The 72,089-nt window shown below is 39.9% G+C and overlaps 2 protein-coding genes across 4 annotated transcripts; both read right to left on the bottom strand.

The window, feature by feature from the left end:
- Positions 1 to 558: 558 nt before the first annotated feature.
- HNRNPR (heterogeneous nuclear ribonucleoprotein R) lies at positions 559 to 43,173 on the bottom strand. Its single transcript, XM_079946476.1, has 11 exons — positions 43,059 to 43,173; positions 39,679 to 39,844; positions 37,328 to 37,446; positions 36,674 to 36,781; positions 33,747 to 33,860; positions 21,283 to 21,459; positions 19,553 to 19,688; positions 17,901 to 18,106; positions 12,345 to 12,494; positions 9,433 to 9,554; positions 559 to 9,296 (listed from the first exon to the last, which is right to left on the bottom strand). The coding sequence occupies exons 2-11, from the start codon at positions 39,833 to 39,835 to the stop codon at positions 8,684 to 8,686; spliced, it is 1,902 nt and encodes a 633-aa protein (XP_079802602.1). The 5' UTR covers positions 39,836 to 39,844; positions 43,059 to 43,173; the 3' UTR covers positions 559 to 8,683.
- Positions 43,174 to 58,925: 15,752 nt separating this feature from the next.
- ZNF436 (zinc finger protein 436) lies at positions 58,926 to 68,098 on the bottom strand. 3 transcript variants are annotated; one of them, XM_079946491.1, is made up of 4 exons: positions 67,390 to 68,098; positions 66,041 to 66,135; positions 65,113 to 65,239; positions 58,926 to 62,694 (listed from the first exon to the last, which is right to left on the bottom strand). In XM_079946491.1, exons 2-4 carry the CDS (start codon positions 66,071 to 66,073, stop codon positions 61,442 to 61,444), a joined length of 1,413 nt encoding a protein of 470 aa, XP_079802617.1. In that variant the 5' UTR covers positions 66,074 to 66,135; positions 67,390 to 68,098; the 3' UTR covers positions 58,926 to 61,441. The 3 variants fall into 3 exon arrangements, with proteins under 3 accessions (XP_079802617.1, XP_079802616.1, XP_079802618.1); XM_079946490.1 differs by lacking the exon at positions 67,390 to 68,098 and adding an exon at positions 66,519 to 66,970; XM_079946492.1 differs by lacking the exon at positions 66,041 to 66,135.
- Positions 68,099 to 72,089: the final 3,991 nt, after the last annotated feature.

Genomic DNA, 72,089 nt, shown 5'->3' on the forward strand with positions numbered 1-72,089 from the left:
ATCTCCAACTAGATCCACCTAGACCAACCATCCTACAAACCACTGTAAACATCTGTTGTTGGTATCTTTTCTGCTAAGGTGTACTCTCTAAAAACCCCCCAAATGTGATATAATCTATGACCATGCTATTTATTCAAAGTGTAATTAGGGACATTGACATCACCTACGAGTACGTTAGAAGTGAAGATTCTTGCTCCATCTCAAATTATTGACTCAGAATCTGCATTTTTAAAAAATCCCCAGGGATTCCCATCCACATTAAAGTTTGAGAAACACTGTTGAATGGTGAACTGTGACCTAAACAGTTTAACTAAAAAGTTAAAATAATCACCAGAAGTTCTTACAAAATTATTTTGATAAATGCAACAAACGGTCTCATTTATCTTTTTCCCACCTTTGAAAAGTCAAATAAAAATGACATTACAACTAACAAGCATACTTACATTACTCTTCAGGATTTAAAAAGACATTTCAATAACAATATTTATTGTTGGTTATATTTAAATAGATCAAATTGTTTTCCACACCAACTCTACATAGATGATACTTAAATATTATTAATCTGATAAGGTTATACTTCTTAACAGGAAGCGTGGAAAGAAAGTTTCAATATGATAAACCAATGCTAAACATGTACCATCTAACCAAAATATTTAGTTATACCTAACTTGCCAGAAGTATGCCCAAGTCGTTCTGACCAAAGCAAATGAGGTACTTGAACAATAACGAAATATATAAACACATACCATTATAATCAATGGGTTCAAATAAAAACAAGATTTGTCTTGATGATATTTTTCACTTTTTTTCCCACAAAATTTCAAAATAGTGATTTAGCTGATAAACAGTAATGGCCTTTTAGAATATATTAACCTCTGCTTAATCTACTTAAAAACCTAGGCAACTGAAATTTGCAGATTTAAAGGATTCCTGGCGGAAGCTTGAAATTAACACCCTGAGAACCACCTGTATAGATGTCTCTGTCTCCAGATTCTATTAAAAAGTGCTCAATATAGTACATGAGATCTCTAATTATGCAATATTTTCATATTTAAGGAAATATCTTCCCCTTTACATGTTTGAAAACTGAGGCTGAGCTCCTTTTTCACCAATGTTACTATACTTAACAATATTGGTCCTCACCTTTAACCCTGTGGGAAAAAACTTTTAAGTGACCAAACCTCACATTATTTTAAAAGGCATGACTAAGTTGTACAATTTTATGACTAATTTAACCTCCTGTCCTCTTAATAAATGGACAGCTAGGCCTAAAGTCACCCTTAGGGAATTTTAAGTAAATAGGTGAATAAAACACTACTCTTGCTTATTAGTTTTTTGAGGAAATGTCTATACATGATTGTGATTTCAGTCACAGATTTCAAGTCTAAATAAACAGAAATGTGATTTCTTTCATAGCAATAGGAAGATATTCCCCTATGTGAATAAAATATACTCCGTAGGGAAAATACTTAATAAAATCTTATTTCTAAAAATAAATAAATTTAGAGCTTTAGGTAGAGCCAAAAGACACCAATAGAGCCTAAGCCTAAAATGATCATCAAAAATCAACCTCCTTCTATTTTTGGAAAACATACACCATAAAGCAGTGAGCTGCACCACCCCTGCCCCAATCCGCCCCGATCCCCAGCTCTGCCAACTCCTAAAGGTGTCCAAGTTTAGATATTTTTGCTGTCAGAACATTCCTTACTGTCTCAGTGAGTGACCTCTTGATTTGGGAGAAAAGGAAAATAAAAACAGTAAACTCTTTCTGGAAAATATTGACCAAAGAATTTTGTCTACTCTTTCTTAAACAATAGGGTACACTTTTTCTTCCCCATAGCTCATATTTTCTTAACAGTCTTCATTTAAAAGAGACAAGACAGAATGTATTACTACTCCTTCTGAATGGTTTCTTACTCGATTTATTTACAAATCATTAGGTCACTTTCCTCCTAAATCCTTATTGTTATTAATGGTACAGTATTCAGAGGAATGAGCACAGTACTTCCAGTAAATTTCCATTCTGAGTTGCAGAGCTTCTACCTTTTTGACTGGTAAGGAACTAAGTACACCTTCAAGGAAAAGAAGTCACAAGAAATACTACTAGATTAGGGCTATCTTTAAGACAATGGGATCAGTATGAAACAGAAAGCCTTCTATATGGTATTTCTTACACACTGGAGATATTTCCCAGTGATGCACCTAAATCCTCCAACATAGCCTTTCTCAAATATTCCCTCACTTCTCTTTCACTTGCTGAAATGTCATGTCAAGGGGTAAAGGACACTGGGAGAATAAAATGCCTACTAAAAGCACTGTACAAGTGTTTCCCTTTGCCCAACTCTGTTTTCTAGGATCATTTCCAATGTGGATATGCCACAATTTCACCAGAGAAGCTTTATAAGTAGCCTATTATGCCAAAGACAACAATCCCATCTGACACCTGTAGACCCAGTTCTAACCCCAGTAAAGCTACTTCCTGATACTCTAATAAACCCACTAGAGTTCATTCGGTACTTTTATTTTCACTATCCCACTCCTTCACTACCTTCACTTGAACAGGTGCCCAATATCTAGTACTAAATTTGAGGAACAGAACTCCATTTGACTACAAAAGTCTCAATTATAGTACTATTGAATCTTTTTTGCACAGTTGAACCCATCACACCCCACCCAAAATCACCAACACAACACTTTGAACATGTTAGATTTTATTAAAAATATTTAACATTGTACAAATATTCCAACACAGTTATGGTACCTGAACACTGTACCAAAAGCATTAATTTTTATTAAACTGCTGATTAAATGGTCTTGCAAATGTTCCTATTTTAATATTCTCATGTTACTGTATGCGTATCAGCAATGTAATGTTTGCAGGAGCTTTCAGCTCAATTATAGAAATAGCCTTATAACAGTACTAGACATCATAATAAGACTCATTAAAGTACAATTCTATCTGTGTTACTCAACAGGCTAGAGAAGTCCCCTTTGTCCAACCATCATAAATGAGACATCAAGATACGCAATGTTCATGGGATCCTGACAAAGTTACTACAGAAAATGAAAGCCCTTTTTTATATTTGAGGAATTCAAGTTTTCCCCCATAATGCTTCCTTCTTTTTTGGTCCCATGAAATGTATTTTATTGTTAGTGTATAAAAGCCAGTAAGTTTGCACTGCATTTTCCTTAAGTTATATGAACCCCTCAGCACTACTTGAGTGATCCTATTGCTAATTATAAAACTTCCCTAGGATAACACGGTATTAAGTGCAATCTAAAAGTTCGACACCCCAATCATTTCTATCACTGATACATGCATAAAACGTGTCAGAAGAGAAACAAGTACTTTAACACAATGATACAATCACTGCAGTTCTTAAAGTATAATTTCATTGTAGTAATATACAGCTACTCTATAGCAAGCTTACAGATAAAGGTTTACATTCATGACACTGACTAGCCCATTAATACCTAGGAGATTCTCCCTAGACTGATACGCCCAACCAACAAAGAAGGCATAAGAATATTGAGGAGGTTCTAGGCATGAAAATTCATAATTACTTTTAACCAGTGCTTATGTTATACTACAATTACTTTTTATGTGGTAAATAGTCAGAAATGCCTAATTATTACATTTAATTTCCTCAATTTATACTTTATCATCATAGAATCCCCTGAGTATGAGATTTTGCTCTTCAGTAATGACCTAAAAATCTACTCTAATTCTATCAATATCTACTAATCCCATCAGCTGTCATGGGTTTCAGACGAAACACAAGTTGATAGATTTGTGTTACTGCTATATTCAAGGTCCTAATATTTCAGTTATGTAATTTCCTCTTGACCTAAAGTCATCATATCAAATGTACTTTTAAACTGAGCCCACTCTTGTTTGTCAAATTGCTAAAACTTTTAAGTTTCATTTTATAACGTTAGTATCTCTTTTGGAGGACTTTAAAAAATAATTTATCCTAGTGTTTAAACCTTCCATTCTATTAACACCTTCCTATTTTATTTTTTATTTTTTTTTGCGGTATGCGGGCCTCTCACTATCGTGGCCTCTCCCATTGCGGAGCACAGGCTCCGGACGTGCAGGCCCAGCGGCCATGGCTCACGGGCCCAGCCGCTCCGCGGCACGTGGGATCCTCCCGGACCGGGGCACGAACCCGCGTCCCCTGCATCGGCAGGCGGACTCTCAACCACTGCACCACCAGGGAAGCCCCACCTTCCTTTTTTTTTTTTTTTTTACTAACATTCGTGTGCAATAAATATTTTTAAAGATGCATTATAAGCTCATCTACCCCATAAAAATGTAAATATAAGGAAAATATTAGAGGGATTGAAATCACATAAAATAAAGTAAATTTACTGTTTCTCCAAGAGATTTAGAGTCTATCTTGACCACTTAAAATATACCCTGCATATTTCATTACTTCATACTTGCAGGCCTTTCCTGCTTATATACGAATTTGAGAATAAAGAGTATGAAGTACTTATTATATGTTCCTATTAAGAACCGTATTACCTAATATTAAAGTCTTATTTTTCTACAAGGCTGACATAAATGCCCACTTACAGAATATGGGCATTCTCCCAAACTTAATGACCCACTACTGACAAAAAAAAAAAAATAGGAAAAAAAAAAGTTCTTACCAATAATTCCACTGGTTATCGTCCCCAGCGAACCCCACCTAGCAAGTCGACATCATGACATGTCAGGTCAGGGCAGCCTCAACCTCGCTTCCCTGATAGTCAGGTGATAAAAGGAAGGAGTTAAAACAGGAAAAGTACACTTGCAGATTTCTGGATAACATCTGAAAATGATTAAAAAACAGAAACAAAACAAAAAACCCAGAGCTTCTGGTAACCTCTAAATAAAAAGTATATATGTATATATATTTAAAAGGAAAAAAAACTTTCCTAGAAAGATTAATAATGATCACTTCCAATTAAATATTTATATTAAATTACTGACCAATACATTAAATATGCAATATTTTTAAAGTTTAGTGTTTGCATTTCAAAAATAAAAACTAATCAACAAACTTCTAATGCAAAAGTAAACATGCCTTGTCAATGGATTTGTCATTCTGGATTCTCTAGTCAGTCACCCAATCCACTGTCTTAGAACAACTAAGTTAACAGAAGCTCCCATTCTCAGAGAAACATAAACACACTTATAAATCCAGTGCACTCTTTCTATAAGGCTTTTTCTTAGCTGCTCACTTAAGTGGCTTCACATAATAAAGAACAACAATAACAATTCTTCTATATACTTTGGTTGGCTTTAAGAATACTGGATAGTTCAATATAATAAACTTCTCTTTGGAAAAATCAAAATGGTAAATTTTAACATCTTCAGACGTCTTTTTAATTGACAAGTGATAGCCTTATAGCAAGTATTTACTGGAAGGGTTTGGTTTTACAAATAATACACAATTAATAAAACGTAGGTATGATTATCCAAATGGGCAGGAGGCAAATGATGCAATGAGTTTCAAGAATATTATATGGCTTTATGCTAGGAATGGAATTTTACGTCCCTTCTCTTCTGGAATTTAATATATATAATTTATTTCGATGCATGCTGACCTTTTTAAAAAGAGGGTTCAACTCCTAAATCACATTTCAAAGTCAAATGAGAGAAAAATTATCTACTAACAGAAAGCATTGGGCTTTCTTATGCAGAATAACCCCAGTAACTAGAATAACTGAAAAACAATTATGCTGAACTCTTTTGTTTAAAAAAACTACCTACAGAACCATAGTAACTCAATTTCCACATCAATTGATCAAATAAACTTGGAATTATTAAAAATCTGGCTACTTATTAGAACTTTTTTGCTTTAAAAAAATTAAAACACCATCATATAAATACATACATTTAAGCAACTGCTATAAATGAGTGATCAAATAAAAATTAGTATTTCATTATGGGGAGGGGGCATATATATGTCAATCTCAGGAGGGTACCTACAAAGAAGAGGTCATCCTCAATATAAAGTAAAAATCTTTCCCAACACAAACGTTACTGTAGCAGGCTCAGAAGTAAAACCAAATGAATTAGGTTGGGGAACAAAAAAGATGGCAGGAGAGTCAGAAATCAGATTTCCCAGAACTCATAATTTGTGCCTATTTAAGAAAAAATCTCATGCAAATCTAGAATAAAAATCTCCTCAACTGACATTTTTCAGGTTTGTATATTATTTAGATTGTTAAATTTATTACTTCTGTGAAAATTTAAGCTCTGAAGCTATTTTCTCGGAATAGCTTATAATAAGACATCAACAAGGGAAAAGCTCTAGAGTGAGATTTAATGCTTATAAAGTTTTGTCTGTCTGTTAAAAAACCTATAAGGCAATATTAGAGGGACACCTCTATAGATATATTTTTAATTGGTGAGAGCGAAATATAATTTGTAATTAAAGAAAAGGATTTTGACATGGAACCTAGGTTTGATTCTTATGTTCTTACTAGGGTTTATATTTTAGGATGGGCGGGGAAAGCACATAAATTACTTTTTCAGAATCACTTCTATTCCCATTCCTAATTTTGTTCCTAAGAACTTTGTAGCTGGTAACATCTAAGTTGTAAGAAATACAAACAATTCAAATTTTATTTCTAGATCTTCTCTTCTTTCCAAGAAAAATCAAGGTTTTACTTAAGTCTAATTTAGATTTATAGTTATAGCTTCAAATTGTATTTTCAAAGTTTAAAGGCAGAATTTAAAGAATGTTTGGTGTCTTTACTTGCATACATGGGCATGAGAAAAACCACCAGATCTAAGCTTCATCAAATAGATACCCATGTTAACTTGACCCTATTATACACAGCAATTATATATAATTCCTTTATTAGCTTCCAACATAAAAGGAATATTAACAAGGTCTGTTAACTTACTATACTATGTAATAAGTGTACTTTTAAAGAGAAATCAGATATATTGACTTTCATCAGCAAATATTCATTTTCCTCCTCAAAGTCAAAAAAGAAGCCATGAAACCCAAAATATCTACCTGAGCTCACAAGGAATTAAGTGGCTTATAATTTTGAAATCTAATACTCCACTCCTGTCATAAAAGACACCAAACAAGAACAAAACACAAAATAAAGGTGTGCCCATTTTAATTATTCTCCAATGGCTTATTTTTATAATTTAAAAACATTTTAGATTCACCTAAGAATAGAAGGGAAAATTTTATTGGTAATTTGAAAATGATAGAGTTTTCTGCACTGTTAGGGTCAGATTCTTTTGTTCCTTTTATTCTCAAGCAAAAAAAAGTAGTTACAATAAATCAGAATTTCTCAAGGAAATGGAAATAGATGCTATGACTTGGCCAACAAAACTTTAGCCATTCGAGTAGTAAAAAAAATTAAAATAAGAGGTATTAACAGAAAGTCAGAAGTAGGACTACTGGATATTTTTAAGCCTCTCTTAATAAGGCATGAGTGCTTCTCAGAGTAAATTTACATAGCAATAGGAAATTATATTCCTAAACCAGTAACTGAAGTGGTAGTCACAATCATGTATACTAAAAGTTTACATGAAGTTTAGTCCGCAGAGCAATTGACGCCACAGTACTAACATTTTTTCCTGTTATGTACATTCACTCCAGCAAATAAGGTCTTCAGACAACAAATTATCCTTTATAGAAAGAATGTGGGTCAAAATAAATTGCAGTCTGCTTCCCCAACCCCATTTTATTTAACGCAAATTATCCAATGCCTGCAAGAATGTTCAAAAGCCTTTGAACCTGTTTTTAATAAAAATAAAGGATAAAATTGCCAAATTAGGAAAGACTATGAGAGAACATCAATCAGTGCAGTGCTATTTGGAATAAATACTAGAATTTAGTCTAATTCTCAGTCTGATATCCACGATACATACTGGAATAGACAAATTTTGCATGAATTTGATCACTCACATAGGCAGTTATAGTTGGAAAACAATATTCCTTGCAAGGATTACGAATAAAATAATGTTTTAGGACACAATTGAATTTGAAATAGGTAATGTTTTGAATAGATTTTTGAGTTTTATTGAAATCTTACATGAACAAGAAATTGGAAATACAATCACATCAAAGAACAAATTGTCACGGCTTTGACGTTTAAGCCAAACAAATTTTGTAGGGCAGATTTCAAAAAGGTGTGAAGTTATAACAATTTAAAAACACAGTTGACCTACTTCTAGGAATGCAAAACATACAATCATAGGTTATTTTCAATACAAGAAAACTTAAATTTGTTTGCTTTAATTTCTTAAAACTACTAAGACAAAGCACTAGCTTGTATTTTTATTTACAGCATACTCCATACTGCTAGGTAATCTATCCCAAATCCAAAAAATGAAGCTGTCCAAAACCAAAGGTTCTGCAAAATCATGATTTAACAGTGTGCTCAGCTTGTTTTGAAGCTAAAATGAAGCCTGAAAGGATAAAAGCATTGTAACTCCCAGAATAAGGGAACTCTGCAAGCCCAATAATGTCCAAGAGCATTTATGAAAAGAGGAAAAAATAAAAAGACTTGAGTATATACACAATAGTGATTTCTTCAGCCCAATACAAATGGCAGCAAATTGCTACTTAAAGATGAAACAGATAAGCCAATTTTTTTTTTGAAGGATGTAGATCTAGAGCCAATCGTATCTTGCCAGTATCATTTTCAAGCCCTCACTTGTCTATTTCCACTGTTGCCCATAAGTATCCTGATAAAATTCCTGGTTGTCATTATTGTAACCATAGTTACCAGAATAGTCACCACCTTGCTGAAGCGGCTGTTGAGCGATGGGCTGGGAACCCCAGTTCTGTTGGTTGTTGGTCTGACGGCGCTTGGAATCAGGTTGGTTGTACCCATCTGCCTTTCTCTTGCCTCCTACATTGCCCCCACGGTTGCCCCGAGATCCACGGGAACCACGGCCTCTCTGCTGTTGTGCAGGACCCCCTCTGCCACCCCTAGAGCCTCTTGGTGGTCCCAAAGGTGCCCCCCTTTGTGAATAGCCAGCTCTACCTCTTGGAGGTGGTGCTCCCCGCCCCCTTGGTGGTGGTGGAGCACCTCGCCCTCCCCTTCCTCCTCCTCTTCCTCTTACTGCATAGCCATCATCATAGCCGTAGTAGGGATCTTCATAGCCTCCACGATAGTCATGATAATCATAACCATAGTAATCATCATAGTAATCTTCATAGCCATAGTAATCTGGAGGGTAGCCATATCCACCTCTCCCCCCACCACGACCCCGACCTCTAATTGGAGGTGGCATACGAGGAGGAGGGTGATAGTAATAATCTTCATACCTAGCAATGGAGGGAAGGGAGAAAAGAAAAAACAAATTAGTTTGCTTCAAGACTCTTCCTGACTTTTTAAATTACCTGATCTCTGTTACCAAGTTATTCTCTGTTCAAAGATGTATTTACTAAAATGTAGACTCACGCAGTGCTTCTGGAGGCCTGTCTAGCAGCTTGGCGCTCTTTCCTTTTCTTGTCTGGTGGCTTGGCTAAGACTATTTCAATTTCTTCCCCTTCTATTTCTTTGCCATTCATTTCATCCATGGCCTATACAAAATTAGGAAATAAATTTACTTTACACATAACAGTACTTTAAACATAACAAACATATCTGTGCCATTAACACACTTGATAAGCAATTTACTTCACAACTATTTTAATTTGCAAAATGAATATACCCACCAAGTTAAAAAAAATACACAAAGAGAGTACTTGTTCCCCTCAATCTTACTTTCTTATGTGTAAATTATGTTGAGAACAAAACTGATGTCCTACCATTATATTTAAAAAGATAGGGCTTCCCTGGTGGCACAGTGGTTGAGAGTCCACCTGCCGATGCAGGGGACACGGGTTCGTGCTCCGGTCTGGGAAGATCCCACATGCCGTGGAGCGGTTGGGCCCGTAAGCCATGGCCGCTGAGCCTGTGCGTCCGGAGCCTGTGCTCCGCAACAGGAGAGGCCACAACAGTAAGAGGCCCACATACCGCAAAAAAAAACCGATAAAAAGATTGGGGATTCCCTGGTGGCACAGTGGTTAATAATCCGCCTGCCAATGCAGGGGACACGGGTTCGAGCCCTGGTCAGGGAAGATCCCACATGCCGCGGAGCAACTAAGCCCGGGCGCCACAACTACTGAGCCTGCACTCTAGAGCCCGCGAGCCACAACTACTGAAGCCTGTGTGCCACAACTACTGAAGCCCACGCGCCTAGAGCCTGTGCTCCACAACGAGAAGCCACCGCAATGAGAAGCCTGTGCACCACAACGAAGAGTAGCCCCCACTCTCAGCAACCAGAGAAAACCCGCATGCAGTGAAGACCCAATGCAGCCAAAAATTAAATAAATGAATAAATAAATAATAAAAATAAATAAAAATAAAAAAAGATAAAAGATTGCCAGAGAGCTGCCTGTTGCTGCTACTTAAATCCAAAAACTTAATTCTAAATAACTTCCAAGCTTAGCCAAACCAAAGCAGTAAATTCACAACTGGAAAAACTGCCAGTAGTAACAAACTTTTCAGAATTCAAATTTTTAAACATGTGGCATTCAACATGTAAGTCTTAAACTGTTGATCTATAAAAATTTTAAGGATTTGAAACATAAATGAGGCTATCAGTGAAATTCAATAAGATACTGACCAAAAAAAGCCTAGGTCCCCCCCACAATGCTTAACCTGGAACACACTTTGCCTGAATAGTTAAAAGCACAAAGCCTAGCAAAGGCCTGAACTAATGAAGATTCAAGTACTCACCTGGAAAGCAGTAATCAAAAGTATTCTAGGCTCTAGTTTTTTATTTATGTAGTTCCACCTAATAGGCTCTGCCATAGGGTTCAGGGTTCAGGTAACTCAGTAACAAAGTATCAACTCCTCACCACAGCTTTTCTGTTCCCTATACAACCTTTTCCTCTCTGGATATACATAATAAAATGCTCTACCCATAAAGAATATTTAGTGCTTTACAAGTATCTAGACAAAGATTAAATCAGTATCTTCCTCTAACTAGTTTTTCCCCTTTACCACCTTAGCTTTTGGCTGCTTCAACTAAAGCAACTAAATGAGTCTATAAAACCTTCCTGGTATAAACAAAAGAATGGAGCATCTGTCTACTCTCCCCTCTGGCCATCCTGATTTCCAGTTACTGAGCTAGAAATCTTGTAATTTCAGAGACTTCTTTGGCAAACCACCCTTGAAAATTATTTTAAATTACGAACAACCAGTTATTTAATACCAACTGATTCAAAAGGAGTATTTAGAAGGTATACATGTATTAGTTATCTGTCCTTCGTACCACTGGCAATTCAAAAGCCACACATTAAATTCTGTATTAAGCTGTGAATTTTATAAGCAATATTGTCTCACTAATTAGCTTCCATCAAAAAGCAAACCAATAAATTCTAACTAGTCAAAGATTCTACAAGGCACATTTTAAAGCAGTACCCTGAGCAGGAAACAAAAACTGCTCATATTAGAGGTGGCATCACTTTAACCGACAGAACATGTAGGAAAAGAACCAGGCCTGAGTCATCAAGGATTTTGGATCTATCTCCCCAATTACATAAAAAAGCTTTTATTTTGTCTTGTCACCCCCCCTCCACCCCTCCCCCGCCTTCCGCCAAAAAGGAGAGAGGAACAAGAGGAAGAAGAAACCTGAAATTTCACCCACTAAGGATGGTACTGATCCATTATCATCAGAAAGCAGCAGAGTATTCGGGTTATATGTTCTAGACACCTTATGAAAAGACTTGTTTCACACTTTCCAATACTATCATCAACAAATAAATTAACTATTCCATGCAAGAAATATTTCTAACAACTACTGAAACTGGCAAAACACAGTCAATACTATGAGGATTCTAAAATGACTAAAGAAAGGCAAAACTATGAAGAACTAACCATTCCCTCAGAGCACAGCTACTGAATTAAATGTGTTGTACTAGGTATAAAGCCATGTACACTGCTCAGTTCCATTCACAGGTCCACAAACCAAGGTAAACAAAGTAGTTACGATACACTCATTACCATTTTAGTATTTATACCGGCTAATTACTATTCCTTGTAACATTTTCAAGGTATCATGCTATCAAACCTTAGGCTTATAAAAATAACAGAGAGATTAAAAATAACTTGCCTGAGATCACAAACCCAGTTAGTAATAATTAGGCTTTGAAATATGGAGTCTTACCTGTTATACTACTACCACTTCACAGAGATTATTAAAAGAAAGTTCCAGAGTTCGGTAAAAGCTGAAAACAATTTTATTTGCTTTTAAAGTCACTTTATGTGTTTAGCAAGTTTCAACAAAATTCAAGTATCAAAAAACAAAATTAAAAATTTTCTACCTTAACAGCTGCTCCTCTGTCTTCGAAATGAACAAATGCATAATCTTTCAACTTCTTCACTCTTTCAAGTTTTCCGAATTCAGAAAACGACTTTTCCAGTATTTCTTCTGTCACTGTAGTAGCCAAGTTTCTCACAAATAAAACTTTCACCTAATATAACAAATATACAAATTGGCATTGGCTACTTAATTTTAGCTGAAGTCCTATATTAAAGTATTTCTTCTTATCTTCATGGCATAGGCTTTTCTTCTCTAAAACATTAAGTATTAAAAGTGCTGTGATCTGGTAACTGACTATACTGCTGAACTGAATAAATAAGCATTTTCAGAACTCTAATGGAAAACTGATGAATTCATAAAAGTGTTAACAAAAGATCAAGATAAAAAAATTAATTACATGGGACTGAGCAAACTGATGAGCAATGATTATAATTTCTGTGACTTTCTGTTTGAATAAAAAAAAAAAAACCCACAAGGACTCAGAGGCAGAAAATATACAAATCAATTTTCACTGCAAAGTAAAGGAGCTGTTACAGTGGAGGATTCCTGGACTGAATGTCAATATTATGACCTAGTATGAGTGTGTTTCGTGTTTGGTGATTGCAATCATTGCTGCTTTTGTTGTGGTCATCCATTTACAATGCTTGGTGTCAGTTTATTTATCTCTTGTAAAAATAAAATACAGTGTGTGTGTGTAAAAAAAAAAAAAGAAGTATATTGTAACTTGGATGCTAATGATACTGTGCTACTGTATTTCTGTACACTATTTTTAGTAAGATAAATGGTATACAGATTAATGCTAAAAAAAGTATACAAAACTGTTCAAAAATATGGTATTGTAAATCTACTAAAATGTTAAGATTATAAAGAAAATAAATGGCAATTTATGGAAGTGTTAAAAAAAAAAAGTGCTGTGATACAGACGTGAAGAACAGACTTGTGGTTGCCAAGGGCTGGGGACGGGGGGCGGGGAGGGGGGAGGGATGGACTGGGAGTTTGGAGTCAGTGGATGCAAACTATTATATTTAGAATGGATAAACAAGGTCCTACTGTATAGCACAGGGAACTATATTCAATACCCTGTGATAAACCATAATACAAAAGAATATTCAAAAAATTGTATATATGTGTATAACCGAGTCACTCTGCTGTACAGCAGACTGGCAAAACATTGTAAATCAACTATACTTCAATTAAAAAAAAAAGTGCTATGATAGAAAGTATGAAAAGTACCAAGAAAATGATTCTGTTAGTTACCAATTTATATAAATTATCAGTTCCTTCTCCTGCCATGTCATTAAAAGTAACTAATACTGTGAACAGGACCTTCAAGGAACCAAAATATATGTATTACTACGTTAATTTACAAATTTAATATGGTCCCTAAGACCCCCTAAAACAACAAATTTTTGTTTTTACCCCCCAGAACTGGATGTGTTGATTCTAAAGTTCATATGAAAAAATAAACAAGCAGGAAGAGCCAGGAAAAAAATAAGAATAAAATTTAGAGACTAGCCCTACTAGACATAACAAACTCTATCAATTCAATGCTTAAATCATTTAATCAGTGTAGTGTTAATCTGAATAAAGATGAAAATTGGATCCATACCTCACACTATACACCAGGATAAAGTCCAAATAGATAAAAAATTTTAAAGGGGAGGGATGTTGAAAGCATTAGAAGAAAATAAAGGCAATTCCTTTATGTAACACTGACCTTGGAGAAGGCTTTGTGACTTAAAATCTATAAACTACGAAGGACTGAAAAATTCAACTACTGAAAAGAAATGACTTCTACGCAGTAGAAAAATACCATAAGCAAAGTCAAAAAACAACTTATATCATAGAGTTAATCTCTTTCATATCAGAGCTCCAGAAAATAAGAAAAAGATCAACAGAAAAACAAAATGAATGGAAAGATAGGCAAAATTCATGAATACATGGTTCATACAAAGAAACACAAATGGTCCTTAAATGTATAAAAAACGTAAACTCACGCATGCATAGTAAAGAGAAGCAAATCATAACAGCTTTGAGGTACCATTTGTTATGAGATTTGGCAAAACCCAGAAGTTTGGTCCTATCCTCTTTTGACAAGGATGAGGAACATCAGCCTGTTATATTCTGCTGGTGGGGAGCAGAATACAAGTACACCTCCTACAGAGAATATGGTCAGTATCTTAATAATTACAGATGCATTTACCCTTTGGCCCACAATTCTACCCTCAAGAATCTATCCTACAGACATATTTGCACTTGAATTAACTGAAACAATATAAGCTTACTCACTGGAGTACTATAATAACAGAAGATTAGAAACATCCAATGCCCAGCTGGTTGAATATACTATGGTATATGGTACATCTACAAAACGGAAAATTGTGTAGTCAAAAAATTAAGAAGAGCTCTAAGAGCTACTTTGAAAAAAATGCGAGGATACACTGTGGCTAAGATTTTTTTCCCCATTTTTATACCTCCAAATACGGATCCAATTTACAGTCAATGTGACAGATAAGCACTTGTCATAGTTTAATTGGCAGCATTTTATAATTTCTTAGTGGTACATAAAATAACGGTATATTTCCTTAGAGCTGAAATATATGAGATGAGAGGAAATATGACAGTGAATAAAGCAAACATAGATCATTAATACAGCTACCAGTAACCATTTGTGTAAAAAGTAGGGAAGGAAAGAATATATACTAATATTTGCCTGTGTTTGTCCAAGGAAGCACTAAAAGGACAAACCAGAGACCATTAACACTGGATGTCTACAAGGGACAAGGAGGACATGGTAGATGGGGCTAGAGGTGGAAGTAGGACTTCCTAATTAGGATTTAGGATGAATTTCTATGTATAATTTTGATTTGTGAACTAAGGAAATACATTACTCATTCAAAAAAAAAAAAAATTAACACACCTACCGAACAAGTCGCCTCAGATAAACGGCTATCTGAGTAAAAAGGATTTTGGGAGAAGACATTAATTCAAGGGAGGAAAGTTTTCCACCTCTATCATTACACCCTTTGTCTTTCTCAATGTTGTCATACTGAAGTCTGATTTCTACATTAGACAGGCCTCCAATTGGTTTATTTACCTTTTTTTTTAAAACTCAACATGGACCTTTTATTCTTTTCTGAGATGAAACCAAAGCATCCTATATAAAAATTACTAGTTGAAACTGTGTTTAAAACATTCAGTAGGAAAAAGGTCCCTTTAAGAAAGATATATTTATGTACACCTGAAACTAACATAACACTGTAAATCAAACTATAATCCAATATTAAAATTAAAAAAAAAGAAAGATACATTTAGGCTCTTTGGTTCTGGTTGATTATAAAAATGACCCAACTTGGCAAAAAAATCTTCAATGAATGATAACACTGATACAGTGAATCAACAGCAGAAGCTTTACACTATTGGGTATACTCCCCCTTGCCCAACCCTGGAACAGAAAACAATAAAGGAGCATTATTCAATCAAGTTTATTCAAATCGGTATTGTTCAAGTTTATAGAGGCTTCCTTTTCATTCTGAAACTTGTTTTTGATCCAGGAAGAATAGTTACTAGAATAAAATCATGAGGTTTTTCTAATCTTATAAAAAGATTTAAGATGAATTTCAATCTGAAAGGTTACCAGAGGTATGTGAAAAGGGGTCGAATAAGCAAATTACTAGCTACACTTTAGATATTCTGGGGGATGTTATTCCCCTCTCAATCTGTAAGTTATTTTTAAAATGTTTTTATACGAAATGCAATACAGGCTACAGTTTCCACAAGGTAGATTCAAAGTTGTAAGAGATCTTGTAAAGAGATTTATCCAACTCCAATAAAATAGATAACATCCAAATTCAGTAAGTTTGCTCAAAGTCACAATTGTGACTTTGTGAAGAAACAAGTGGAATTAAAATCAAGCTAGTAAGAAATAAAAATAAAAAATCAGGGCTCTTTAGATTCCCAGTTCCTTTCCTTGACACCTATCTACTCACAGAATATGAGAAAAAGAGTGAGTGACACATCTGAGTCTCTCCAGTTCATTCTCAATGAATCTTCCTTGCTTAATCCAAAAATGCTTTTGCTTACAAAAACTTTTACCATGCTAGTATAAACCAGGGCTCTCCTCCAAACTAATCAAGAGTGAGGACGTCTCCTCAGAATCTGGAATAAAAAGCTTGAGGAAAAGACTTCTCAGTCCAGAATAATCCAACCACTCATTTATCACCATCCATAGAGTTGCTGCCTCCGAAAAGGAAAGAGACATACACCAAAATACTTGAAAACTCACTAAAAGCAGCAGAGATGCAACTTCAGATGTGTCCCTTCAACCCCAGGAGTCTCCCAGAGGAAAGTCTAAGAACCAGAACCCTTGGAACCATCCTTTACCAGGCAGAGATCCTGGCAATGCAAGTACAGGACTTAGGAGGAAAGTGAGGGCCCGCTACAGGACTTGTCATGCATATTTTGCCACTACGGTATAACAGCAAACGTGATAACCCTTTGCCTGTCTTCATGGAGACAATACTCTAAGGGAGCTTGATCATTAAAAAAGAAAAGCTTTAAAAAAAGAAAAACGGGGCTTCCCTGGTGGCGCAGTGTTTGAGAGTCCGCCTGCCGATGCAGGGGACACGGGTTCGTGCCCCGGTCCGGGAAGATCCCACATGCTGCGGAGCGGCTGGGCCCGTGAGCCATGGCCGCAGAGCCTGCGCGTCCGGAGCCTGTGCTCCGCAACGGGAGAGGCCACAACAATGAGAGGCCCGCGTACCGCAAAAAAAAAAAAAAAAGAAAAAAGAGAAGAAAAGCTTTAAAAAAAGAAACATGGGGCTTCCCTGGTAGCGCAGTGGTTGAGAATCTGCCTGCTAATGCGAGGGACACGGGTTCGAGCCCTGGTCTGGGAGGATCCCACGTGCCGCAGAGCAACTAGGCCCGTGAGCCACAACTACTGAGCCTGTGCGTCTGGAGTCTGTGCTCCACAACAAGAGAGGCTGCGATAGTGAGAGACCCACGCACCGCGATGAAGAGTGGCCCCCGCTTGCCACAACTGGAGAAAGCCCTCGCACAGAAATGAACACCCAACACAGCCATAAATAAATAAATAATAAATAAAAAAATTAAAAATGAAGGCAGTTTAAAAAGAAAAAGGAAAGTAAACTATAAATCTCAATAAAATATAATTCATGGCCATGTAATAAAAGTCACAGTATGGTCAATGAAGATTATAACTCATAATCACCAGAACATTACTTCTCTCTTTATTCAGTAAGACCTTGTCTTTCTTCTTTTCTTAACTTTTTTACCTTTGTATCTCTCATAGTGCCTAGCACTAAACACTTAATTGAAGGGATTTCATTTCAGTTCCTTTTACACATTTAATCTGCAGAAAAAGGAATGGTTAATGGAAATTGCTGGATACCAAGACAGACTGTTAAATTTGGTGTCTAAATAGTTAAGATCAAGGGCTACAATTTGTATTTACTGTAAAATTTGAAATATTCGAGCATTATTCTGAGTACAAAATTTAAATGACAACCGCACCCCCAACCCAAGCAATTGCATTTACCTTAGCCATGACTTCTGGATCTGGTTCTTCCACAGGGTCAGCCCATTCAACCGTAACTACATTTCCCCATACTTTTACTTTTCCACTCATCAGCCGGCGTCTGGCTTGTGCTGCTGACTTGTGATCCTCATACTCAAGGAAGCAGAACCCCCGATTCTTCTTTTTGTCATCGGGTTGATGATAGAGAATAACGTCCACCAAACCCTCTGTTAAACCAACAGCCAGATATATAAGCCAAAAGCATCCACCACACATTTAGCGATTAGGCAGACCTAAATCCACTTGCCGAAGAGCAAAACATAACTGAAGAAGCCTCAAAATGATTTGCTAATTACCTAGTAGACAATTAAATCAGCGTTATTAGATATGGAGCTAGGGACAGTATTTTATGTTCCCTTTTAATTTTAGGGATCCTGAAGGTACAGCCATAAACAAGTCCAACTACTGTATTCTGACATACAAGAATGTTTTAGAGTGTTTGACATAACGTGAGCTTAAAATTTATGAAAATACTACCAAGGAAATTAAAAACAAAATTATAATATAAATCCAAGAGAACATTCAACAACTAATCATGACCAAAAATCATCCTTGAATCTAACTTTTTAAAAGTTACTATTTTTACCAAGAATAAAAGTAATTGCTTAAAACCAGTGTACCTCTGGTCTTAGTCCTGTACCCTCATCTTTCCATATATGTTCTTTCTAGGTGGTCCCTACTTTTAAATACCATCCATATCCTTAAGAGTGCTTAGATTTTACTCCCAGCAGCAAGATCCAGAATGTGATTTGGATGTGGGAGAGCTGAAGTGAAGGACCAGAGATGAGGCAGTCATAAAACTAGGAGATTACAGCACTGGATGGTTCATCCACATAGATGTTAAAAGTACTAACAATAAGTCAATTTCGGGCAGAAGAGAAAGACTGTGAACCAGAAAAAATCTTCAATTAATGCAAGACTGAAACCAGAAGAGCAACAGGTGACAGTTTGAAGGAGGGAGAAAGGATTGTTTATCTGTAGTATATGTCTGGATGACAAAAATGTAAAGAAATAATGGTTTTTATATGGGATGGAGAAGTAATCGTCTAAAAGTGTTTTTTTAAATGCAGCTAGCATTAGTGGATCTCCATTAGCATTTAAAACAATGAAATGGAATAGGAAATGTCAGACTAAATCATATGCAGTAAGCGAAAATATAATTTTGTTAAATTTTGTTTCAGTTATATATAAGTATATATAAATCTGTGATATAAAATGTTCTTTTCAATCACTTCCATGGATTTAAAATTGGAAATTTGGAAAAATCTGATCTAGACAACGTAAGAGGAAGAAGGAGGATTAAGAACTCTCATCCCCTTAGCCCTAAAGCACATTGAATGTCAAGGGGGAAAAAAGCCTTCCTTCACTTGAGCTATAGGGCAAAGACTGTGTCAAAAGCTAGGGTTCAATTAAGGCAAAGTAAAGAGGACATTCCAAGAAATTGAGGCTACGAGGGAAGCTGCTTAGTCCAAACCACTAAAAAGAAGAAGGAGGCAATTTAGACACTGAATAGACATGTGAATTCTTAGATTAAGATACACCTCGTTTTTCTGCACCTATAAATAGTACCACAGATTTCCCAAAACTAATTTCTAAATACATTTTTGTTTTACCTGTGACTTTACTGAATTCTTCCAGAATGTTTTCTTTAGTCTTATTCTTCGGAATTGATCCAACAAAAAGCCTGTTGTTTGCCACAGAAATGCACACTCCAAGGTGTTTACCAGGGCGAATTTCATAGCTGTCACACTGAAAGGAAGAAAAGAACCAGACACCCCACAACCACCCCAAACTCAGAACAACTGATCTCAAGCTAAAAAACTGAACAATTTAAGGTCAAATACTCCCTGCCTCATGAACTCACGGAGTTCCCTCATGCTTGCCGTAACATAAAATGTGTATTTTTAAACCTGTTACAGCCTCTCGTTTTAGTTTTAACCTTCACTGCTATTCACTTTATCTTTAAAAAGATCTGATCTCATATTTCAGTATTATCTATCTGAAGATTTTCTCCCAGAGAATTTCAGAAAAAATACCTGAGACTGATCATTCATCTGCCCTTGGAGATGAAATCAGATATAGATAAGCCACAGGCAAAATAACAATATATAAGGAATACCAGCTATGTTTAATCAATGTAAAGAAATTTAGAAGAATTTCACATTTTACATAAAACATAGAATTCCAACATCTGAAACTACATGTCGAACACAATACTTATAAAATTATATGAAACGATAGGAATAAAAAATGTTTCATTTAAATGGCTATGGTGATGATTTCCTTGATAAACTTTAGCTTTTTAATGGCTTAACATTACTTACCTATTAGTTTACTAAAAGATATGTAATTTTTAAAAAAAATCATCCATATGTTGTCAGAAACAAGGAAATAAAGCTTTGAAACTTCTCGGCACTGAATAAACAAACTGGAAGGAAAAGTCCGTAATAAAAACGAAAATCTGGGTCAAGCTACAAGTAAAACTAATTTTGAGGCAACTAATAAAACCAAAAGCCTTGGTGAAAGAGATTACTATTCTAGAAGAACTAGAACTAGACTAAGTGAGGCCTTTAGCTGTCTGGCAAAAGAATATGCCAAGGAACAACGATATTGCTATTTTGGGTTACTGAGAGGGTTGTATCTTAACAGAATAGGAGTAAAGATATACTTAATTGGCATAACTGTTAATACTACTACTACTACTACTACTACTCTGGAATAAGTACAAAGGGTAAAAGGCCCTACACAAAGGAAATTACTAGATTGGTTATAAAACAGTAGAAAAAGAGAGAAAGATTAAAGACAGAGAGAACTGGAGGGCTTGGAAACAAAGAGATAGGAAAGAACAAGAATATACTTAGAAAATAAACTGTATGATTAGGCTATGACAAAAACAAAAGAGATTCATAGCCATTTCCTGAATTGTGTCCTAAAAGTCACTGTTGCCCAGTTATGTTCCCGAGAACCCATCCCAGACTTCATCACACTTTAAGAATCCTACCCTAAAGTTTAACAGCAAGAACTGACATTTTTGTCTAAGATCAAAAGAGAGACCTGCAGAAGCCAAATATTCAATGAAACTTTAGATACTAATCACTCTAATAAATAACTTCTTAGAATTACGGGAGACTTTCTCTAACACCTTATTTCTTGGGTACTTTCATCTCTTTTTTACTTTTATAATCAGAAAAAAATAGCCAACGGTCACATACCAACTCAGTCAATATAAAAACTTTCAAAGCAAAAACTAAAGAAAGTGAAACAATGTTAACTGCAAATGTTTTTAATTGAGGTATTTCTCTCAAATGACTTGCTAGACAGTGGGCATTTGCTTATCACATACCAGTTTAACAGCTTCCTGTGCAGCTTCCTTTCCACAGAAGGTGATAAATGCATACCCTCTGTTCTGACCAGACAGTGGATCCATCATAAGACGTAGATCCCAAATGGGACCAGCCTTTTCAAAAAGGGGCACCAACTCATCCTCATATAAATCTCTTGGTATTTTACCTACAAAGACCTGAAATAAAACCTCTGTGTTAGAATCCCAATGTAAGCATTTGATTTTAGAGCCACAAAGCCCAGTTGCCTTTTTTTTAAGGGGTGGGGACAGAAAGATGGTTAAGGAAAAATGGGGACAATTTGAATCTTGCAAAGCTAACCTTAGTTTTTATTATAATGACTTTCAGGGCATCAACAAAGAACAATATTCTATATTGAAAAATGGAAAATGATTAATAAAAGTGTGCAAAATTTGTAGTAACTCTAAATTCTGAATTTTTATAATTTGTTTTTTTCTCACAAAAAACAGAAAGGCATGTATAAATCTTCATGGAAATACCTCTGCATTTTTATAAAAACAATAATTGAACAAAAAGATTGATGAGGTCTTCCTCATATTTTCTCCTCAACTCCAAATTCTTCACTACTTAGAACTCCAGTGCTGGTACTTCCCTGGTGGTCCAGTGGTTAAGACTCGGCCCTTCCAATGCAGGGGGCGCGGGTTCAATCCCTGGTCAGGGAACTAAGATCCCACATGCTGTGTGGCTTAAAAAAAAAAAACTCCAGTGCTTCAATCTATCCCTTTCTCTATCAGGATATTACATTTTAAGTAAGTATGAAAAAAATTTTCAACATTTGAAGATTTTGTGTGCTTAGTTAGAATTAAATAGTAAGTAGGATTAAGTTATATAAGAATGATAAATTAGAATCAAACAATCAGAAACCCTCTCAGTATTTAAAATCAGACTACAATTTTCTTCAAATTTCCACCATGTCAGCAACATTGAAAATAATCTTTTATGTTAAAACATTTGCAATCCACACACAAAGTCTTAAAGAGTATATTAGTGTTTGCATGAGACGAATTTTTTAGTGAAACTCATCGACATCAGCATTTCATATTCTGAAATGACCTGATGAATGAAGTAATAATAACAGCAATCCAAAAGATGCCAATATTATTACTGGAGATTAAGTTTCTGGTATTAAGCTCTACTACAGTTGTGCTATCTTAAGACAATCCTTTTCAAAATAATCAGATTCACCTTCACTGCTACCTGGTAAAACTTGACGTCTTCTTCTAAATCTCTAGCACAATTCTCACACGACAGCTATTCTCATTTGTCTACTTCCTTGAAGTCTCCAATCCCCGTTCACTAAACCTCATTCTAAGGAGATCACCTGAAAAGCCATTGGTTTCCTAACATTCTTTCCTCTCAGTCTTAAAAACCTTTCTCAACATCTATTTTCACTTCTTTCCTTTATACCTCAGAAATTTACCTCCTTTCCAAAAAAAGGTTAGCTCCTTAACCCTAATAAATAAGCCCATTTCTTCTCACTACCTTCTTCTGGAAATAATCGCAAATCTTCATCTCTTCAACTGTCCTATTTTGCTCAGTGCATTCTCTCCTTCCCAGTGGTTCCTCCGTCTTCAAACATGCCAAATCTCCCATAACAAAACAAAATACAAACAAAAAAACCCTTTTTTAGCCTGTATCTTTCCTTTCACTTTTAAATGCTTTGAACACATGGCCCCTATCTGTTTTATTTCACTCATGCAGTTATTCTTTTCAACACATCTACTGTATGCTTAGTACTGTGCAGCTACGAGAAGTATAAATAAGACATCAGGCATCATCTGAGTGACATCCCTACAGAACCATCTTTCTAATAAAAGCTCACTCTGAAAAGTACTTGCATCTACGCTCTCTTTAACTCTCTAAAAATTGGCTGCTTCTTCTATCACTAAACTGTATGCCCTAACGTCACTAATGGACTTCTAAGGACCAAATTCAGAAGTCTTTCCTTCCTCAGTCTCATCATCCTTGCCTTCTCAACAAGCATTAACACTGGTGATGTTATCTTCTGAAAATTCTCTTCCCTTAAGCTTTCAGAATCCTCCACTAACCTGGTCTTAATCTTTAACTACTCCTCTATCCTTTCCATGGTGATTTGTCTATCCATCTAATAATAATCTGCATGTTTCCCAAAGTTATGGCCCTATTTCCCATAATTCACTGTATTTTCTTCACTCATAAGGATCATATCCATTCCCAAAGGCTACAACTCTACAGTCATCTCCCAATACATCCCATACATCCTGAGACCTAATTCTATATCTCCAACTACCTATTAAACATTTCCTCTGATAGTCCTGATTTTACCCCAAATCATCAGTAAGTTCAGCAACGCCAATTTCTGGTTTTCGATTATAAATGTATGTATAGATAAGAATGACTATGTATCAGAATATTAAAAGTTGTTATCAATGCATGAAAAAACTACTCTAATTTTATTCTCATTATATTTTCTAAATATTTTACAATAAAGGTATAATATATTTATAACAAACGTTTCCTTTATCCGAAAATCAAAATGACTAAAACCCACCCTTGTCAGTTGGCTCCTCTGATTTTCCCCACATTTCTCTTGGGAGAACGTAATTTCTGCTCTCCCCCTCCACCCCAAGATGACTGAGGAAATAATACTCTCATAAAAACCTCAGATATTTTTAATCCCTCCCATTCCCATCCATATCCAATTTATTTTTTAAATATAAGCTGAAGTTGCTCCAATGTATAATGCTACCCTATACAGATAACTGGCTCCCTTCCTATTCAGAGAACTTGTCCAGACCTTTCACGAGACATGGACTCATAAGCCATGCATTTTTCTACATTCTAGAGATAAGAGTGAACACCAGACAGGTCTAGGCATTAATAAAGCTTATATTCTACTGACAAGAAAAATTTTTAAAGATAAACAATATGATTTCAGGAGATGTTAAAGGCTAAGTAAAATAAAAGCAAAGGGACTTCCCTGGTGGTGCAGTGGTTAAGAATCTGCCTGCCAATGCAGGGGACATGGGCTCGAGCCCTGGTCTGGGAAGATCCCATATGCCACAGAGCAACTAAGCCCGTGCACCACAACTACTGAGCCCGCATGCCACAACTATTGAAGCCCACGCGCCTTGGGCCCACGCTCCACTACAAGAGAAGCCACCGCAATGAGAAGCCTGCACACCGCAATGAAGAGTAGCCCCCACCCGCCAAAACTAGAGAAAGCCCACACACAGCAATGAAGACCCAATGCAGCCAAAAATAAATAAAATAAATTTATTTTTAAAAAATTAAAAAAATAAAAGCAAAGAAAAGGGGGACTTCCCTGATGGCCCAGTGGCTAAGACTCCATATTCCCAATGCAGGGGGCCCAGGTTCAATCCCTGGTCAGGGAACTAGATCTCACATGCATGTAGCAACTAAGAGTTTGCATGCCACAACTAAAAGATCCCACATGCCGCAACTAAAAAAAAAAAAAAAAAGTCCTGCGAGCCCCAACTAAGACCTGGCGCAGCCAAATAAACAAATAAATATTTTTTTTAAAAAGCAAAGAAAAGGGATAAAGGAAGAAGAGGCTGTATTTTAATAGAAGGGCCTCCCTGAAAAGGTGAATTTGAACTGAGACCTAAGAGAGAAAATTAAGTAAAAATCTGAGGAAAGAGCATTCCAAGGTGATGGAACAAGTACAAAAGATGGGGAGTACAACTGACATTATCTGAAGAACAACAAATAGGTCAGTGATTAAAATAAAAGATCTGGGACTTCCCTGGTGGCGCACTGGGTAAGACTCTGCGCTCCCAATGCAGGGGGTCCAGGTTTGACCCCTGGTCAGGGAACTAGATCCCACATGCATGCCACAACTAAGAGTTTGCATGCCACACCTACGGAGCCCACCAGCTGCAACTAAGACCTGGTGCAACCAAATAAATAAATATTTATTTTAAAAAATTAAAATAAAATGTCCACACAGGAGACAGTGATGGGAAAGAGAGAACAGGAGCCAGATTAAGTTAAACCATGGTTAGACGTTTGAGTTTTATTTCTTAGGAAGACAGAGGATTTGAGCAGACAAATAACTAGGTATTACTTATGTTCTAAAAGGAATATTCTGGGGCCTCCCTGGTGGCGCAGTGGTTAAGAACTCGCCTGCTAATGCAGGGGACATGGGTTCGAGCCCTGGTCGGGGAAGATCCCACATGCCGAGGAGCAACAAAGCCTGTGCACCACAACTACTGAGCCTGCGCTCTAGAGCCCACGAGCCACAACTACTGAAGCCCGCACACCTAGAGCCCGTGCTCCACAGCAAGAGAAGCCACCGCAATGAGAAGCCCACGCACTGCAACGAAGAGTAGCCCCCGTTCGCCACAACCAGAGAAAAGCCCACGCACAGCAACCAAGACCCAACGCAGCCAAAAATAAAATTAATTAATTTTAAAAAAAGAAAAAGAAAGAAAAGGAATATTCTGGCAGCTGGATAGAAAGTGGACTGTATGGAAAAACAGGCTGACCAGTCAGCTTAATACGGCAAGGGATGATGGTGGCTTGGTGTAGTAGGGTGATAGCTTAAAGGTAGGGAGAATTTGAGAAACAGTGAGTTTTTAGTTATGTGGGATTCAAATCTACATTTTATTTACCTTGAGCAAGTTTCTCAATCAGCGAGTCTCAAGATCCTTATCTGGGAATAACATCAGCAAGAGGGTTCAATTTCCATGTGAGCAGAGAGCCCACATCTTGATCCTCATTTTATTCCCAGCACTGAACACTGCCAGGGACACAACAGCTGCTCATCTTTGAATGAATATACAAATGAACATCTACCTCATACTGTAACTTACGCACTAGATCCCATCCTTTCTTTCTTACTCAAGGACACTTGGTCCGGCAACAATTTTATCATCAATTTCTCCCCTTATACATGGATCATTCCTATCAGCACATAGTATGTTATAATTTCTCCCTTAAAATTTAAATAAAAATAAAAAATAGGGGCTTCCCTGGTGGCGCAGTGGTTGAGAGTCCGCCTGCCGATGCAGGGGACACGGGTTCGTGCCCCGGTCCGGGAAGTTCCCACATGCCGCGGAGTGGCTGGGCCTGTGAGCCATGGCCGCTGAGCCTATGCGTCCGGAGCCTGTGCTCCGCAACAGGAGAGGCCACAACAGTGAGAGGCCCGCGTACCGCAAAAAAAATAAATAAATAAAAAATAAAGAATATACCTTGATTATAACACCTTCTAGCTATTGCCCCGTTTCTCTGCTACCCTTTGTAGCAAAATTGCTCATAAGAGCCATATATACTTGCTGCCTCAAATTTCTCATCTCCTTAGTCTCTTGAATCTTCTGCAAATCTGGCTTTTACCACCATTCCAGTCAAAGTCATTAATGCCATCAATGCTGTCACAATCAAATGTCAATTCTTAGTCTTCATCTTACTTGGGAAGTTTGATATAATTAACCATTCTTTCTTCTGTGAAAACTTTCTTCACTTGACTTCTGGGACACCCCACTCCTGGTTTTTCTTACCTCATTGGCTCTTTCTTCTCAGTCCCCTTTGCTAGTTCCTCCTTGTCTCCCCAAACTCTAAATGTTGAAGAACTGCAGGAATCAGATCTTAGACCTTTTCTCTAGCTACACACACTTCCTTGGTGACACACCCAAACTCACGGTTTTAAAATACCATCTAGAGACTTCCCTGGTGGTCCAGTGGTTAAGAATCCGCCTTCCAATGCAGGGGATGCAGGCTCGATCCCTGGTTGGGGAACTAAGATTCCACATGCCGCAGGGCAACTAAGCCCATGCTGCAACTACTGAGCCCGCACGCTCTAGAGCCTGTGTGCCATAACTAGAGAGCCTGCGTGCCAGAATTACAGAGCCCACACAGTCTGGCGCCTGCACGCCACAACTAGAGAGAAGCCTGCACGCCACAACTAAGACCCAAGGCAGCCAAAAATAAATAAATAAATAAATAAATAAATAAATATATATATATATATATATTTAAAAACCCATCTAGATGCTTATGCCTCCCACATTTATAATCTCCAGCCAAAATTCTCCTATGAACTCCATGATATAAGCAACTGCTCACTCAACAGCTCCATCTGGATGTCTAAGAGACATCTAACTCATAACATGTCCAGAACTGAACTACTATCTTTCAATCCCGCTAATTTGCTCTTCTCTATAGCCTTCCTCATTTCAACAAATGGCAATTCCATCCTTCCAGCCGCTCAGGTCATGAGTCTTAAAGTCATCTTTGGTTCCTTTCTCTCATATCTCCATATCCAACTCATCAATAAATCCTGTTAGATATGCTTTCAAATTATCCAGAATCTGACCCCTTCTCACTAGCTTCAGCCATATCACCCTACAACATTATCAACTCTATAAATCAGCGTTAACAGGGCACAGCACTTTAAAAAAAAAAAAAAAGCTACTGATAAAAGGTATCCTAAAAAAAAAAAAAAAGGTATCCTGAAACAAAAAATACACAAGAGTAATTGGTATTAATTCTGAAATGTATTTTTTGGTGTGGCTAGGTTCTCTGGCCACACTAGGCCTAGCCTGGTTTGAATATTTTTAAATTTGAGAATATCTGTATTTGAGTATTTTAAAACTGTTCTGGGAAGAAAATTTTGCTTTATATTGTTTCTATTAACATAATGCAGTTGTGCCTCATTATTACATCATCCACCATCCATATTTTCTCCCTACCCATTACAAATACAGGCAAAAGCAAAGAAAGCACATGCAGTGGCACTATGAAAATACAGTTGAGGGGCTTCCCTGGTGGCGCAGTGGTTAAGAATCCACCTCCCGATGCAGGAGACATGGGTTCGAGCCCTGGTCCAGGAAGATCCCACGTGCCGCGGAGCAACTAAGCCAGTGCGCCACAACTACTGAGCCTGCGCTCTAGATCCCGTGAGCCACAACTACTGAAGCCCGCGTGCCTAGAGCCCACGCTCCGCAACAAGAGAAGCCACCGCAATAAGAAGCCCACGCACCGCAACAAAGATTAGCCCCCGCTCACCCCAACTAGGGAAAGCCTGTGGGCAGCAACAAAGACCCAACGCAGCCAAAAATAAATTAAAAAAAAAAAATAGCTGAACACACCTAAGTGAGGAAGCTAAGTGTCAGATTATTATACTTCTTTCATAACACGTCTATATTTTTAGAACCATTCAGGTTTGCTTCATTAAGCATATCTAAAATGAAAAAAATCTGTATTTTCAGGAAAAGCAATTTAATGATTACCTTACAGAAAGAATTCGTAACAGCAAGCTCCTCATACTCTAAATTATCATTTGAATGTTAGAAGTCCAACTTATAGCTTTTCCATAAGAATACTGCTCTATTTTAAAAGAAACATCAGGGAATCCCCTGGTGGTCCAGTGGTTAGGACTCCATGCTTTTACTGCAGGGGGCATGGGTTTGATCCCTGGTTGGGGAACTAAGATCCCACATGCCCCGTGGCACGGCCAAAACAAAACAAAAAATTAAAATTAAAAATATAAGTAAATAAAAGAAACATCCACAAACCTATGGTTAACTAAGTGCCCAATATTATAATCACTGAGGTCCATGAAGAAACATGCCAAAAATACTGATTTGTTTGAGAAATAGGAGATGGTCTCATTTCAAGATCAATTTAACTTAGGACATTAAAAGAACTTAAAAGGCTGAAAATAAATAGTATTCAAAAACTAAGATCACTCTTTTTAAAGTTTTTAAGCTCAATTTTTAATTAACTAAAATGTAACATAAATGTTTTTCTTTTATTAACTTGTTGAGCCATTCTGGCTCCATATGAGCTGTTCAGAGTAACCACTCAATCATGTGCAGGTTAATCCTCCCCCTCCAGGACCAACAGAATCTAGCGAATACCCTAACAACAGTTCTTCCTTTACTCACTAGGCATTAAGGCTTTGAAAGTTTTGGCTGTCTATTATCTATCCACTCATTACTTCAACAGTAATAGAGGAAGCCCTCTGAGACTCTGGAAGGAATCAACAGAAGTAACCAGACAGCTCAACAGTGTCTTTTTTTTTGGGGGGGGGGGGGGGGGGAGCTGCGTAGGGTCCTAGTTGTAGCACGCGGGGAGTCTTCGTTGAGGGGTATGGGATCTTTCGTTGCGGCGCGGGCTCTTTGTTGTGGCACACAGGCTCCAGGGTACGTGGACTCTGTAGTTTGCGGCACTCGTGCTCTGTAGCTGAGGCGTGCGGGCTTAGCTGCCCCACTGAATGTGGGATCTTAGTTCCCCAAAAAGGATCGAACCCGCGTCCCCTGCATTGGAAGGCGAATTCTTTATAACTGGACCACCAGAGAAGTCCCTCAACAGTGTCTTTTGATTATCTACTAGGGTTGTTCCCTTATCCAGCTCCTATTCACTATTTTGCAAACACAGCAGCTTTTCTTTATATGTAATTCAAGTCAGATGCTACAAAGTCATATACTTACAGGTCTGTTAAATACACTGGTTCTTTAACACTTCAACTAGCTAATACACCAAAGAGTTAGATCCCAATCTACCATTTCCTTTGAATTCCTCCACAGATCATCAGTGCTATGCTCTTTAAACAAGAGTTTATTACATAGATATGATCTCCACAGAGATTACATTTGTCAATGGAAACAAATTAAAACAGTTTTACAATACCAGCTGAAGAATACAAAGATACTGTGACACATGGTAACTAGACTTATCATGGTAACCATTTTGAAACTACAGAAATATCAAATTACTGTGTTGTGCACCTGGAACTAACATAGTGTTGAAAGTCAACTGTACTTCAAAAACAAACTCATAGAAAAAGAGATTAATCTGTGGCTACCAGAGGCAGGGTTGAGGAGAGGATGAACTAAATGAAGGTAGTCAAAAGGTACAAAAGTACTAGGTGTACAATGTACAACATAATATAATTAGCACGGCTGTATGTTATATAAGAAAGTTGCTAAGAGTAAATCCTAAGACTTCTCATCACAAGGAAAAATCATTATTTTTTTCTATTTCTTTAATTTTATGAAATGATGGACACCCACTAAACTTAGTGTGGTCATCATTTCATGATGTATGTAAGTGAAACCATTATGCTGTACACCTTAAGTTTATATAGTGCTGTATGTCAAGTATTTCTCAATAAAACTGGAAGAAAAAGGGAAAAAAAAGGATACAAAGATACTATAACCAGACTAAGTCTGAGAGCCAAGGCACACACACACAAAAAAACGCATTTCAAAATTGATACTTATCAAAAAAAAAAAAATTGATACTTAACATTCTTGTGTATTTCTCATCTCAAGGTCAATGCTTAGCAACTATGTCCATTAATGAGTACTCACTTATAGGGTTAATTTACAGTAGATTTTTATTTATTTATTTATGGCTGCATTGGGTCTTCGTTGCTGTGCTTGGGCTTTCTTTAGTTGTGGTGAGCAGGGGCTACTCTTCATTGCGGTGTGCGGGCTTATTGTGGTGGCTTCTCTTGTTGCGGAACACGGGCTCTAGGCACGCGGGCTTCCGTAGTTGTGGCTCTTGGGCTCTAGAGTTGCTCCACGGCATGTGGAATCTTCCCGGACCAGGGCTTGAACCTGTGTCCCCTGCACTAGCAGGCAGATTCTTAACCAATGAACCACCAGGGAAGCCCTTTACAGTAGATTTTATCCAAAGATAAAACCTCGTAGTCTTCTCATAGCTTAATTTCAATAATGTCAGTCTCATGTACTGACCCTAATTTCAACTTCCTCAGTCAAGAGCTAATAATAATTTTGGGAGACTTCCCTGGTGGTCCGGTAGTTAAGAATCCACCTTCCAATGCAGGGGACGTGGGTTAGATACCTGGTCGGGAAACTAAGATCTCACATGCTGTGGAGCAACTAAGCCCGCACACCTCAACTAGAGAGCCCAAGTGCCGCAAACTACAGAGTCCACACACTCTGGAGCCCTCTCACCACAACTAGAGACAGAAAACCCACATGCCACAACTAGAGAGAAGCCCGCACACTGCAACGAAGAGCCCGAGTGCCACAACGAAGACCCGACGCAGCCAAAAATAAAAATAAATAAATAAAATAAAACATTAAAAGAAAGAGCTAATAATAATTTTTAGTAACTGTAATGAACCATAAAAGAACAAAAACCCAAACCTTAGAGCATCAATATGACACCAATTAAAACCAATTATGTACCAAACCTATCATCAACCCAGTATGTTAAAAAAATTTAATTTTCAAAACATATAGGCCAAATCTCATGAAATCTAAACTTAAGGGAGAAATCCAAACTTTCACACTGCACTCTTATTGCAACAAACTGCTTGACAAGAGTGGCTTAGGCTGGTGATCTCATATAGGGATTTTTGCTGCAACCATATCTGCTGTATGTAATGATATCTAACATAGAGAAAAACGCACCTTTCTGCTAAAGAGAGAGTGCAATACAAGAGAATGTATACATATTTTACAATTAGCATACTATTTGTTTCTAATTGGATACTCAAAAGTTTACTCTATTAAATTGTTCAAATACTTCCAGTGAAATCTTAAAGTACTAGCAAACTCTTTATCTACATAAAGCAAAGATAAAACAAGTTTCCATTAAAGAGCTCATTAATGAAACCAATCTAATAAAAAAAGTTTATTTCTATAATTATGAGATAGATACAACCAACTAATTTTACACCAGGCTATATTCGACATTGTGAAGAACAGAACCATATGATACAATTTTTACTCCTAAGGATTTTATAATTAGTCAAAGAAACAAAACTAAGAAAATGTAGCAATAATTGATAAGGATATCACATGGTATACTACAGATAACTTTTTCAAAATGTATTCTCCTCTTGGAAGTGTTTCAAGCTGCCTCAAGAACAAGAAAAAGGGCAAAGCATCAATTCCATTTTTATTCATTTTGTATGAGGGCTTATGGTAAGGGAAAAAAAAAATCCTGATGCCAGGAACAAAATTTAAAACCATTAGAAAAAAATACATATGGTGTAGGAGTCCCTGTAAGAAAGCTGAACTATATTTCCATACTGCTTAAAAATAAAATATAAATGTAGATTTTAAAGGGTCACAACATAAATAGAACATTAAAGATAAAGGATGGTGGAGGGGAATTCATGAGGACAAAAGTGAGTGAAAGGCTAAAGATATCATTCACTTGTATATTGTTTCAATGACACTTTCTTCTGTAAGGAATGTAGATGGTTTAGAGTCCCAATCCCAACTCTATCAATAATTATATAGCATTAAGTAATTTTTTGAGACTCAAAACAAACATATGTAGCTGATACAGGTATCACAAAAAACAAAAATGCTTAGAGCCCTTTTAATAATGTTAAATATTAAGAAACAGAACATTAATTGTAATAACGTATAAAAGAAGTTCAGGGAACAAAGACCAATAACTGTAAACATTTACATACAGAGAACATCCTACATACAGAGAACATAATTAGAATTAGCTCTGATATACATCTAAAGTGTTATGTTAAATGGTGATGTCTTTATTTATCGATTCACAAACCAGAAATAATAATCTTTGCTTCTGGCTACCTGAAAAGTTAAGTTTCAGCTTTTAGAAGGGTGCCATTGACAACGTTTAAGTAAAGTTTTAAGATTTCTTAGAATTCTAATATAAGTAGGAGATACATAACAATACCACCTAAATATTTTAACTGACATCGTCACCTAAGGAAGCTACTGCCATCACTTTGTTTTAAAGAAAATCCTGTAAGATTATCATTTAACCTAGTTTAAATTTTAAGTTACGAAGTCTGGATTACAGTACTCAAAGAAAAAAAGCATAACCAATTATTTGTCAAATACTGTGTGCCTACTATACTCCTGGCACTACGCTAGGCACCAAACAGAAAAGGTCCGTGCAGTAACAGGGCTTACCTTCTGGCACACAGTTTTTTCCCTTTAAAGGATTAGAATAGGCTATAGCACAAAGGTATATGAAGAGACCTTCATGAAAACACAGATGGAGGACGGATTCCTTCTTTGTTCAAGTATAGACCAATGTGCTCAACCTTTTGTCTGATTCTACATCCCTTCCCTTGTGCAACCCACTCCCTTCAATAAATCTCTCTGTGAACACTGAGTATCTTCTATGTGATGAAGGGGAGGGTCAAGGAGGGAGGACAAGCACCATTCAAAATTCCTGACATAAAACAGAATAAAGCAACTGTTTCTCCTTAATAACCTCACCCCAAGGACCTAAAATGGTGTGTTGTTAGTTGCATAGTTTTAGTAGCCAGTTCCAAAAACTCTACATTCCTTTACAAAGTGTTTGGGTATATACCAGTCACATGATTATCCCTACTTATGATGGCAGCAAAATACAGATGGATATCCAAAAAAATAATAATAGCTCTTTGAAAAAAATCAATTTTTCCCCCATCATACAATAGGTAGAATTATTTACAAACTGGAAAGATTTCAGCGAACAGCTGAAGAACACTTACTTCTGTTCCAATTCCAGGTTGCATGCCAGAGTACACACTGTCTGGTGGAGGACCACCATACTTCCTCTGTCCTGTGGTTACATCCAGGGTATAACCAGTCCTCTCAAGCAAGGCCTAAAGATAATTATACATAATTATTTATAGTTGAATATTAAATATCATACACACACAAATCAAAATATAAATCTTTTCCAAAAGGTACCCTAACATCTTAGGTTATGTATTTCAGTTAGGGGAAAAAAATCACGAAGTTCACACTGGTTCCTCTCACACGTGTTGACCTTTACTTCTCCTTTCCATACATTTAATGGAAAGAGTTGCAGGCAAGTTAAGTCTCCAAGCACACATCACTTTTTTGTTATGAGAACAGAAAAAAGGGGAAAGGATTACTAAAACTTCGACATAAGCTGACCCCAGGCTACCTATTCATACTTATGTACCACAGTATTCCTCATTTTGCACCCCCTCTATGTCAACCAGAATTTTTCCTTATTTGCTCCCTTTACGTAGCATACTTACATCCAGTGACTCTTTTCAAATGAAATGTTCTCTATCCCCTTTCAAGAACATTGTGGAAAGGTTGTATTAATTCCAGTGAGGATGCTGGCATTAAAGGATATCAAAGTGATTTGAGAGTCCGTATCATACTGACAATAATAAATTCATAATACAACTAACAAAGTTCTCTATCCTTAAAAAAAGCAGAAGTCCTAGCTCTTTTATGCAACTTCTCTAATTTACTATTTCTCACATCATCCTACTCTTTCTACTGTACTCAAATAATTTAACCTTTATTTTGTTTAATCCTGTTGTTTTGTACTCCTACTATACCATAAGCTCCATAAAAACCAGACCATTTCTCATACAGCACAGACTCAAAACATCTGGCAATTACCAAATGAATATACTCTCAGGTTTCAAAAAACAAACTATGTTTCCTGATTTCCAACCTTCCTCACAACATTATATTAGGTATTAAGAGGAATCATAGAAAAGAAGATAATGTCCTTGCCCTTAAGGGTTTGTGTTCATATGAAAGGCCTACAGAACAAAGACACATGGAAAAAAAGAAATGGAATCTACCTAGAAAGGAGAATTTTACACTTCAGGTTTTTAAAATCACAGCATGTCAGAGCAGCAAGAGACTTCAGACATCACCAAGTTCAATAGTTTTCAAAAATATCTCTGGAGGAACCCCGGGATTCCAGTTACCTTAGACTCTCCATTCTTCTACCTTTGACTATTTTAACCACAGAAATACATGTAATATAGAATACACACAAAACATATTACATATTATACATTACTTGTATAATATGTAATATACACATATTACATATATAATATGCACCTTCTCAAGAGCAAATAGCCAGCTTTAGGGAAATCATAGAGATCTATCCAGTGAACAGCAATAAGTTTTTAAAAAACAACCATTACAGCAAATAGAGTTTTCATCTATTAGTTAAAAGATATAAGAATGGGATTGTGGGGCTTCCCTGGTGGCGCAGTGATTGAGAGTCCGCCTGCCGATGCAGGGGACACGGGTTCGTGACCCGGTCCGGGAAGATCCCACATGCCACGGAGCCGCTGGGCCCGTGAGCCATGGCCACTAAGCCTGCGCATCCGGAGCCTGTGCTCCGCAACGGGAGAGGCCACAACAGTGAGAGGCCCACATACCGCAAAAAAAAAAAAAGAATGGGATTGTGCCATTTTACAGATGAGGGAAAAAAGGTACAAAGGAGCTTTATATAAGCTAGTTACATGATAAAAACTATATTTCTTGTCTAAAACGTAAAATTGGACAAACTTCAACATTAAATAAATTAACTATTTCAAACTCAAAAGTCTATCACTGCAGCAAAACATCAATAGCCATTTAATTCTTTTACTAAAAGCCCTATATTCACCTTTCAGTTTATCAAAAGACTAATAGTAATAATAATAATGGCTCATAGTTACACTGTTCTCGCTACATTCCAGGCATTACTCTAAGCACTTTGAGTACCTTAATTCCTTTAACCGTCACACTTCATGAGGTAGGTACTATTACTGTTCCCAGTTTACAAACAAAGAAACTGAAGTAAATAAAAACTGAGAAGGAGGAAAGCAGTTATTAAAACACCTCTTCAGGGCTTCCCTGATGGCGCAGTGGTTGAGAGTCCGCCTGCCAATGCAGGGGACACGGGTTGGTGCCCCAGTCCGGGAAGACCCCACATGCCGCGGAGCGGCTGGGCCCGTGAGCCATGGCTGCTGGGCCTGCGCATCCGGAGCCTGTACTCCGCAACGGGAGAGGCCACAGCAGGGAGAGGCCACAGCAGTGAGAGGCCCGCGTACCGGTAAAAAAAAAAACCAAAAAACCACCTCTTCAGCAAGAGAAAAGACAAAATACTTGGAAAGAAACTGAAGAGACATGATTGAATCAATCTAGAAAACTATTATTGGAAGTATCAATAAATATGTCATTCATAGCCAAAAGAACAAGGAATAAGGGAGAGTATGTTTAGGAATTTTCACCAAACATACAATTAAATGTCTGCCCCTAAAATTCTTCTTATGTAATTTTCCCTAAATCATCTCATTTCCAAACACTAGTTTTTCTTTTTCTTTTTTTTTTTTTATGTGCAGTAAAAACTGTTTCTAGGGCTTCCCTGGTGGCGCAGTGGTTGAGAGTCCGCCTGCCGATGCAGGGGACACGGGTTCGTGTCCCGGTCCGGGAAGATCCCACATGCCACGGAGCGGCTAGGCCTGTGAGCCATGGCCACTGAGCCTCCGCGTCCGGAGCCTGTGCTCCGCAAGGGGAGAGGCCACAACAGTGAGAGGCTCGCGTACCGCAAAAGAAAAAAAACTGCTTCTAGGAAACATGAAAAGAAGCATTTGATCTCACAATTAAATTTAATTTCATTGCAACTATCCAAGTCAAGCTTTACCTTGATCTTTGCTTCATCGGGTCCCTTTGTAGACTCTTGCACCTTGCTCCCCTGTTTCTCCCTTTGCCTGTAGGTCTTCATAACTCCACATAAAAATGCACTTTTGTTCTAGAACAGCCAAGTAATTCAATGAAAAAGAATCACAAGGAATTGATGAAGGGTCAAATACATATTTAAATTTCAGAAGACCAGAATTTTAACAAAATATTTACTCATTTATTCACTCAACAAATATTTGCAGAGTGGTTGTTACATGCCAGACTGGAACAGACAGCAGTTAAGACACACAAGACCTCCGGGGAGCTTACCTGCTACACTGGCAAAACAGTCTTCCATTGGTTGATATTTAAATGTATCTGGGCTATTTTGCCAGGTGTCCTTAATTTATTCCTCCCACCAACATTATTTCCCTCCAAGATAATAAAACAGGACCACATAATCCAAAAATATTACAAAGGAGTGGGAGACTTTTACTTTATGCTTGTGTTTCTGAAAACTCTCTGCCATGTAGATCATTTTTTCTTTAAGCTTATTTTTTAAAAGAAGCAGAAGTAGTCAGAAACAAAAATACCACTCCCCCACAGGAAAAAAAGTCACAGTAAAATAATTTCAGATCATTAGTTGTTCAAAGACATTTCTGAATAATGACCTTACCTGAACATGTGATAAGTCACTTTCCTTGAACTGCTGTAGTACAGACAGAGCTCCTTCTTCATTAAATTCCCTGAGAGCATCAATGGCTCTTTCATCAAGATCGACATAAGCTACCAAGCCTAAAAATTAAATTGAAAAGGGGTAACATTATTGCAACAAAGGGGATAATCTAAACTGTGCTATCAGTGTTTAATCAAGAATTGTTATATTTAATACTATCACTAACTACATTTTCATTTAACTATATGCATATAGGCAGCTATACAAATACTATACAGAAAGGTCAAGAGTACAAATATGAAAACAAAAGATAAAATGTCAACACCTATAAACATAAATTTCAATCCCCATATCCCCACAAAAACCAAAAAAATCCTAACCCCATTTCCCACTCCCCAAAACGTTTAAGTTCCGGAAGTTAAATCTGATGTACACATTGTACTACAGATTAAGCATTAATATAACATGTTAGGGTGATAAGAACACACTGTATTTCCCAAGGAGCAACCTTCAAATTACATGCACTGTTGGAGTTATTGCTAACCACACAAGAAGTGGGGAAAAAAATAAGAGAACCTTTTTTACTAAATAATTCTTTCCACTCTCCAAAAAGTGTCACAGGCTTTCCCTTCTTAACACCTAAGATAAAATGAAATTCATCTATTTATCTGAACATCTACTTTGCTGCAGTCAGAATGTGGAAAGGCATAATTTTAAACTTTTCTATAAATGCCAGTGCAGCTTGATTAATCAATTCTGAAAGTCATATTTTAAGGCATTTTTGTTCTTCATAAGTGTCACAATGAGATTTTAAAAGATGCTGTGGCATTCACAACACTGTCAATGACAATTTTTGCAAATGGCATTAAAAGGACTTTACTGTAGACTTAACGAGCAAACTATACAGAAAATATATGCACTGCATTCTATATATATACAGTATATTTAACTGCACACAGAACATTTACTAAGTTTAATTTCTTAAGTCTGTTAAATTTTATATTTCTCAATATATTTCAGAATTGATCCAAAGTAAAATGGAAATATTTGGCAGATTAAAACCCCCAAATCCATATGAACTAACATCAAAAGTGACTCCATTTTGGTAAAGCCAAAAAGAACTTTACTCCATAATAAATACTGTCACTTGCGAGGTTACTTTTAAAAAACTGTTGCCATGATTTGTTTTAAGAGCTCAAAATGAGCATGCCTAAATAACTGGAGTTTCCTTACTTGAATATTCCATATCACCACCCAAAGACACAACTCAGGATACCCATCAGTCCGTTCTGTCAATCCAACCCTACACCCAAACCATCAGCCTCTTATCAGTAACAGAACACTCTACAAGAGAGTATCTCGAAGCAGATCACTGCCAATTCTCTATGGCAGAATGTCACAGAAAGTTCCTGAGGACTGATTTTCAAATGGGACCATCACCCAGGAGTCATTTTGAGAAGTCATTTTAATGTCTAAAATTATCTTGAGCTTCTCAGATTAAAAAAAAAAAAAATGTTTTAAGGACAAAAAACCCCCAGATATTTGTTACTACGGTACTTAAGACATGTTTGTGAGACAGTTCAATTCTCTCTCCCAGAATCTGGATAGGCACACAAAACACAGAGGAAGAAAGTTTCCATCTATGGCCCCAAAGGGGGAGGACACATTTATTTATGAACAACACTTCCTAAGGGGATACATTTCTCTCCCTCTTTAGAACTTCAAACCACTTACAACCACCATATTAAAATGTTCAAATTTCCTTAAGCACTTAACCATGGGACTCCTAGATTTAAAAAAAAACAAAGAAAGAAAAAAAAAGCAGCTGTTACAAACCAAACACTTCCAAATTACTGAGAGTTGTGGATTTCTGTCTGTTAGAAACTAGACAGGCCACAAACTCTCAAGGAGTCGGACATTTATTATCATTTCAGACAATACAGTCTAACTAGTCCTCTTATTATGCCACCTAATCAGACCTAAGCTGTTTTAACAATCACTTTAAGAAGCTAAAGTAGAAAAGTAAAAGCAAAATGATGACTGATTTAGATTAAGAAAAAATGTAAAATTTGATATGCTGAAACATATATATTAATTGATGGTAAATCTAAGACAAATTGATGTACTGTTCTGAAACAACTAAGACTGCATATTCAACACTAAGAAGGCTTTGAAATAATGAAATAAGAATATCAAAGTCAAACCCAATATGCCCTCAATGAAGGGAAAGTAACATTCAGCTCTATATAGATCAGAAACAATAATATTTAACCTTAAAAAAAGTCTATAAAATTCAAAGTGGTTTGCCCTCACTTTCATAACCAGTCAGAAACAAGAAATGTATATTATACCTGTCTGAAATATTTCATCAAGTCTTTCTGCCACCTTCTGTGGGAGGCCTGCCTCTATCAGTGTCTTGTAGTGTTCTGTGTGAGTTACACTGGAAGTATCCATTGGTTCTTCCTCTTCTTTTAACTGTACCGCATTACCATTCACCTGATTAGCCATTTTATTATGCTGCTGGAAAAAATTCAGGAGCTATATTACATTAAGCCAGAAATAACTAGTTTGTAGGACAATGCATGATTTATCTAAACTAATTTGTATACATGCTGCTAATAACTTCTATCAAAATATTATTTTATGATGCCTTTTCTGATGTATCTGACCTAAATTTGCATAATAATTCTGTAAAACCATGGAAAATGTACATGGAAGTGTTATTTAAGGAACTTCATGTACACTAGGTTAAATAAAGGCTTGAATTTACTTAAGGTAGAATCACTGATTAACAAAAGCAGCTGTTGTGTCCTGACGAGCTTATCAACAAATCACCACAAAATCCTAAAAAGCCCCTCAAGCTCTCAATTCTTACACAGTTTTAAAAAGTTTCGTTTAAAAACAGAATGAACACCCACAGACAACTTAAGGTTCAAGGACTTTCAAATTTTCCTAGCTCTGCTTCAAATCCAAGATAGGTGTGAAATAAATGCCCTGTTGTCTCTAGTTCAACATTCTGGTGATTTGGGTTTTCTCCGCCTCACTTAAAACAAAACAAAAAACACAACTTGACATTAATTTTTGTTCTAAAATTAATTTGCTATTCCCATTCACAGATTTAAAAGAAAAAATGACCAGGTTTAAAAGCTAAATGATTGTTTTAAGTCCACAAAAAATAAAAAGTGAGCTATAGTTAAGGTTGCTTCTCAAAAAAAAAAAAATCATGAGTGTATACTGAATTTTTCATATCAGTAAAATAAACCTAAAAAACATATTTTAGAACAGATAACTAATTTCTTCCAAATAGTTTCAACAAACATTACCTAATTAGGATAAACTTAGGTCAGATGTCTCAGATTAACCTACCCAAATCATTTTGGGTGTTCAACCTGTACGTAATGCTGAAGTGGATCAACTCCCTGAAGAAAGAGATTAAATAATAAAACCATACAAGGCCAGTCTCTATACTACCTCCTCAAAAGACGGAATTAAAGTTAAAGTGCATTTGTCTGTGGTGAAATTATAATGTGATGAAGGTAATAAGCACCAGAATAAAGACATTGCAACGAATACTGAAATAGACATGAAGATGGATTTCAAGGAAAAGCCTACTTTTCTTGATGAAACTCAAGATACCTTGTCAGCTATAAAGAAAATACAAGTTTCCTAAAAAGCACTAAAACCCATACGTAAGATAACCACACCTCCAGACTGCTTATCAAAACACTGTGCAAATGCACCAGGTGCAGTTTTCCGACTTAAAACAACTTCATTTCAAAGTCCACCGATACTTAGTTGAAGTTAATGAAAACGGGAGGAAGACTGAGAAGGAGGTAATACAGGGTAGGAAGAGAGGAAAATGCAGAAAGGGTTACTTTGAAAATGGGATAAACAATATCATGACTTCTTATGATTACAAAACATTATTAAGACTTAGTAACCCTCCAATGTCTACACAGACGCAGACTCCATGGTTAATCGCTGGGTGGATAAATGTTTCTCAAGGCAAGCCTCAAATTCTGATGAACTGGCAAAAACAAAAACATTCAAAACTGGCACTTTTGATCAAGAAACTACTTACAGTTTAAGATGAATAGTTTACTGATTAATACACCTACTTCTATAAAGATGCATCCTAAAGTCCAAAACATCTTTTTGAACATTGAGTTTTCCATGCTCCCCCACCCCCAAATACGACCATAAGATCATCAGAACTCAGAAGTTCTCCGTATCACAAGACCCTTGCAGTATTGCACCTTGGAATACTATTAGTTACGGAAAGAAAGCAAATTTTAACAGAAAAGTTCAACGAACATCTGTTAAGGTGGTATTTTTTAAGTATGTGTAAAGCAAAAAGACAAGTTGCATATCAAGCACAAGACAGAAATATTTATGACTACCATCCATTGCAAAGGCTCTCTACAAGTTGATTCTGAAATTGTTTGAAATTTACAAAAAAAGTCTGTAAACTTTAACAACAACAAAAATGTACAACTATTAGAGTCCAGAAAATAAAACCTTTCGGATCAAGGAAAAAGCTCTCTTCAAGCCAAATACAATGTGCTCATTTTAAAAAAGACTTTCATGTCATATGAGACCATTTAAAACTCTTGTGTGTATTCAATACGATGCCACACAGCCAAACCATATTTCTGGATGCAGCAAATACACTAATGTGACTTAAGTCATTTGATCTAAACTTTTTTGCGAAAAGTAGAAATTTAAATAAGGACTCCTGGGAGATTTGGGAAGTCTGGCACTAGCCCCTCCCTGATTTTTTCTGAACATCTCGTGAAAATTCTTCACATTTAAGAGACCGGCTTTAAAAGAACCAACGAAATGAAGACTAACGGTTATCTCATGGCTTAGTAAGTGTCAAGCCCTTAACCTACGACTGACTCATGAGACATAAATTCAGCCTCCGGAGGACAGCAAAAATCTGAAACAGGTAGTGTGAAAGGACTGAACCCTTCAAGAGCCCCGTGGCTTCAAGTTTTAAATTTTGGCAATTACGGTTTTTACCGCAGAAGAAAAAGAATCGCCTTTCCAATTTAGTGCGCCTACGACAGTCTTAGAATTAGGTATCTCAGGCGCCGCTCGAAGGCTAAGTTTCATGGCCTCTAGTAGTCATTTTTTCCTTCAAATCTCGACTCGAAGCATGCAGAATGGAGGAGGGGAGGGAGGCTTCCCACACAAACCAGCCTTTTGGCTTCTACTTCACACAAAAGTTTTCTCCCGGCTCAGGTCACCCGGGGTTTGCATCCCGCCCTCTGCCCACCCGCTCCCCATGCCGGTCCAGATCACCAACACATCCCACTCGTGGCTAGGCCGGAAGAGACGGGAGCGAGACAGCTCCGGCGGGGAGAAGCAATGGGGCCGCGGGCGCCCCAGGCCGCCGGCCCGGCCCGGCCGCGTGGAGCAGCGGGCGGAGGCGGGAAAAGCGCGCCCGGCCCGGCAGCCTGCGCGGAGGGCGCCGGGCCGGCCGGACCGCGAGCCGGGAGTTGGAGGGGCGGGGGGAGGATGAGCGAGGGCGAGGAGACGCCTCGGCTGGGTCAGGCCCTCAACTGAGCGGCCGGACGAGGCTGAAACCGCCACCAGCCCATCCCCACCCCCACCCCGGGGCCTCGGAGCGAAAACGAAACTGGGGACAAGGCGCCGTGCCCCGGCCGGGCCCAGTAGGGTCAGATCGGGGCTCCCGGCCCCTCCCCCCGCGGGCCGGCGCGAGACTCACCGGGGCAGAGCTGGGGCCGACGGCCGGGCCCGTGAGAATCAGCGCGAGGCGCTTTGAAAACGACTAGAAATGGCGCGCGCGCCACCCCCTCCCCCCCTCATGGACAGAGACGCGATCCCGGCAGCACGCGGGGTTTCCCGGAACTGCTTCCAGGGACTCCGAGAGGCCGGGCAATCACCGCGCGCGGCGGCCTGAGGAGCAGCTCAGAAGACCAATAGTAGCGAGAAGAGGCGCACCACGCCGGACGACTTGGGAGCCAATCGATGAAGCCGTCGGCTGAGCCAATGAGGGAACTCAGCGCCGCCGGCTGGGGAGCCTCCGGGGCGGGGGCAGGAACACAAAGGGGTCTGTGGCGAAGCCCCGGGTGGAGGCGAAGCCGCGGTGCTCCAGGCCCAGGGTGCCGAGGCTCCTCCCTCTTCGTCTGCAGCCGGCGCGAGGCCGAAAAAGTAGGCCGCCTCCGGAGCCCCGCCCCCTACCGTCCGCACCGGCTTGTTCGGCCGCGGCCCTCCCGCCCCTTGGCTGGCGCCACAGCGCCTGTAATCCCCCCGGGAGCCGCCGCCGCCGGCGTTCGCCCCAGACACGCCCACCGCCACGCGGTCCGGCCTCCCTCTTGGTCGTCTTTTGGGCGCTAGTTAGAACACGGTGTAAGGATTTGGCTCGTCTGTTTTGTTGGAGAATTTCTTCGTGTAGAAATTCATCCCATGGAACGCTCGGAAAGCTGACTCCCGGGCTCCCTTCCACACATCGTTGGGAGCAGCTCAGAATGTGAGGGAAATCGCTAAAGTGGGCGTTTCTCAAGAGCAATGTTACCTACAAATGACAGAGCAGAAACCTTTCTTCACGGGGTTTGGAGCTAATGAATATTCACCAGGTAGATAGGGCAGATGTATGCATCTACGAAACCAAAGGAATCGTGCAAGGAAAAGGGCTCATTCCCAAAGGAGACTAATGCCGTTATTCCTAAACATTTCTCACCTTCCACCCCCTACTGGTTTGTTCCCTGTCTTGCCTTAGTCCAAACCTATCTCATCCCACGGCCCTTCCTTCCCGACCCCATCTCCACTGCCCCATCCCTCTCGGGAAGTGGAGGAAGCCAAGCGGTGGTCTGCAAGATTTCCAGATAACTTCGAGGATCGTTTAAATTTCCCAGAAGCTATCAACCAAAAATTAATTATGGAAAACCTATGTGCCCGGTACTGGGCTAAACGTCACGGTGAATCCAACTTTTGTATTATGGGGTGTGAAACTTATACAAATGCTGGGATCCTTTAGAAAAATAATATAAAATGATGAGTGCAAATTTAGGAAGAGTCTTGGAAGGGCATGGTAAAGGGACTTTGAAGCTTAACCCTTATTAGCTTCACATAAATCTGCGTCTAGCTCGAGGGTTCTTAACCTATTTTGTGCCATTCGACAGTCTGGTAAAAGCTATGGATCTTTTAGGTTTTTAAATGCGTAAAATAAAGTAAAATACATAGCATTACAAATGTTGAAATACAATCAGGAAATACTTTTTTTTTTTTTTTTTTTGGTGGTACGCGGGCTTCTCACTGTTGTGGCCTCTCCCGTTGCGGAGCACAGGCTCCGGACGCGCAGGCTCAGCGGCCATGGCTCACAGGCCCAGCCGCTCCGCGGCATGGAGGGATCTTCCTGGACTGGGGCACGAACCCGTGTCCCCTGCCTCGTTAGGCGGACTCTCAACCACTGCGCCACCAGGAAAGCCCGGTAATACATTTTTAAAACTCTTGTGACATAGTAATCTTTTTCTTTAAATATTAAATATCAAGATCGTGAAGCAGGTCAAACAACTACTGAAATGTAAGCAATGAGGAGGTATTTCAAGAAATCCCACAACTATAATGTGTATGAAAATATCTGTGATTCCTATTGGTGACAGAGTGAAAAGTACTGCTAATTCTCTGGTTTGTTGCCTACATTCACAATGGGGAAAAATGCTTAATTTTGGCAGTATATTAGTGAGAATAAAGTTGTTATTTCATTCCCTTCCAAGTTGAAGGGCCAGTGAATTCCATTCAGAGATTCTTTTAAGCCCATTTAACACAGGATAAGAACCCCTGGACTGGATACTGTAATTAAAGTGATTCTATCATCCAATATTTTCTGAGATAATATTTCAAATATTCACCCATATGGTCCTCCTAAGTATTGTAAGGAACGGCACCAAGAAATAAATGGAGGAGAGCTTAAACAAGCTTTATCTGGGAACGCTCCCGGGCGAGGTTCACTGGTCCGAGTGAAAGGGGCCAGAGGAGTCGCGCCCGGGCGAGGGTTTGGGCAGAATTTATAGGGGAAGAAGGGAAAGGGGTGTGGTGAATCTGGGAGGGCGCAGGGTATTCCTTATTTGGTGGTCTTTTCGGGTATCGTGGCAATATCTGGTGCCGGTCGCATCAGTCTTGGGACCGTTAGTCCCGCCCCTCGAAAGGCGGGAAGGCTGGGCCGGGTGGAAAGCCCCCAGGTCAGTTCCTGGAACTGGGTGGTCCGGAAAGTCTCCAGGTCAGTTTCTGGAACTGGGTGGTCCGGAAAGTTTCGGTCTGATGCAACCTGTGAGTCTAATTGCGTTCCCCTGCCTCGGGCCAGTTGGCCTTACAAGTATACTCCACCTTTTCAGACCATATATCTTGATTTTTTTGAATTGGAAAGTATGGTCATCTGAGCTTTGCATTTCAAAAACAACTGTGTGTGTGTGTGCATTCGTGAATGCAGTATTATACAGATATTTGTTGTACGCCCTCTACATATAAATCACTGTGCTGAAAGTAGGAAATATAAAATGAATAAAACAATCTGTCCTCTGAGAGCTTACATTCTAGCTGACAAGTCAGGACAAGTATACAAATAGATATAATAAAAATGAGTTGCTAGGGAGAGCTCCAGCTAACCTTTTTTTAACCTTTTAACCTTTTAACCTTTTTCTTTTTAAAACTAGCTGTATTTTTTTAGTAGATGTTCTTTTATTTTATTTTATTTGTCTGTGCTGCGTCTTAGTTGCGACATGTGGGATCTAGTTCCCTGACCAGGGATTGAACCCAGGCCCCCTGCATTGGGAGCGCAGTCCTAGCCACTGGACCACCAGGGAAGTCCCAGTAGATGTTCTTTATTACTTTGAAGAAGTTCCGTTTTATTCCTAATTTGTTGAGAGTTTTTTAGAATGGATGTTGGATTTTCCCAAATGTTTTTTGTCTATTGATCATGTGGTTTTTGTCCTTTATTAGTACAGTAAATGATTTTGGATTTTAAACAAATCTTGTATCCAATTTGTTTTTGAGCTTCTCAGATACGTGTAGATTAGTGTTTTCTATTAATTTGGGGATTTTTTTGGCCATTCTTTCTTTCCTTATTTCTTCTTTTTTTTTATACAGCAGGTTCTTATTAGTCATCAATTTTATACACATAAGTGTATACATGTCAATCCCAATTGCCCAATTCATCACACCCCCACCCCCACCCCCCCGCAGCTTTCCCCCCTTGGTGTCCATACGTTTGTTCTCTACATCTGTGTCTCAATTTCTGCCCTGCAAACCGGTTCATCTGTACCATTTTTCTAGGTTCCACATATATGCATTAATATATAATATTTGTTTTTCTCCTTCTGACTTACTTCACTCTGTATGACAGTCTCTAGATCCATCCACGTCTCAACAAATGACCCAATTTCATTCCTTTTTATGGCTGAGTAATATTCCATTGTATATATGTACCACATCTTCTGTATCCATTCGTCTGTTGATGGGCATTTAGGTTGCTTCCATGACCTGGCTATTGTAAATAGTGCTGCAGTGAACATTAGGGTGCATGTGTCTTTTTGAATTGTGGTTTTCTCTGGGTATATGCCCAGTAGTGGGACTGATGGATCATCTGGTAATTCTATTCTTAGTTTTTTAAGGAACCTCCATACTGTTCTCCATGGTGGCTGTATCAGTTTACATTCCCACCAACAGTGCAAGAGGGTTCCCTTTTCTCCACACCCTCTCCAGCATTTGTTGTTTGTAGATTTTCTGATGATGCCCATTCTAACTGCTGTGAGGTGATACCTCATTGTAGTTTTGATTTGCAGTTCTCTAATAATTAGTGATGTTGAGTAGCCTTTCATGTGCTTCTTGGCCATCTGTATGTCTTCTTTGGAGAAATGTCTATTTAGGTCTTCTGCCCATTTTTGGATTGGGTTGTTTGTTCTTTTAATATTGAGCTGCATGAGCTGTTTCTATATTTTGGAGATTAATCCTTTGTCCGTTGATTTGTTTGCAAATATTTTCTCCCGTTCTGAGGGTTGTCTTTTCGTCTTGTTTATGGTTTCCTTTGCTGTGCAAAAGGTTTTAAGTTTCATTAGGTCCCATTTGTTTATTTTTGTTTTTATTTCCACTACTGTAGGAGGTGGATCAAAAAAGATCTTGCTGTGATTTATGTCAAAGAGCATTCTTCCTATGTTTTCCTCTAAGAGTTTTATAGTGTCCAGTCTTACATTTAGGTCTCTAATCCATTTTGAGTTCATTTTTGTGTATGGTGTTAGGGAGTGTTCTAATTTCATTCTTTTACATGTAGCTGTCCAGTTTTCCCAGCACCACTTATTGAAGAGACTGTCTTTTCTCCATTGTATATCCTTGCCTCCTTTGTCATAGATTAGTTGACAATAGGTACGTGGGTTTACTTCTGGGCTTTCTATCTTGTTCCATTGATCTATGTTTCTGTTTTTGTGCCAGTACCATATTGTCTTGATTACTGTAGCTTTGTAGTATAGTCTGAAGTCAGGGAGTCTGATTCCTCCAGCTCCGTTTTTTTTCCCTCAAGACTGCTTTGGCTATTCAGGGTCTTTTGTGTCTCCATACAAATTTTAAGATTTTTTGTTCTAGATCCGTAAAAAGTGCCATTGGTAATTTGATAGGGATTGCATTGAATCTGTAGATTGCTTTCGGTAGTATAGTCATTTTCACAATATTGATTCTTCCAATCCAAGAACATGGTATATCTCTCCATCTGTTGGTATCATCTTTAATTTCTTTCATCAGTGTCTTATAGTTGTCATTGTCATTTGTCTCTAGGTATTTTTTGATTTCCTCTTGACTTCTTCAGTGATCTCTTGGTTATTTAGCAACGTAGTGTTTAGCCTCCATGTGTTTGTGTTTTTTACGTTTTTTTCCCCTGTAATTCATTTCTAATTTCATAGTGTTGTGGTCAGAAAAGATGCTTGATATGATTTCACTTTTCTTAAATTTACTGAGGCTTGATTTGTGACCCAAGATGTGATCTATCCTGGAGAAGGTTCCATGTTCACGTGAGAAGAAAGTGTAATCTGCTGTTTTTGGATGGAATGTCCTATAAATATCAATTAAATCTATCTGGTCTATTGTGTCATTTAAAGCTTCTGTTTCCTCATTTATTTTCATTTTGGATGATCTGTCCATTGGTGTAAGTGAGGTGTTAAAGTCCCCCACTATTATTGTGTTACTGTCGATTTCCACTTTTACAGCTGTTAGCGGTTGCCTTACGTATTGAGGTGCTCCTATGTTGGGTGCATGTATATTTATAATTGTTATATCTTCTTCTTGGATTGATCCCTTGATCATTATGTACTGTCCTGCCTTGTCTCTTGTAACATTCTTTATTTTAAAGTCTATTTTATCTGATATGAGTATTGCTACTCCAGCTTTCTTTTGATTTCCATTTGCATGGAATATCTTTTTCCATCCCCTCACTTTCAGTCTCTATGTGTCCCTAGGTCTGAAGTGGGTCTCTTGTAGACAGTATATATATGGGTTTTGTTTTTGTATCCATTCAGCAAGCCTGTGTCTTTTTGTTCGAGCATTTAATCCATTCACGTTTAAGGTAATTATCGATGTGTATGTTCCTATGACTATTTTCTTAATTGTTTTGGGTTTGTTGTTGTAGGTCCTTTTCTTCTCTTGTGTTTCCACTTAGAGAAGTTCCTTTAGCATTTGTTGTAGAGCTGGTTTGGTGGTGCTGAATTCTCTTAGCTTTTGCTTGTCTGTAAAGCTTCTGATTTCTCCATCGAATCTGAATGAGATCCTTGCCGGGTAGAGTAATCTTGGTTGTAGGTTCTTCCCTTTCATCACTTTAAATATGTCATGCCACTCCCTTCTGGTTTGTAGAGTTTCTGCTGAGAAATCAGCTGTTAACCTTATGGGAGTTCCCTTGTATGTTATTTGTCGTTTTTCCCTTGCTGCTTTCAATAATTTTTCTTTGTCTTTAATTTTTGCCAACTTGATTACTATGTGTCTCGGTGTGTTTCTCCTTGGGTTTATCCTGTATGGGACTTGCTGCACTTCCTGGACTTGGGTGGCTATTTCCTTTCCCATGTTAGGGAAGTTGTCAACTATAATCTCTTCAAATATTTTCTCAGGTCCTTTCTCTCTCTCTTCTCCTTCTGGGACCCCTATAATGCGAATGTTGTTCTGTTTAATGCTGTCCCAGAGATCTCTTAGGCTGTCTTCATTTCTTTTCATTTTTTTTCTTTATTCTGTTCTGCAGCAGTGAATTCCACCATTCTGTCTTCCAGGTCACTTATCCATTCTTCTGCCTCAGTTATTCTGCTATTGATTCCTTCTAGTGTCGTTTTCATTTCAGTTATTGTATTGTTCATCTCTGTTTGTTTGTTCTTTAATTCTTCTAGGTCTTTGTTAAACATTTCTTGCATCTTCTAGATCTTTGCCTCCATTCTTTTTCTGAGGTCCTGGATCATCTTCACTATCATTATTCTGAATTCCTTTTCTGGAAGGTTGCCCATCTCCACTTCATTTAGTTGTTTTTCTGGGGTTTTATCTTGTTCCTTCATCTGGTACATAGCTCTCTGCCTTTTCATCTTGTCTATCTTTCTTTGAATGTGGTTTTTGTTCCACAGCCAGCAGGATTGTAGTTCTTCTTGCTTCTGCTGTCTGCCCTCTGGTGGATGAGGCTATCTAAGAGACTTGTGCAGGTTTCCTGATGGGAGGGACTGTTGGTGGGTAGCTATCTCTAACCTTTTAAGATGAGGTAACACAGCACGGCCGAGACGAGTCCACAGCCCTGCCCCGTGACAGACCAAATCTGTGGTCTGACTGGTATGTCAATGAACAACATGCTTTTGCTTCTTAAAACAATTACAGGGCACCAGAATATTCAAACTGAAGCTTTGACTTTTACCACTTACAACCTGAAATAACAAAGAATGTTTAAAATTACCAAACCTTTTTATTGGATCCTTAGATTAATCTTCATCTTGCTTGCCCCTTTCATGATTCTAAAAGAAACAGTCTGTTCCTCAGACTCCAAACAAGATTACATCAATTCAGCCTCTTCAAAATGCCTTCACTTGCTACTAACAAGGTTAAGCCATCCAAGACACAGTTTGAAGTCACACACAGGGGAAAGGAAAAAAGAGATAATATAGAGGGACTTACCTGGTGGTACAGTGGTAAAGGATCCGCCTTACAATGCAGGGGACGTGGGTTCGATCCGTGGTCAGGGGACTAAGATTCCACATGCTGTGGGCCAATTAAGCCCACATGCGACAACTACTGAGCTCACACGCCTCAACTAGAGCCCGCGTGAGGTAAACTACAGAGCCCACGTGCTCTGGAACCCATGCGCCACAACTAGAGAAGAGGAAACCTGCACGCCACAAGTAGAAGCCCACGCTGCAAGGAAAGATCCTGCATGCCTCAGCGAAGATCCCACATGCTGCACCTAAGACCCAACGCAGCCAAAAATAAAATAAATAATAAATGTCTTTATTTACCATTTTCCAAAATGATAGTTCTCCAACCAAGACTGGCCAGAGCTGAACACTGTCTCTCATTTTTACCTCCTAGGATTATGCTTCTTTTAAAAAATAAATTGCCATATGGGTGGCTTGCAATAGCTTGTAGTCAACTTACCCCAAGGCCTGCTTTATCATCATTTTTGTGTGCCTGCTTTATCATCATTTTTGCATTTGTTCTTTTGAAGATTATCCTAGCTGGCCCAATGAGTTCCCTTCTAATTCTCAAATTCATCAAGCTGTTTTAAAGTGGAAAGAGTGTTTCTTCATCTTAGTGACACAACGTTTTAAACAATAATCACTACCATTTATGGAGCTCTTACCATGTTCCAGTGTTTTACAAATGCTGTTCCTGATCCTCTCATGAAATCTTAAAGGCTAGTAATATTACCCCATTTTATTGAAGAAACAAGGCTCAGGGAGGTTAAAACATTTGCTCAAAGCCACACAGCTGAACAAAGACTCAAACCGAGTTGTTTTTTTTTTTGTTTTGCATTACTAGGGCCTCTCACTGTTGTGGCCTCTCCTGTCGCGGAGCCCAGGCTCCAGACGCGCAGGCTCAGTGGCCATGGCTCACGGGCCCAGACGCTCCGTGGCATGTGGGATCTTCCCGGACCGGGACACTAACCCCTGTCCCCTGCATCGGCAGGCTGACTCTCAACCACTGCGCCACCAGGGAAGCCCTCAAACCGAGTTTTGAGCTACTTCATCAAGCTCCTTTTCAATTAAAGTCTTATTGTTGGCAGATTCTTCATTTGTAGAGGTAGACATTTTTATCAGTCAAAAACCCATCATTGTCAATCTGATGAATAAGTTAGAAAATACTATTTAGAGCCCAAAGCAAACTGTGATATAAGATAATGAGAACATTTTCCTTATGTGCTTTGCAAATTGGCTCTGCAATGCAGTTTGAACATGTTCTGAGAAATGACAGTATCTAAGAACAAAACTGTGGACTCACAACGTCTCAATATCGAGGAGCAACAACCGTTTGGGTAGCTTTGCTAGAAAAGAAAACATCCCATGGAGATTATACCTACATAGACTTCATGATACTAGTTAGCGTTTTAAAGCATTTGCCATGCTATCTCATTTAATTCTCACAATATATGAGGCAAGTACCAAAAGGTATCATCTCCCTTTTGCCGATGAAGAAACTAATTCCCAGGTCAGAGTTGAGACTCAGACTCTGATGTAACTCCAAATTCCAGTCTCATAATCATTACGGTACACAGCCAGAGGAGATGAATGAAACCCAATAAAGTTAAACCTTTGTCTTTTTAAGCCTTCATATTTCCAAACCTGAAGTTGGTAGTCTCTGATTTTGAAATTATTTTTGTCCTTCTTTTTTAAATGAATTCTCTGCTCTCCTTGGGTTCTGTTGAGGGAATATAGAAAAAGTGGGGGAAAAAAGTGAAAAAGAAAGTTAGCAAAATGAGCTCTCCTTTCCAACCTTCCATTTCCTCAATCAAGCTCAGGAAAACAAGAATTGGACTTCCCTGGTGGTGCAGTGGTTAAGAATCCGCCTGCCAATACAGGGGATAGGGGTTCGAGCCCTGGTACGGGAAGATCCCACATGCTGAGGAGCAACTAAGCCCGTGAGCCACAACTACTGAGCCTGCACTCTAGAGCCCATGTGCCACAACAACTGAAGCCTGCAAGCCTAGAGCCTATGCTTCACAATGAAAAGCCACCGAAATGAGAAGCCCGCTCACTGCAACTAGAGAAAGCCCACGTGCAGCAACGGAGACCCAATGCAGCCAAAAATAAATAAATTTATTTTTTTAAAAAAAAGAAGAAAACAAAAATCAGGAATTCCCTGGTGGTCCAGTGATTAGGACTCCGCGCTTCCACTGCAGGGGGCACGGGTTTGATCCCTGGTTGGGGAACTAAGATCCCGCATACCACGTGGTGTGGCAAAAAAAAAAAAAAAAAAAGAATCAACTTTCAAGTTCAATTAGGTTTGTTAAGTCCAATTTAAGAGTGATGAACACTTGGTCTTTGGAAGAATTTAACACCACATTTTCCCGCTTAGCAACAGCAGGATTCCCTGGAGACCCACCATCAGCACCTTGGTACATCTACCCGCTAACACTGAACTCTGCAGCCATTAAAGAGACTGGCACAGGTGGTGGCAGCAGCTGCCACCTAAATTCCAGAAATCAAATTCTAGGATACTGTTGAACATAATATTTGGTCCATTGAGTTTTAATTATTTTAAGGCTTCCCTGTAGGCAGACAGAAGAGTTATGTGTGACAAACCTTAGGAAGTGTTACTGCAAGCTTTTAACCAAAATCCAGTAGAATTCTACGATTATTACCCATATACCAATATACGTTATACTGTTACACAAATCAGATTTAACAGGGATTGTGAGTCCTGCTCCCTCAGTATAACTTACTTACGTTTGTTTTGTTTTGAAAGTGCAATAAAATAGTAAGGATTGATTATAAATAGACTACATGTGTATAACTAAACTTTCATTAAGTTAAAATAACCATTAGAGGAAGGGGGAAAGTGCTCTCTAATTATCATTAATACTAACAGTAATATAATACCTATGCTTGCATGGAGTTTTTCCATTTACAAAGAGTTTCAAATACAGTATCTCACTAGACATCTGCTACATTTGGACATCTTGAAATGTGTCACGTCCTTTGCCCTCTGACCCTCCTCTCCGGATTTTTCTCTGGGTTCTGTAATACTCCTCTCCTCTGCCCATCATTACCTATTGGTGCTCCCAGGATTCCATCCTTGATGCTGTTCTCACACTCAATCAGGGCCACCCATTCACTTGCATGGTTTTCACTGCTCATTTCCATACTCACTATTCCCATTTCTTTATCTACAAGCCCATTTGGGCTCCTGAGCTCTGGACTCATATTTGCAACTACCTGCTGGGCATATGAACATGTGTTTGGATGTAACAGGTGCTTCAAACTCCTCAACAAGTCTCTAAAGATGGTTTTTATCTCCCACCATTTGCCCCCTTCCTCCCTGACTTCCACCCACCCCAGTCTGGTTCCTCCAGTATGCCAACCGCTGCCTAGCACCTTACATTTGCTCTTTGGTAAACTAAGTACTTAGAACACTTTCCTCCAGATATCCTGACAGCTCCTTCAGAACTCTGCTCTAATGTCACCCCTTTAGAGAGTCTTGACCATCCTGTCTAAAATAGCAGTCCCCCTTCACTCCCCTTCCCTTACTCTATTTTTCTTTATTGTACTTGTTACCACCTGATGTTATATATAACTTTGTTGATTGTCCATCTCCCCCACAGAATACAAGTTCAACAAGGGCAGAGTCTTTGCCTCATTCATTCCTATGCCAGGTACATTGTTGGTGCTCAACAAATTTTTGTTAAATGACTTAATTTCTATTCTTTATACCCACCCCAGATTCCTCCTCTTTGTGTGTTCTGGTTCCATCCATAGCATACTCGTCCATCCAACAAATTACTCACCTCAGGAATCTGGATATCATAGGTTCTGACTCCTTATAAGTCACTGGTAAAAACAGTTGATAGTATGCCTGGAGGCTAGGACAAGAGTACAAATAAGGGACTTCCCTGATGGTACAGTGTTGAAGACTCCACGCTTCCAATGCAGGGGTGTAGGTTTGATCCCTGGTCTGGAAACTAACATCCCACATGCAGCATGGCCAAAAACAAAAGCAGATGAAAGCTTGCCCCCCTTCTTTTCCTGTTCTGGCTTTGTCCTATTCCAGGAGGGCCCTCAGGTCCACGTGTGGCTGCAGGTCCAATCTCTGTCCATCCTCCCAAACCAAGGGCTATGGGTACACACATGGAGATTGGTTTGCCCTCAAGAGAACAAACTTGGGGAAGAGGCTTGAAGTGGGCTGTCCGGGCAAAGAATTCCAAGGTCCTAAATAGTTGAGGTTTGTAATCTAGAAGGGGAGGGGGGAGAATGAGCTCTAGGTGGGCACATCCCCTTGGCCTAGTGGGGAAAGGTGCAACGTTAAAGTGCAGGGCTCAGGGAGATGGCCCTGTTGCTCTGGTATAATGGCAGTACTACCTGGGCTAAAATCCAAACTCCAATAGAGTGGACATAACCAAATGAGGGTGAAGTCTAGAAAGCATTCTTCTTCCCTCCCTTGCCTAAAAACCAAAGATTGAAGTCTTGTAACTCAAGAACTATCAGTATGGAGATTTAGAAAAGGAAATCTTGGGTAAAAATCCTATTAGAAAACAGGACTTCATCAAAATTTAAAACTTTGGTTCTTTGGGTTTTTCTTTTTTAATATAACTGTACTTATTTATTTATCTTTGGCTGTGTTGGGTCTTTGTTGCTGCGCATGGGCTTCCTCTAGTTGCGGGGAGTGGGGGCTACTCTTCGTTGTGGTGCGCAGGCTTCTCATTGCGGTGGCTTCTCTTGTTGCAGAGCATAGGCTCTAGGTGCACGGGCTTCAGTAGTTGTGGCACGTGGGCTCAGTAGTTGTGGCTCACAGGCTCTAGAGCTCAGGCTCCATAGTTGTGGCGCATGGGCTTAGTTGCTCCGCAGCATGTGGGATCCTCCTGGATCAGGGCTCGAACCCGTGTCCCCTGCATTGGCAGGCGGATTCTGAACCACTGCGCCAAGAGGGAAGTCCCAAAACGTTGGTTCTTTGAAAGGCACTGTTAAGGGAATGGAAAGCCAAAGACTAGGAAAAATATTTGCAAATCATATCTGATAAAGGACTTCTAAGCAAAATAAATAAAGAACTCTCAAACAAAAGATCCAAAACTTTCATTAGATTCTCAAAGGAATCTGAATCCTCCTAAAAATATTAACAACTATTGGCTTATGTGCTCAGCTTGGAGAATTTCAGAGGTTGACCAACAGCCAAACCTGCAGCTGGGAACTTAGAATCCTGCCCAAGCTTCCTGTATTGAGAGCTTGCCTTGTAACATGTCACCAAAGTTGCCATGATGTCTAATCCTAGATAACACTCCAAAGATGACAATGATTCAAGTACTGGAGCGTGAGGGGCCGGTGACTTTATCCCAGCTTTACCTTGGGAGGGGGTGTCTTAGTTGGGCCACATTGCCTTTAGGTGCCTTTTTTCTCTTGCATTAGGCCTCACCAGATATGCAATGAGAGAATATCTACCGTTTCTACAGAATTTCTTTGACAAATAGCTTGTGCAGTGACAAATCAGAAATAAAGTCACCAGTCCTAATGAAGGGAATGAAGTTTATATATATTCTCCTCTCATTTATCCAAGAAATATTTGTTGCCTGCCTACTCTAAGTCAAATATTTTGCTAGGGGCTGAAGATACAATGATTAGCAAGACAGTGATTTCTTCAAGGATATCAAAGTCTAATGGAGGAGATGAAAAAGTGAACAGGCAATTACAAAATGAATAAAGTGCTTTCAGTGGGATAATCCCAGGGAACACTGAACAGGAACACCTGATCCAGTCTCATGGGATCGGGAAAGGTTCCCTAGAACAAGTTAAGTATGAGACCTGAAGGATGAAGAGGAGTTGACCAGAAGAGTGGAGAGAAAGAGATGCAGCTTGAAGAGCGCTGCAAGTACAGGGCAAGTGCAGAGAACTGAAGCTGATGAGGGCAGCAGAGGCCAGATCTTGATGATCTACATCACACTGTATGCTGCTGGCAATGGAAAGCATGAAAAAGTTTTGCACAGAAGAGTGGCATGAAGGGATTTGCCCTTCAGAAAGATCATTCTAGCTGCAGCAAGGGAGAATAGATGGAAGGGGGTTGAAAATAGATGAGGCTCATTAAGAGGTTGTTTCAGTAAGCAGGATGTGGCTTGGTGATGGTCTGAATAACTGCAGCTAATATTTTGAGCCCCATTATTTAATTTAATCTTTGCAACTCTGTGAGATGGATATAATTACCCCCATTTTACAGATGGGCAATCCAAGGAACAGAGAAGCTAAGTAACTTGCCCAAGGTCACAGGATAAGTAGTGGCAGTACATAGAGCAGGTAGACAGATTTGAGAACTACTTAGGAGGTGGTATGTCATAAGACTAATTATTGAAGACTAATTATTCAACTAATTTTCATTATTGATTTTGGGAAGATGGCTAAAGGAGAAGTTTTCAAGTATGATATGCAAGTTTCTAGCTTGGATGACTATGCCATGACTGAGTTAGGAAATAACATGAGAAGCAGGTGAGGGGGGATGGTGATAGCACAAAGTGGTAAATTCAGTTTGGGGTCTGCCTGGGTAATTTCCAAGTGGAGACCTCTACAGGGCAGCCGCAGGGGCTGGTGTGAAATTCAAAGTGAGATTTTGATGTTATCAGCCTCAGTCTCTGCCAGAGGGAAAAAAAGCACCTTTGAAGAAGCTGAAAATGATACAAACTTCGAATATGAAGCATTTAGGAAAACAGATAATACAATGGGATTCACCATGAAACCGTTTTAGGTCATTACAGTGTAATTTTCTTCTATTCATTTTACTCAACTGTTTTTCACTAACTTTTTATTTTCTCCAGTCCTTTTCTCTCCACTAATTTTCTCCCCTTTGCCTATTCACATATCACAGTGTTCTCTGTCCTTAAATGAAAACCTTTTCCATTGCTTTATTTCCAGGACTTATTCCTTACTTCTTTTCATAAGTCTTATCTCTCATCTTCACAAAAAGTTTGAAATAATTTCAACTGGCTGCTTCTGATTCCTTATCTTCCATCTATTTTTTTTTACATCTTTATTGGAGTATAATTGCTTTACAACGTTTTTTTTAAGATTTTTTTTTTGATGTGGACCATTTTTTAAAATCTTTATTGAATTTGTTACAATATTGCTCCTGTTTTATGTTTTGGTGTTTTGGCCGCGAGGCATGTAGGATCTTAGTTCCCCGACCAGGGCTCGGGCCCACACCCCCTGCATTGGAAGGCAAAGTCTTAACCACCTGACCACCAGGGAAGTCCCACACTAACAACTTTTTATCTTGAAGTCTCCTATAGATAAGCAAGTCCCAGTTGGCTACTCCATTACAGAGTTAGGTATCTAACCAATGCTTCAAAGAGGTGCATTTCTCCCAGGGCGTAGGAACTCCTTTTTCAGCAGGAACACCAACCTTTGAAACACTAGGGAACCATTTAACAAATTATCATTTCAGTAGACTCAGCGGGGTCCTAATGGACTGGAAGCACAGCCATAACAAAGGGCTAGCCTCCTAGAGAAAATTCAAAGAGGGAAATCTGCCCCTACTATAATAATGGCGAAACATTAACGTGTTAAATGCCCTGGAGGAGAGGTTCCAGGTGAATTTCTCCAGCATTTTCCTTAAACTTTCCTACCCAGAAATAAAAAATGCTGAACATGTTGAAAGGAGAAAAGGAGTTTTAAAAAATGTTTACAGGAGCTCCCTGGAGTCCAGGGGTTAGGACTCCGCGCTTTCACTGCCAAGGGCACGGGTTCGATCCCTGGTCGGGGAACTAAGATCCCGCAAGCCATGCGGTGCAGCCAAAAAAAAAAAGGTTTGATAAAATCTCTTTCTTTTTCCAGTCTTGGCGATAGCGTTAATTAAAACTTTTCTTTCATATTTGTATTTTTCCCCAATTTAAAGCACTTCCACTCCCTACCTCTGCCTAGACTGGCCTTCCATTTAAAAAAATGTTTCGTAAGATAAAATAATGTGTAAGTAATTTGAAAATCATAGCCACACCCTAGTAGAACATAACCACAGCCTTAGGCAGACTGCACAATCATGTCATGAATATAGAGCCTTTGTTTCTAAGAGTATCTCTGTTCTGGGATCCTAATACTAATTTAATAGAAATTGTTTTACTATCCTTAACAGATACTCAAAAATATCTCCTTAAAGCAATATGGCCTCCTCTCATTTTTCCATTAGGATTTTTGTTTGTTTGTTTCTGTTTCCCTTCTCCAAAGCTAATGAGTTACCCATAACAAATATTTCCATGTTGCTTTGCCACCAGCCTAATCTTCATAGGGAACTGTCCAGGTTTTTGCACTTGCCAAATTTTGGCAATATCCAGAGGGCTCACCAATATGTGAAGACACGGTATTCCCAAATTCCCACAAGAACATCTGTACAAATGCATCAATATAGAAACAATTGTGCCCAATTTTAATAAATCTGATGAAAAGCCGTTTTATGAATTGGTGCTGGATTACTAAAATAATTCTCAGCTTTTTGATTTTAAAAATTATACTTTTAATTACAGGATATTGTTAGAATAATACAGATATAGATAGACACAAGATAACTGTGACCAATACCATAAGGAAAACTGCTGTACATACTTACTTGTTCACTCACTCTCCACAACCATAGAAAACAGGCACAATGTGTTCAGGGTGTGTGCAGAAGCAGCCAGAGACTTGGGAGCAGAAGGCATGCAAAAAGCTTTAGCAAAGAGAGACTGAGAAATAACTTTACACAGGGTTCAACACAGCAAATGGGCAACAATTGGCAGGAAGAGAGGAGACAGAGCTGGTCCGGCCCTTGCCCTTTTAACTTCCCAACTGAAGTGCACATGTCTGGAGAGATGGCTGGGGCACTCAGAAGCCAAAAGCAGCAGAAAGAACAGCTTGGGGGTGGGGCAGGGGAGTAGGGAAGGAAAAGGGGGTGAAATAGGTCATGGAGATGCTGTCTTCTTCTACAGCCACTCCGAAGCTGATGCCCCTACTGGCTCACAGAAACAACAGAAGAACTTTGATATTCATTAAAACCACCAGCAACACTGATACGGGAAAAAGACATTTGAGTTTAGTCATCAAGAACATGTAAGTCATTCAACAATTAAAATATGAATATCCAAAGTCAGCTAAATTTTGTATAGAACAAAAAACATGCTCCCTGCCCAAGTTTGTATTCAAATAAGAGTGACAACATAAAGACACCTACTTGGTGGAGTGGTTTTTCATTGTTACTTTTGAGGTTGTGTCATTTGCAAGGGATGCAGACCCACGTGGTTGTGGGTCATAATAAATACATAATACACTACCCAAGGGAGACCACTGGCTCCTTTAACGCCAAGTCCCAAAGAGCTATGGCAAAAGATTTTCAAATGTTACAACACTCACAATACAGTAGAAAAAACGTGGGGCAGGCTCAAAAAATATATATTCCTCACTCTAGTCCCATCTCCTGGGCATCAGTTCCCTCCCACTCCCACCCCCAAATGCTTGGATAAGCATCAACATTTGGGATATTTCTTAGTTCCTATTTGGGCTGAGATAAGGAGAACTGACAGTACTGGGCTTAAATTGGGTCAACTCTTACATTAACCACTTAAATCTGTAGGCTGGGAGAATGGAAATACATTCCTATCTAGTTTTATTAATTCCCTGTGACTAGGCCAAAGAGAAGATAATTCAGTCTGAGAACAGGACAATCAACCTATTTGTCTGGTAATAATCTCCAACTGACCGATACATATAAACAAGTGCTTCGTTCTGTACAAAGACAGATCTTACAGGAGAGTACACATTACAGCACTAGTGTTTCAATTTGCTTTCATAAAGAATGAAAAAAAGGACATTTCTCACATTGGAGTTATGTCTGTAGTTCTGTCACATGATCAATATCACCCAAGAACATGCTAATTCAGTGTGAATTCAGTTTCTATTGGAAAAACAATAGGAATACACATTTTACATGTACATACACATGCCCTTATGCAAGCTAAGATAAACACTGGGATGTGGCCCTTATCAAATCCTAGAGTTAGCAGTATAGGGAGAATTGATTTTAAAGGGTAGAGGGGAAAGAACAGAGAAATGACCTGCATTCCTTGGGAAGGGACTCTGTGTTTCCTTCCCTGAAGTGATCAATTCCACTTGCTCCTTACACTCCACCATCACTTATGGTCCTATCTTTCCTTGAAGATATTTTCCCTACAATATTCCCTACAGTGATCCCCAAAGAAAATTAATAAATTCTGATTAATGGCAATAACAGTGGGCATCTCTTGCTAAAGTCACCACTGTTGATGAGTCCTTGGTCCCCAAACCTGCGTCTCATTTTTCCTTTTAATCTGTATCTTCATGAAAGCTTTAAAAAAGTTAATTAGAAACAATGAGGCAAAAAGTTATGATCATTGCCTTCATCATGCAGAATCCTGCTCTTAGGAAGACAGAAAGATACAAATGCATGAGCAACTCAAGGAGAAAGCCCTTTGAAGGGAAGATGTGTGTGCCCAGCTACCATGGTGAGTGAATAGGTGTGGCAATTCAAGCAAAGTCTCTGGTTGTCTTTTACCAAAGTAGCTGTGACCACCCTATCACAGGTCAATATTTCCCCTAGCATAGTTCTTTGGGCCAAGGATGGGAGAAATTACTTTTAAAGATTTACTCCATTTCCAGGCCTGAGCATTTATCAGCATTTAGCACCTGGTCTTCAGATTTCCAGTTACTTGTGGGGCTGATTTTGATGAAGTAATTCATTAATATTGGGTGAATAAAAATCACTATTTTGGAGGAAGGAATACCATTCCCAAAGCCATTGATCAGAATTTCAAGTGGCTTGTCTTCTTCGATGTTCTAAACTGTGGTCCACAACAAGGAAATTCAGTACAGTAAAAGCAGCTCAGTCTTGAGAGAGCTCTTTGATATCAAATAAAATTGTACCTTCAAATGAATAATTTCTCAGTCGTAATCACAGGACTTAGTCAGTGTGAACTCTCTTATGTTTAATGAGAGCTGAGCTTCGGCTGAAACTCTTCTCACATTCGGTACATTCATAAGGCTTCTCTCCCGTATGAACTCTTTGATGTGTGATGAGGTTGGAGCTCTGGGTGAAACCTTTTCCACACTGCACACACTCATAAGGTTTCTCTCCTGTGTGGGTTCTCTGGTGTTTAATTAGGTCTGACCTTTCACCAAAGCTTCTCCAACACTCGTTGCACTCATAGGGCTTCTCTCCAGTGTGAATTTTCTGGTGTGTGATAAGATGAGAGCTCCGGCTGAAGCTTTTCCCACAGGCGTTACATTCATATGGCTTTTCCCCAGTATGGGTTCTCTGGTGCTGAACCAAGTGTGAGATGCGGCTAAAATTCTCCCCACATTCATTACAGTGGTACGGCTTTTCCCCTGTGTGGGCTCTGCGATGGCGCACAAGATCGGAGTTCTGACTGAAATTCTTCCCACACTCATCACACTTGTAGGGCCTTTCCCCCGTGTGGACACGATAGTGTTTGATCAGATCAGATCTCTCACTGAAGCCTCTCCCACATTCGTTACATTCGTAAGGCTTCTCACCTGTGTGGGTCCTCTGGTGCTGAGCTAGGTGAGAGCTCCGGCTGAAGCTTTTCCCACACTCCTCACACTCATAGGGTTTTTCCCCACTGTGGGTCCTTTGGTGCTGGATTAGGTGAGAGAGCCGGCAGAAACTTTTTCCACACTCGTTACATTTGTGGGGCTTTTCTCCAGTGTGGATTGTCTGATGCTGAATGAGGTGAGAGCTTCTTCCAAAACTTTTCCCGCACTCATTACAGTCATAGGGCCTCTCTCCAGTGTGTGTTCTTTGATGCTGAATAAGGTGGGAACTCCGACTGAAGCCCTTTCCACATTCATAACACTTATAGGGTCTGTCACCGGTGTGGATTTTCTGATGTCGATTAAGGTCTGAGATCTGACCAAAGGCCTTTCCACAATGAGAACATATATGATATCGTATGCTTGTATGGACTTCTTTGTGGACAAGCAGATCGGTGACTTGTTGGAGAGGATAGCTTACCCACTCTTCTGCTGTTAGATCTCCCCATTGTCTTTCTGATCTATCCCTGTTTTCAAAGGCCTCTTCACTTTCAGGACTGTCCTCAGTATTACCAACAGGTCTTTCAGATGCAGTCCCAAATTCCACATCTTCACTAATCTCTTGCTTTGGATTCACCTCGTTTTCACTCCTGATTTCAAAATCTGTAATAAAAGGTGAAGAATAATACTGGTAAACACACACAAAAATTATCTACTGTGTGCTGGGCACTGTGCTAAGTTCTTTTTTTTTCTTTTTTATTAATTAATTAATTTATTTTGGGCTGTGTTGGGTCTTCGTTTCTGTGCGAGGGCTTTCTCTAGTTGTGGCAAGCGGGGGCCACTCTTCATCGCGATGCGCGGGCCTCACTATCGCAGCCTCTCTTGTTGCAGAGCACAGGCTCCAGACGCGCAGGCTCAGTAGTTGTGGCTCATGGGCCTAGTTGCTCCGCAGCATGTGGGATCTTCCCAGACCAGGGCACGAACCCGTGTCCCCTGCATTAGCAGGCAGATTCTCAACTACTGTGCCACCAGGGAAGCCCCATGTTTTAAGTTCTTTATGTGAATTACTTCAGCCGCCCTGAGAGCCAGGCATTATGATGATTTCTACTTTATGAATGAGAGATTCAAGGCCCACAGAAGTGACTCGCAAAAGGTCATACAGTAGTAAATGGTGAAACTAAGATTCAAATCCAGTTCTGTCTGATAAAAGTTCATGCTCTGTATCACTACAGTTAATAGTTCCTTATGAATATTGTATATGTTCCTGGTGTTTCAAAAGAAGAAAACCATAAACAGAAAATATGAAAGACTCTAAATTAGAATTTCTAAAAGCCAAGAGCCTAGATATTTTATATGTGAATGAATGTGTGTGTATGTGTATGTTCTTGTCAAGCCTTATTCATTACCATTATATAATATTTACTAAGAACCTACTGGGTTAGCATGGAGAAAAACAAATTTTTATCAATCTATATCAAGTCTCGGTTGACAAGAAAAATGACTGCCAAATGTTACTTGCTACTTTTCAATGGCTTTTTTTTTTTTGGCCGCGCTATGTGGCTTGCGGGGAACTCCACCAGGGATAAAACCCAGGCCCAGCGCAGTGAAAGTGCAGAGTCCTAACCACGGGACGCCAGGGAATTCCCTCAGTGGCCTTTTAATGAAAATAGAGGTGGGAAGGTTGGAGAAGGCAAAAGAGATGCCTGGCTCAGAATATTCTTGGCATTGAGTAGCTAAAGACTTTAAATGAAAATCAAAATATACAAAGTCACTGTCTACAAGAAACCTTCTACCAGACACTGCTTTTTCGAAGTTGTGTTTCTTGGTACACTCTTCAGAAAGAGATTACTAGGTATGCTGGGAGAAAAGGGTCCAGGGATAAATTACTTTGGTAAATGGTGCATACAACATCATCTTCTTAGAAATTAAAAATGCCTGATATCACATTAAAGGTTCTGAAGAGTCTTGAGGTAAAGAAGCCTTGTAAACATTATCTAACCCACTCCCAAACTTATATGGGCAAGAAATATATATACATATATTTTTTTGTGCTTCCATGCTTCCATCCTTCCAAAATGTGCTCCTTGGGCTGGACCACTGACATATAAATTCACATTTCTTTAAGATTCTCATTTCTTGCTTTTGTTGGATTGAGTGGAATATTTGGGTTACTGACTACAATAGATCTGGGTAGATAACTTCACTTCTGGCTGCATTTTGAAAGGAAGGATCCAAGAAAGTTGGGACATCAGAGAGAGCCCAATTTAAAAAGGAAACCCTTCACAGTTTGCCTTTTGTTTGTTAAAAGCTATAGGAATAAAGATTTCATAAAAAGGAATAATCCTAATGAATGGCAGATGACCTAGTCAACCATACATGATTGCTAACTTCTGTCAAGTCCTAACAGGAGACAAAGTGAGTCAAAAGACTTTCAGCTCAAGAATACACTGTTTATTCTAGTTACACCCAGACCAAAGGATATCCAAGAGAAAAGACAGGTTTGCAGACCACCAAAAAAATTAGCTTCCCTCTCTAATAGAATTTGTGATCTCATTTAGTTCAGGATTCTTCTGGAACAGCATCATCTGACACACTCAAAATCTATGATCAACTCTGAAATGTCTCTAGACAAGTACCTGCTCTGGATAAATAAAGGACCTGAGTCAAAGCTACAGCTCTGAAGCCAAAGCAAACACAAAAAGGTGGCTTTTGCCTTCCCATGAACCTGGGTCAGAACCCCTTTATCTTCTAGTAAAAGCACCATTTACAGGGGCATTTATATCCTGGCAAGCACCATTATGTCAGACCTGTTTGGTCAGTGATCTGTACAGACAGGCTGGAGAATGGCAAATGACTCAGGGCGCAAGAAATCTGAGTGTTTCTAAAATGTGCAGGAACGATCTTTCATTTTAGACCATATGACCTTGATATTCCCACATTCAAAGATCTGCCTGAGGACTCAACTCAAGCCAAAATCCAATTAAGAGCTTTAAGAATCAACTAACTAGGTTGTGTTGACAGAGGTAAGGCATTTTTGACAGTCTCAAAAACGTGGGCTGGAGAAAGATAGAGAATACTTACCTAATGAGACAACATTTCCATAATTCTCCTGCATAACATCCCTGTAAAGGTCCCTTTGTGTAGGGTCCAGAGGTCTCCATTCTTCCCGGGTGAGATACATGGCCATATCTTCAAATGTCACAGGTGCCTGAAATCACATATCGCTTCCTCAATACTTGGTATCTAGGAGGTTAGTACCAGTTTTTCTTCTCGAAATTAGAGACATGGCTAGAATTGTTGAGGAGGCAAAAGGTATTAGGTCTGATATGTAGAGTCCAAAGGAGAAATAAACAAGCAACAAAGAGATGTGGTAAAGGAGAGAGCAATTTATGAGCTGACTGCTTTGGTCCCACGGCCAGATATCCCTGCCCCACTCCGAACCTTACCCTCTAGCAGTACTTTTCTCAGAATACAACTAGCACTTACATCATTCCATACCTTTACCCACAATGTTCCTATTTTCTTGGAGTATCTTTCTCAGGGTAGTGAAATCCTACTGTTCCTTAAGGCCCTGTTCCAGCACCGACTGTTCTTCAATGCGCCCCATCTCGCTGCTCTGCTCCACTCCTCCCTCCCTCCCACACCTCAGACAGAATTAATACTCCCACTTCTTGGTCCCCACAGCATGTTGCTCCTACAGAAAATAGTGCTCTTATCATGTAGTTTCACGGTTAACCGGATGCATCTGTCTTCCTACTGATTGTGAGCAGGCAGGGAGGGCATGCCTCATGCATCTTTTGTCTCCCCAGTATTTAAAAGCAAACAGCAGGTGTTCAGTAAATGCTTGTTTGTGGCTATACTGTTCTGATACTGGGTCTCTGGAGGCAGAATACCGAAGCAAGCGAATTACTAATCTCAGGGAATTTCCCACAGAGATTCGCGGAGCAAAGAAACGCAGGAACGAGGTGGGTAAGCACAGGTAGGGTCCGAGAAGCCACCCCCGGCTTACCTGGGACCCAGCCATGAGCAGGGTGGCTGCCATCTCGGGCTCAAGGATTCGCCTCCCAGGAGAGAGAGAGCAGGAAAAGCAGCTAGCAGACAGCGCTAAAGGAGGCGAAAAGCAGGGCGTGAGGCACAGAAACAGGCCCTGCCCACTCCCCGGGTCTGGAGTTCTGGCCGCCAGGCGACTGGGGAGGGCCCTGAATCCGGGCCGGGTCACTCTCCTCCCTGACCCTCGAGCGCGACCCGCCCTCCGTGTCTCCGCCACCAAGGGGTGGAGGCTCCCGGAATTACTAAGACAGCCCCCTGGCTCGGTCCCTCCCGGGCCGGGGGTCAAGCCGAGGCTGTCTCAGGGAGGAGGCTCTCAGCCCAGCCCACAGAACGCCTCTGCTCTTCCATGTCGAGGCTGGGCCCTTTCCGGCAGCTGCCTCAGCCAATCAGCGAGCGAAGCGAATACGAGACCCGCCTCTTGTAGCACGGCCGAGCACCTTTATCACGCCTGAGCCCGCCCCCGTGGCCTGTCGGGAGTTGGAGTTCCATTCGGGCGTACAAAGGCCAGTCAGAGGCCAAAAGCCACGGAGGGAAAAGAACAAAAGGGTGAAGAAAAAAGCGCGTCCTCCTAGCCAGGGCGGAGTATCTTCCGCTCTCCTCTCTTGGAGACCACAGCCGGCTTAAGCCAGGGAGGTTGCCTTGCTTCTCTTCACGTCCCTACAAGCTTATCTTGAGTCGGATCTTAACTGCGACGTCGAGCCTAATTTAGGCGCTGGCCTGTGTTGAGTTCAGCTGGGATTAGCTCTCACTTGATATCCTAGGCCTGAGAGGAAAGCAGCAGCCGCCCACTCCCCAGGGGAGACTCAGCGGCCGCGCTGGAACTTTGCGCTCCACCCACGCACTACATCACCCAGCAGCGACTGCGGCATTCTCACACTGCTACGCAGACTACAACTCCTAGGGGGCAACGCGCCGCCCGTCTGCCAGCAAATGTGGTCCGCGGCTGGGCCAGGCTTGTGTCCCGGCTCCATCGCTGTTAACCCTGTAGGGGCGTCCTTCTAAAGAGGGCGCTCCTTGAGGGGCAGGCTGAGTTGCGCCTAGCGGAGGGGACGCAAAAGCCGGAGGGAAATCAGAAGCGAGGGTGGGGTATAGGGGCGCGTAGGGTGGAGCGAGCCAGACCCCAGGGTTGGGAAGGACCGTCCTTATCCCTGAGGGCTTGCCTGCTAAAAGGGTTCCTGGCGGCTTCCCGCATCGATGGGATCGTGGGCCTCTAATGGCCCACGCCCGGCGGACCCTTAGGTTGTTAGCAGTCCCTGACCGACTGAAGGTGGGAAGCCGAAAACCCGAACTGGGAACGAACAGACCTACCTCCTGGCCCGCAAAAGATCCGCTAGGTCGCCGGCTCCAAGATCCCAGAGGCCTCAAACAGATTTCAAATCCTCAGGCAGAGTTCTCTGAGACTACAGACGTTCGGAAAGATTCTGGGGGTCACTGGCAGATCCTGTCTATCTTCAGATCTTCAGGTAGATCTCGAATCCGTAGACGTGCAGGCAAAGCCCAGAGATCGTAGGCGGATCCCAAAGACTCACAGATTCCCCAGACCTCAGACTCTCAGACAGCTCAGAGAAACCACAGGCTCATAGGCAGATTCCTGAGACCACAGCAGCTAGCCAAGAAACACCACCAGCAGCTAAGCTACATTCAACTGGAGTTCTTCCGAACGGAAGGACTTGCAGCCTTCCCTTTCCCCAGCCAGAATGAGAAAATTAGACAATGGAAGCCGAGCACTAGGGAAAGCAGGCATTCTGCGTGGGGAAGAGCTCTGAGCTCGCTGTAGCCTTGGAGAGGGAAGTGATGGAAAAAGAATATAGCAGCTTATTAGGGACTCCCACCCTCTTCGAGTTATAAATATCCCCAGAACCTTGGCTACGTGCCCAGAAGCCTGTTGTCTCTAACTGTACAGGAGACTTCTCTGCCTGGGCTGGGAAAGGGGCTTTTCTTTTGTTTTGCAGATATGTCCACCCACTAAGTGACTTGAATTTTTTTCTTCAAACGTGACTCTAGGCTATGCTTTTATTAGTGAGTGTCCTGTTCCCAGTGCTCAGTTATTTATGGTTAAATTACTCGTGTCTAAAAAGAACTAAGACCCTACCCAGCCATGAGGCAGACTCTCCCACGCCCGCTCCTCTTCTCACTCCCAACTGTGAGGCAAGGGATTTTTTTAGATACCACAGAATTGTACCATCCTACCCCATCTAAAATTAATATGGGAACCACAAAAAGTAGAATCGCAGAGGGTCCCCAAGAGGCAGTGTCCTGAGTGGGAAGTGGGTACCAAGGTGGGTACCACGGTCAGACAGACCTGGGTTGGAATCCAGGCTGTGTATCCCTTGGAAAGACATTTAATCTCTCCAGGCCTATTTCCCTTTCTGTGAAATTGGGTAATCATACCTAAGGTGGTGGTGAGCAGTAAGTGAGATGACTTAAAGCATTCGACACAGAGTGAGCACTCAGATGATAGTTGGTATTATTAATCCTGCCTTTGGTGGCAGGAGAGACTTTCAGAAAGGTCTGTGGATATTTTCACCGGCTCAGAACATCTGGGCAGTCAGAGTAGCTGGATAGCTTTGAGGATCTGCTGATGACTGTATTATCCATAGTGTTTCTGCTGAAAATCCAGAGGGAACTGGAAGTTGAGCCAGTTAGTTGGGTTCAAGAGAACTGGCGTATTGAGCCGAGTAGAGCAGAGGTATTTGGGGCTGCCAAGAACCCAGCAAGGTGAGGCCTTGCACTCCCAGGGAAACCTCTGGGACAAGGAAGAGGGAGATCGGTTCAGACTTTGGCCAAGTAATTGCAGGTTTCTAACTGGGCCGAAGGTGAGGTGAGTGCCTGAGCCCCTCAGCTCAGTGGGGCTCCCTTTTCATCCCTTCTCTGACAGATTGCTTTGTAAACTTTCTTAGGCCTTTTCTTTCCCCTTGTTCCAGAGCTTTAAGTCCTTCTTTGTCCTCTCGCCGTTCCTTTTATTCCTCAGGCCTGCCTGGGGGCAGGACGACTCTCCAAACCCAGCTTGGCTGCTTGCCTTCTTCTATGAGTAAGTGCTTTTCTCTTTCTTCACCTGGGACCCTCCCGAGGCTAGAGGAGAAGAGGGGCGGAGAGCGGATGGAAAGCATGAGTGCATTTGGTGCCCCTGGGTGGGGGTGGCCCCTGAGTGGGGAAGAGAGGGAGGAAAGACAGTGGGTGAGGGGTTTCCTGTTGCAGCCTTCAGCTGGACTCTGAGAGCTGGGGGTCACTGGAGGAGGAGGTGGCTTCCTGCCCCATTGTTCAGGACTTCATTGTTTCCCAGGAATACTTATGGTGTGTGGGTTTTCAATAACCAACTTGGAAAGCTGTGTTTGTTACCATTATTCAGCAAACAATGCGCACCTACTGTGTGTAGAGGCAGCAGCACAGCCTGCCACTGGGGAAAGGGGCCAGGAGTACCATTTCATCAGGGTCTCCAATTTAGGCTTTTGACATTATCTCCAAATGGGGTTTTACATTATGTCAGATCCACTGACCAATTTGATCAAAGAGCCTCCTTGTATATCCTGAAGCTTTTTTCTTATTAACAGACCACTGTGCCTGGGGAGCACTATAAATTATTATATTTTAATAAATCCTATAATTATCTTGTGAGCAGCACAGTTATAATTTTTTGTATTGGAAGCATTCATTTGCTAGACATTGAAAAATATGCCTCAATATTTGAGATCTTGTTTTGTTATCTCTTCATTTTCAAATATACCAGGAACACTGAAAAAGAAAAATCAGGGCTTCTCTTTACCCCTGCTCAGAGCAGAGATGAAGCCTCATCTCAGCACAAGGAGCTGGGGACATGGGGGACACCCTGACTTAAAAACAGTTATTGCAGTCCTACTTCTAGAGCATTTGGAGGAGCTAGCTAGTGGGCTTCGAGGAGGGGCAGGCTCACAGCTGCGGGGGCGGGTAGGGGAGGAGTCTTCACAGAGGAGGTAACTTCGGAGCTCGCTTGCAAAGACTGTAGGAGTCTCGGAGGTGGAGAACGAGGCGAGGGAAAGCATTCCAGGCTTCGAGAACAGCATGTGCAAAGTCACGGAGGCGTGAAAGGACAGAGCGTGTTCCAGAATGGTCAGGATTGGGTATGGTTAGAGGGAAGAGTATGGGGGTGGAGAGGCAGGGGGAGGAAGCAGAGCGGGGACAGTCTCTTATGTCCCTTTGCCTGCCTGCCTGTTTGTCTCTGGCTTTGGCTGTGGATCAGCAATGCTGGTGATGGAGTGCAGATTGGGGGGTGGCCTGGGGTGAGAAGAGCAGATTGACTCTGCAGGAGGAGAGGGGAGTGGCCAGGATTGGGAAGCTCTTTATGACCTCATGCATTTCAGCTGGTTTTCTCCTTACAGAGTCAACATTTTCAAATAATGTAAACAATTGCATTAAAAATGCAAAACAAACTTATTTAGTATTGTTTAACCTATTTAAAGGCATCAAATAGGCCTGTATTCACTGAACATATTTACTGTCTCTGTCCTGTACTGGCACTGTGCTGGGAGTTAGGATACTGCCCCCTCACAGTGACTACAGGGCTGCTGTGAGGATTAAATGTGAGAATGGCTGCAAAACGTAAAATGCATGGGCACAGAGGAGGGCCTTGTCACACAGTGGCCATCATGGTTGTAGGAGAGGTAAAACGCATCACAGATGATTTTTCACCTCCCATCTGTGAGGTGAAATCATGTTTCAAAGTGCATGAACGGAGGCCCAGGTTCAAGTCCAGATTCTGTCTCATAGAAGCAAATTACTCTCTGAGCCTCGGTTGTTTTGGTTTGTAAAAAGAATATAATAATACAGTTCATAGAGACAGAAAGTAAAATAGTGCTTGCCAGGGGCGGGGGAAGGGGGAAATGGGGAATTGTTTAATAGGAATAGAAGTTCAGGGTTTTTTTTTTAAATATTTATTTTATTTACTTATTTATTTGGTTACATTTTATTTATTTATTTGGTTGTGCTGGGTCTTAGTTGCAGCAGGTGGGCTCCTTAGTTCTGGCTCGCCGGCTCCTTAGTTGTGGCATGGGAACTGTTAGTTGCGGCATGCACGTGGGACCTAGTTCCCTGACCAGGGATCGAACCTGGGCCCCCTGCATTGGGAACGTGGAGCGTTAACCATTGCTCCACCAGGGAAGCCCCAGAAGTTCAGTTATGCGAAATGAAAAGAGCTCCTGGAGATTGGCTGCACAACAATGTGAATGTACTTAACACTACTGGACTTTATGTACACTTAAAAATGGTTAAGATGGTAAATTTTTTGTTATGTATATTTTCTCACTATTTAAAATTTTTATTTTTTTAAATAAATTTATTTTATTTATTTTTGGCTGTATTGGGTCTTCGTTGCTGCGCGCAGACTTTCTCTAGCTGCGGTGAGCGGGAGCTACTCTTCGTTGCAGTGCGTGGGCTTCTCATTGTGGTGGCTTTTCTTGTTGTGGAGCACGGACTCTAGGCGCATGGGCTTCAGTAGTTGCATCACATGGGCTCAGTAGTTGTGGCTCACGGGCTCTAGAGTGCAGGCTCAGTAGTTGTGGTGCACGGGCTTAGTTGCTCCGTGGCGTGTGGGATCTTCCCGGACCAGGGCTTGAACCCGTGTCCCCTGCATTGGCAGGCGGATTCTTAACCACTGCACCACCAGGGAAGCCCTCCCACAATTTTTTTTTGCACACAAGTTCATTTAATCTAAAACTCACCAGTTCTCAACCCACAAATTTTTTTTAAAAGAACCTGGTTCAGGGGGTCTGAGGATTAGTTGAGACAATATAAAGTACCCCTATACTCATAACAATAGCTAATGTTCACTAGTCAGGTACTTTGTGTCAGGTATGATTCTAATGAATCCTCACAACAGCCCTATGAGCTATGTGCTATTATTACCATCATTTTACAGATGAAAGACGAAGGCATGAATTTACATAATGTGCCCAAGACACCCAGCTAGTAAATGCTCAAAAATTAATAGATATTATTTTTTTAATTAATATTTATTTTCGCTGCGCTGCGCCAGG

The sequence above is a fragment of the Stenella coeruleoalba genome (assembly GCF_951394435.1).
Source record: "Stenella coeruleoalba genome assembly, chromosome: 1".
Classification (NCBI taxonomy): domain Eukaryota; kingdom Metazoa; phylum Chordata; class Mammalia; order Artiodactyla; family Delphinidae; genus Stenella; species Stenella coeruleoalba.

Coding starts and splice junctions, on each gene's coding strand:
- ZNF436 (XM_079946490.1), bottom strand. CDS start 66,570: ATGGAACTCCAACTCCCGACAGGCCACGGGGGCGGGCTCAGGCGTGAT. Junction 66,136..66,518: donor CGGGCTCAGGCGTGATAAAG/GTGCTCGGCCGT, acceptor CGCCTCCTTTAG/CGCTGTCTGCTAGCTGCTTT. Junction 62,695..65,112: donor TGGAAATGTTGTCTCATTAG/GTAAGTATTCTC, acceptor CTTTTATTACAG/ATTTTGAAATCAGGAGTGAA.
- HNRNPR (XM_079946476.1), bottom strand. CDS start 39,835: ATGGCTAATCAGGTGAATGGTAATGCGGTACAGTTAAAAGAAGAGGAA. Junction 9,555..12,344: donor ACAGAGGAGCAGCTGTTAAG/GTAGAAAATTTT, acceptor AATTTTGTATAG/GCCATGGATGAAATGAATGG. Junction 9,297..9,432: donor CAGGCCTCCAGAAGCACTGC/GTGAGTCTACAT, acceptor CTCCATTGCTAG/GTATGAAGATTATTACTATC.